Source organism: Pelecanus crispus, chromosome 9 (genome assembly GCF_030463565.1).
Source record: "Pelecanus crispus isolate bPelCri1 chromosome 9, bPelCri1.pri, whole genome shotgun sequence".
Taxonomy (NCBI): Eukaryota; Metazoa; Chordata; class Aves; order Pelecaniformes; family Pelecanidae; genus Pelecanus; species Pelecanus crispus.
In genome coordinates this window covers 1621375-1683813 of record NC_134651.1, presented here as the reverse complement: position 1 = coordinate 1683813, position 62439 = coordinate 1621375, and the positions used below count along the sequence as shown (strand labels likewise).

Sequence of the window (62439 nt, the reverse complement as noted above, 5' to 3'; positions counted from 1 at the left end):
TGAAGTGATTGCCATTGTACTAAGCCCCAGTCTACATCTTGTCTTAGGAGCTCATTCTTCCTTTCGCGAGCGGACAAAGCAAATAGGGAGTTTCTCACCCCCCACAACTTGTCAGCTGTGTCTGGTTTGCATTACGGCAGCAGCGCGACACGGCGCCAGCAGCAGCAGCGCTCCCGCAGCTGCCTCGCAGCGTTGGTCTGGGCTCTGACCCGCGCAGCTGCAGCGTGCCCCGCGGACGGCACCGCACGGACGGGCGCGCGAGCTGCATGGCCACGGCCGCCGCCGGGACAGGGAGGCACAGGCTGACTTCATAGTCACCACGTACATGTTTTCACATTTCAGTTTATTTACCAGGCACTGATGAAAAAAAGTTCTGAAAGATCCGGTTGACCCAAGCGGCTTTTTCAAGTGTCTAACAACATGTGCCATCAAATGTTTCAAATTAAAATGTTACAGAGCTAAAATATAAACGTTACAATATGTTTCAGCTTTACCTGATTTTTTGAGAGCAGAAAGATCTGATTTGGTGGAGCAAAACAAAGTAACTTTCTAGGTTGCCTTCAATATTGTCAAGCTGAGTTGCTACATGCAATGGAAAAAAAGTTCCTGCCAGCTTTGGAGAGTAATAAAACCAGAATTATTCCGAGAAAATATGCATCCCACATGCTGTTTAAAGCCCACTGACCACTCTGCAAAGTGGCCTTTTGCAACCACCTTCAGGACAACCCACTTGGGTGTCTTTTCATAATGAAACTGTACAATGAACTATACAATGTACTGCTGGAGCTTCCCACACTTGCAGGGGTGTATCGGGTAACAAAAGGTTGGGGTTTTTTTTTCTCTTGAAAAATAAAACGAGTGTTTGGGTGCTAAGTTTTTTGTCTCAAGTGGCGAGATGCTAGTGATTTAGGAGAAGAAGAAAACATACACATTCAGATTTCTTCCAAAATTCAGGTGCATTGCTGTTAAAGCGTGGCGATAGCTTCAGTTTTTCTGTCACCGTGCCAGCGCGTGGAACATTTGCGTTGTTACGACGCTGGAGAGGACTCTGGCTTCGTTACAGGATAATGCCACTGAGATCTAAAGAGCTGTATCGCATCACCTGAGAGCCTGTTCTCGATGAGCAAAGGTGGCCTGCACGCGTTCAGGGTGGGCACCTTCTTCAAGCCCCCTTTTCATTTCTCTTGTTTCCTTCCAGATAGGATGATGTTTTCTGTAAGATGATTTTTACTGATCATTATTCATCTTATTTACAAAACGAAAGTGGGAACATTTGGGTTCCTATTGCTCCAGAGAATGGTTGCCAAGTTTCCACCATGGCCTTTGCTTGGCGTTCCCTGTTGCCCGCTGAAGAGCTATTTGAGTAGGTTGATCAGGGATGAGTCTCTGCCCATCTGTCCCAGGATGCTGCGTGTGGCTTCCTGGTAACTGTTCCAGTCTCTTGTTTATGTTCTTTTAATCCAATTTGAGGATATTAGCATACACAGGAGCATAACTGTGTTCCTCTCCGCTGCGTACAGAGTGGAGCCGTTGTGAGAAAGCCTACCTGGAGACCAGAGTTTATCTTACGAACACCTTCCTGCTCCAGACCTAAACCAAAGCCAGCGGCTCCAGGGCACTTTGCCCACCTCTTGTGTCTCTTCTGCCCCGAAGGCTGACCCCAGCACGCCAGCCGGCTCCCCGCCAGCCCCTTGCTCTTATCCCCGCTGGCTCCAGGCACAGCTCAGCCGTGCCTTTCCGCCTGGGTTTAACCCAGGCCCTGGCCTAACCCCACGAGTAAAGATGGACCCTTTAACAGCACTGGTAATGAATCATAGAATCATAGCATCATAGAACTGTTTAGTTGGAAAAGACCTTTAAGGTCATCCAGTCCAACCATTAACCTACACTACCAAGTCCACCACTAAACCAATTACAGGTAGAGGAATAATTCATTTCATGTTCTTGCCTTGGTGGCTGCATTATTATTAATGAAAGTAAAAAAAGAGGAATCACTAAGGTCGGGAAGGCCCTCTAAGATCATCAGTCCAACCATCACCCCAACACCCCCATGCCCACTAAACCGTGTCCCAGAGTGCCACCTCTGCCCGTTTTTTGAACCCCTCCAGGGATGGGGACTCCCCCACCTCTCTGGGCAGCCTGGTCCAATGCTTGGCCACTCTTTCCATGAAGAAATTTCTCCCAATGTTCAACCTAAACCTCCCCTGCCGCTTCCTCTTCATCTTCTCTTGGTTAAAGTGGAAAGTGGAAAAACGCACAGTCGGTCCTGCCCGCTGCTCTCTGATATGACAGGCCTGAGTCTGGGCTCTCCCCAGGCCAGCCCCGGTGCTCATGAGCTGAACAGCGTCCCTCTGTCCCTGCTGCTGGACGGGCGGACGGCCGCCTGCGCATCCCAGCATGGCGGCCAGGGGCCGGGCTGGGCGGCCCCCCTGCCCCACAGGCACTCGGCCCCGAGGAGCCCGCTTCTGGCACGCGAGGCCGGCTCTGGCACCAGGAACCTTCTGGAAGGGCCAGAGCTGTGGGGCACTGAGGGGCGGGGCCAGGGGAACCTTCTGGAAGGGGTGGAGCTGTGGAGGGGCACTGAGGGGCAGGGCCAGGGGAACCTTCTGGAAGGGGGCGGAGCCTGGTGGGGCACTGAGGGGTGGGGCCAGAGGAACCTTCTGGAAGGGGTGGGGCTGTGGGGCCCTGAAGAGTGGGGCCAGGGGAACATTCTGGAAGGGGGCGGAGCCTGGTGGGGCACTGAGGGGCGGGGCCAGAGGAACCTTCTGGAAGGGGGCAGAGCCTCATGGGGCACTGAGGGGTGGGGCTATGGGGGCACTGAGGGCGGGGCCAGGGGAACCTTCTGGAAGGGGCGGAGCTGTGGAGGGGCACTGAGGGGTGGGGCTGTAGAGACACTGAAGAGTGGGGCCAGGGGAACCTTCTGGAAGGGGTGGAGCTGTGGGGCCCTGAAGGGTGGGGCCAGGGGAACCTTCTGGAAGGGGCAGAGCCTGGTGGGGCACTGAGGGGCGGGGCCAGGGGAACCTTCTGGAAGGGGGCAGAGCCTCATGGGGCACTGAGGGGTGGGGCTATGGGGGCACTGAGGGGCGGAACCAGGGGAACCTTCTGGAAGGGGGCAGAGCCTGGTGGGGCACTGAGGGGCGGGGCCAAGAGAACCTTCTGGAAGGTGCGGAGCTGTGGGGCACTGAGGGGCAGGGCCAGAGGAACCTTCTGGAAGGGGCGGAGCTGTGGAGGGGCACTGAGGGGTGGGGCTGTGGGAGCACTGAGGGGTGGGGCCAGGGGAACCTTCTGGAAGGGGCGGAGCTGTGGAGGGGCACTGAGGGGTGGGGCTGTAGAGACACTGAAGAGTGGGGCCAGGGGAACCTTCTGGAAGGGGCAGAGCCTGTTGGGGGTGTCTGTGGCCCCAGGGCGGGCTGGAGAAGGGTTCTGTGGCTGGGCTGAGGGCATGGCGGCGCTGAGGTGGGGATCAGGTGGGGATCGCCGCCCACCCTCGCTGGCAGCCCAGGCATGGCAGGAGCAGCCCAGGAGGCTGCTGTAGCTGCAGCCACTCACCCCGGAGCAGGAGCCCCCCAGGCCTGCCTTGAAGCCGCCTCTGGGATGTGTTTCAGCAAGGGCTGGCCCAGGCCTTGAACTTGGCCCCGGCGCGGGGCCGTGGTGGGTGCGGCCATGGTGCGCTGGCTCAGGGCGCCCAAAGCCTCCTCTGACCTTTGCCCTGCGGCAGAGATGGGGCCACCACAGGTAGGAGCAGTGTGGGTTGTGTGCTAACGCTGTGCGTAGCTGGCTGACTCCTTAACTGTCTTGCACCAGGAGTGCATCAGACCTGCAGGGGCAAAAGTCAAATACTTCCAAGGGCAACTGCAGTGGTATTTCTTACTGTGTGTAGAAATGCAGGCTGAACTCGGATCCTGAGTTTGCAGACCTTTTCCTGGCTCCCACCTGAGAGCAGAGTGGATGCTTTGCAGCCTTGTTCCTTCGTTAGGGTTAGTAGCGTGTGATTATTTTTGCGTTTAAAAATACTTTTCTTGTACGCAGCTGCAGAGAATATTGGTGCCTGTGTGAAAATAGAGGACTTCTAAGTTTTTCCCTTTTCGCGAGAGACTTGTTTCTGTTCAAAGCAAACACTCCAAGTTAGGTAGCAAGGCTGCGTTGTTTGTTGCAGGTTTTGTTTACTGACATTTAAGAAACCCTGGGGAGTCAGTGCTCTGTTGAGGCCACCTGATCTGCAGGGTGTTAGTGTGCCTCGGCAGCTGCAGGAGCTGGAGATGAATCCATCCTCATGTAGATCCAGGTCAAGGGGGCTGGCCTCTGTGTGCAGCTGCATGGGCATATCCCAAATTGAGTGCTTCATTGTGCTGGTAGCCATCAGCGGGTCAGACTTACCAGCAGTCTCTTGCTCTTAAGGTTCGTGTGGGACCTGGGTGTGGTGAGCAAGCAGTGCCTACGGGAGAGTGGGAGGAAGGATCCCTCTGAGGCGTGGGGCCCATCCTTCATCTCCAGCCATCTCTCTGAAGTGCTTAGTCTGTTCCCGTTGTCTAGAAAAGGCGTTGCGGCTCCTCAGCTGTTTGCAGAGAGGTCAGCTTGTACCTGTTTGCGGTCACAGCACGTTGATTAAAATGCATCAGTGTTTAATGTTTTTACAGCAGCAGTGCTACCAGGCCCTCCAGATCGCAGCCACTTGAGCCTGGTGCCGTGCAAGGAGACGTAGTTAGCGACAATTTCGGTGCCAGGGATTTATGAGTTGAGGTGTAATGACAGGCTACAGGGTGAAGAGGGTTCTCCCCTATGGTAGCCTTTTCTGTTGTTACTTATGAAGTTGTATGATTAATTAATGATGGTAGCCCCTTGTATATCAAGGTAGCTGTGGTCATTGCTGATAGTCTTAACAGGATGAAAAGTTACTCTGCCAATATTACGTGCCCCAGGCTGAACTATTTAAAGCTGATTTAATTGATTATTGATTTAATAATCAAATGGAAGCTACTAGCGCTCTGTAAAAGTATCTTATTCTGGGTGGTAACAAAGGGAGAAAGTCACCAGAGCAGCTCAGCACTTGGATGAGAGATCCCCTCCTGGAGAACAACAGTTAACTAGAATTAGGGATGTAGGGCTGGCAAAGGCAGCCAGGTGTACTGAGTGCAGTCCTGAAAGCTCTCCTCAACAAGGGTAGGAAGGTTTCTTGTGAACAGGTGAAAACATTTTGGTGAGTCTGTAGCCTTCTGTAGTTGCATCTGGTTGAAGATGCACTGGGCAACTGGTTTTAGGGAAGAGCCTGGGAGTTACTGCTGGCTTCCTCGCTGTCACAAGCTCTTCCATAACAGCAGTTGTGAGTTATGCTTTCTGCCATCCATTTTGTCTAGGTTACCATACCTCGTCATGGTGATTAATGACCTTGCCTTGCTTCCTTGCCTCATAGCTGAACTACAGGCACATAATTCATATGGGCATGGGTACAAAAGTCCAGCCTCGTGTAGGAGGTCTCAACACCAGCAGGACAACTGTCTTCTGCTCCTACATTAGCTTCTCATGAAATATTAAATCAAATTGCTGGTATCAGTGCTTATGTTCGAGGCTCTAACTGAAACAGTACCAGAATATCTAAACAATTCTAGATGAAGAATAGAATTGACAAACCTATTTTTTGAAGCACTGTGTGACTACCAGAAGGTGGCCTGTGCAGAGGAGTATCTTTCTCAGGACCTGGTTCAACTCTGGATCGAATTCTGACAGAAACCATATCACAAAGTTTTCTGCACGCACCATACTTGCATCTTTGACTCTGTCTTCTCCAACATAAATATATAGCAATGCTTGTATATAATTAAATGAAAGTGGATGCTGTATTGTATGTCCGCTATTGCAGTGAGGAGAACAACAGCAAGCTTATTCTTGTTTAGTATTCTGCTGGTGTATCATGGTTGAGATACAAGACTTGGAGTAGATGTTTGGTAGCAATCAAGTGGAAATAGAGCAGAGTCTTCTCGGATAATTTTAAAACTTCACCAGTAAAATCCCCATATAAGGAGGGAAGCCTTAGAACAATAAAATGGTCTACTTAGCAGCCTTAAACGTATAATCTCACAAAAGATTATTCCAATCCATCTTCTTGTTTTCTGTTATTCCCATTAGTGTAGTATCCAATTGCTACGTGAGGGTCTGCACGGAGAGTGGAGAACGTACTGAATGGTGCTGTTGTCGCCAGGAGATCAGTGTGAAACAGCAGCTGTGAATGGGAAGTCTGAATAGTGTCAGCACGAGAAGTGTTGTCCCAAATGTGTGACAATAGATTCTGCTATGTTCGTAAGATTTTTGGATGGGACCTGTAAAGGCTCTAAGGGGGTTGCATTGTTTGGAAGTCAGCGCGCATATTCCTTTCCTGGACACGGGAAACAGTTCCCTTACCAGAGGTAATCGTGTTTGGTGCGAAGCGTACTAAACATTTGTCACTACACAGCAGACACCCAGGCAACACAACAGCCAGCTGAGCCCGTGTGAGGGAATTAATATAATTTCATAAAAGAGGAGGTGGGTAGGACTCCAGGGCACAGATCCAGCCTTCTGCCCATTATTGAGTCCAAGAGGCTGGTCTGAGCTTGTTAGGACTCACTTCAATTAAACACTGATTTTATGAGGAATGTTTTTTCTGTCTTGAGTCACCACCATCACTTCCTCCCACATTTGGTTCTGGTATCTCGATGTGTGATGTGATGAGAACAGCTTGAGTTAATGCAGACCAAAGAAGACATCGAGACGCGTGAGATCTAAATAATTTGGGAAAAATCTGCCTGCTGTCAAAACTCGGTGTATTTTTTTTTTTTAATGATCATTGTTGCCACTTTCTTTTGTTTTCTGAACTGACTGCTTTCCATTCTGTGAAACATTGCTCCAGTAGTGCAAAGTTGGTTGTATTTCGTAAAGCAATTCCAAATTCTGCTATGCTCACTCACAGTGTGACTGACTCAATATGTGCATCTTTGATTCTTCTGGAGGATAATTTATTTCAGTGTTTCCTGATAAAATAATTTTTGGACTATTTTTAGGTTAGTGGGGGGATTTAATTTTCGGATAACTTTTGAGATACTTGATTTAATCTCCTCCTATGAAAATTACAGCTTCAGAATTTATTTTAAGGATTTTTTTTTTAAATTATTTTTCTGTACTACTTTAGTACTGTAGATGCTATAAGTGGGATGTGTTCCTGTAGCAGTCTTCTTCAGTAAGATCTGTAAGTGTGACAGAACAATAAAATGACCTGCTGGTTGTAGTGAAACACCAGTAATCAGCCACACTCACTGAGCTCGCGTGCGTGTCTGTGTGAAATACAGTTGTCCGTGTCTGTGTGGATGTAAAGTAATAATGATCAGTGTATGGAGGGGCTTCACTAGGAGGGAATGCATCCCAAAGCAGCTGGAGAGATTTCTGCCTCATTATGGGGTGAGAATTCCTTGATTTAGCTAAGAAAATGAACACTGTACTTAGCAGTCTGTCAGGTAAGAAAAGCACTGGGCCATACCCAAAGGAAAAATAATGAATACTGTGATATATTACAGTAACATCAAAACTTTCCTGGTGTTGAGTTAAAAAGTAAGAAGTCCAGGAGAAGGGGGAAAGAAGAACAGGACTTTGGACTCAATAAATCCCTGAGAAGGAGCTCCCCAGTGCTAGGCTTTCCTGGGGAGGGCAGTCCGGCAGTGCCGAGGCTGGAGCATCCTCTGGGTCAGTAGCAGAACTGTGCAGTGGGGGGAAAAATTCACCTTGGTTCCATGACAGTATGGCCTTAGTTTCATTTCTGGACATCTGTGCCTGATAAACCTTCCATCCTGTGTCCTGTGGGGGTTGTTCTGGTTATCTTCTTGCTTTCATCTGAATTTGCCGTGAGTGCAGGGTGATTTTTAAGGTAAAGGACTGACATCAGGACACTCCATCCCTGTGAGAATTGAAACAAGGGTTTGGTAGCCTTTGAATCGGAATGTGTCCTCGCTTCAGCTGTGAGCTAGGTTAGGATGTGGTGGTGCTAGAGTCTGGAAGGAACAAAATACTTCTGGTATGCTCTTTGAGGAAAGGACCTGAGGTACCAGGGATGGGCTCCAGCTGCATGTTGCTGCCTTCCTGCCTTGTTTTGCACTGGAAGGCAACCTCGGGGCGCAGGCAGGGGGTGATGTGCAGCCTGCTCTGAAGGGTCCAGGGGCAGGACTGAGGGCCAGGGTAGCTCCGACTTTGGTTCCAACACAGCCTGTAGGACTTCAGTTTTTTTTTCTCTTAAGTCTGCTGACATTTTAATTCGTGATTAAGCACAAGGTTGGGGAAAATCCTTTCTTGGGCAATTATTACTTATTAACCATTTGGGTAAAAAGCTCTCTTAACGATGTTACAAAAGATGTGTGAATCCACTATGGATCCTCTGGACACAGTAGGTGCCATCTCTTACTTATTTCTTGCTGCATTGTGATTTTCCACTGAGTGTTACAAAAGATTGAGAAAACTCTGTCCGTTTATCTTTTGGAGTTAATTTAAAGGCCTGTGATTCGATACCTAAACCCAACAGGTTCAAAAAGGGGAAAAAAAAGTAAATGTGGCATACGTAGGAAAACAAGTAACACCTGGTTAAGAGGAGGTAGTGGTTAAGGGGTCACTTGTCCAGAGGAAGACCCTGAGGGTCATTGTCAGCGGCATCTTCGCTGTCAGAGCTTTTCCGTGGGCGCGGAGTCCAGACGTCGGCCGGGGGCAGGAGGGTAGCCCAGCACCTCCCGGGCAGTGCAGTCCTGCCTGCGCAGCCTCGTAGCGGGTCTGCCGTCGGCATTAGCGTGGCGAAGCTGTTCGCCTGTGAATCGCAGCAGTACTTGGATGAATTATTTAGTGATGGTCGTGTATTAGGTGTGTTTGGTGGCTGTTTCGTTAATGCGCTGTCAATTAACTGACCAATGTCAGTATTTATGTGGATTTTATATAGTCCATAAAGTTTTGTCAGCCTGCTGCTGTGGAAAAGTCAAGTCAACTGAAACAATCAAAAGATATCTGTAGAACTGTAGCGACTGACTCTTAGATTTTACAGAAGCTGACAGTGATACTGTAAGTTGTTTATAATAATTTTTTTTAGGTAAAATTGAATGGGCAATTTTAGGTAAATTTTTTTTCCCCAGAAGTATGAACAAATGCAGCTGTTTGCCCATTGGATTCTGCTGTATCTCAGTCTCACTGTTTACTAAACTTATTTTTGAGTTTAACTCTGTCCTTTCTTGCACTGAAGTAGATCAGAGAAAGCTGCTAAATAACAATGGTTTTTCCATACCTGCAAATGTGGTTTTTTCTGTACACTTCATCGGTGTTAACAAGGATACTGCGATACAGCAAAAAGCTGAACTGACATTTCAGCCAAAATGAAAAAATGTGAACTGCATCCTGAGAGAGAGATCACGCTCCCTCCAGCTTTTCCCTTTGCATTCTGATGCTCTCCGCAGAACTTGAGGGCTTTTAGAAGGGCAGGCAGGCTCCGACAAAGGCAGCCTGACCAAGCTTTGGGGCAAAGGGACTGTGATGCTCCTCAAATGACCTCTTTGAGCCCTGAGACCAATGAGTGTAAATCCTGCTGGACGTGCAGCAGCCTTCATGCAGGCAGATACTGGAAATGGCTCTGCAAAGCCTGCTTGCAACCGAGCAGCAGTTATTTTATATAATGAATTTAGATATTTTCCTCCCCTTTTTCTCTCTGATGGTTAGGAAATGAAGGCGATAGCTGTAACCAGTATTTGGGCAGTACTAACTGTTTACGCGAGGAGCGTTTGTACCGTAGTGCCTTGGCTTTTGGTTGACTGGTGCTTGCTCAGGTATGTGTAACTGCAGGTCAGTCTGCCAGGAGCAGAGGGAGAGGAGCAGGTGTTCCTGCTGTATGGTAACTCGTAAGGCATTGGATTTAAGAGTAGACCTACACAGCAGGAGGCTCCGGAACTGCTTTTTGTACCAAAGAGAAGAGTGCCAAAATTTGTATGAATGCATTTAAAGGAAAATACGGCGGAGGGAGAAGTTGGAGCTTAAATGGGCAGGAAATATGGAAAACCACTGCAGGTGGACTTGGTGATTGTGTGGTATTTGCAAGGAACTGACTTCTCCAGGAGAGTAAAGAAGCAAGGTGACTTAAGTAGCTGGAAAACAAAAACCAAGAATAAAACTATCAACAGCAAGGGAATTAGAGGAATCTAACAAGGAGGAGAGAATCCACATTCATCCAAAAATCAAGATAAATTTAAATTCTCATCAGGTATTAACACATTTTTCTTTCTTTCTTTCAGGTATGGAATACTCTCCTCTTCCAGAAATTCCTTGCCTTCCATTGAGGTAATACTGATGGGTTTTTGCTCTTTTTTGCTTTATTTGACTCTTTCTGGTTTTGGACTTTAACACACACACACTGATGCACACTTCATGGGGCACTAGTTAATTTTTTTTCTACATATTGCCACAAGTTCTTCATATTTCTGGTCTTCATGCCAACTTGATTCTAAGCATCTCTTCAGTATAATAGAAACACATTTTCTTGGGCATTGTAGCCAAGGCAGGTAAAATTACAGAAAATGCAAGCACTTTAGCAACGCAGTGTTTGTGTTAGTGATAGCATGTCTACTGTTTTTATAGCTTTTGCCAGTAAATCTGGCAATTTAGTGAATTTACAGGTGCCTTGTGCCAAGCTCATGCGAATGTTAGAAAGGATCCCAGTACATTTGCACACCCCTTGAACTCCTGCTGTGAAATCTGTGAGTGTTTAAATGTGGAACTGAAGAAGCAGTCAAATAGGAACGCTGCACTGAGTGACACGTCCTTCAGTCTGTCTTGGTTTTGAGGCCTTTGGTAAATGCTTCCCATGGTGTGCCTAAAAATACTTCCCTGGCATATTAACACTCTGAGAAGGAAAATCCTCACTGGCGCTAATTAGTTTGCAAGCTGTGATGAAAGATATGTTCTGATTGTCACTGCTTGTTTAATGTCGGATGTCTCGCATCGGAATGATCAGTGCTATGTTTCTTTTATGAAGACCTGAATTCCACTTTTGTATGAGTGTAATTGCCTCTGCTTAAAGTTTGGTTTCCAAGATGTGTATTTTACACTTTTGTTTTCTGTTAAATGCTAATACAAGGCTCTCCTGCACTTAGCTGATGTGCCAAGTGGCTTTTGGAGAAGACTGCATTGATGAGAGGTGGTGTGTGATGTGCCTAGCCCCAGGATGGTATCGGGAGACGCCAAGACTCAGATCTGTACTGCAGATGGTTTCCCTGTTTTCTCTCAGTTCTGGAGCGTAGTCATTTCCTACTAGCGCTTATTTCGGTACTCACAGCTACCCACACGGTTCTGATTCAGCTGCTTTAGCCAGGAGTAAAGCCAACCCTTCATTCATTTTCCCACCTACTCCACAGGGGGAATGAGGAAATGAGCAGCCTCATTTGCACCCGCAGGCTGCGCCTGTGCCAGCGTAGCCCCTAGAGCTGTGTGATGGGAGGAGGAAGGAGGGGTCTCTCGGGGGATGTTTTGGAGGCGATACAGATGCATGGGCACATGTACGCACAGTTTGACTATTTAGGTTCCTACATCGACCAGGTCCTTTTTCTTTAAACCTTTCTCACTCATATCAAACCATGGAGAGTTTGTAGGTTGCTTCCTAGATGCCCATGCACTTGATTTCGTGATTTCATGTAATGAAAGAAGGGTATTTCTGGCCCTCTGTGCAGTCAGCAATGACTAGGGAAACTTTGCCTTTCTTCTGCTCATATGCATTATGTTTGGCTTATGTTTCACACACCTCTTTCCAAACTCCTAGCTCATTGTTACAGCTGGATGGTCTGTAAGAAAATAGACTGGAGGGGGAAGCAGTGATGAACTGGGGGTTTTGGGAAGAGAGTCTTAGAACTCATGAATGTAAAAGCCGAGTTCAGTGGTGTGTCTAAAGCCAAGCTGTCAGATGTGTCTGTGTTTTGTTTCCTTAAAGAGTATCTGTTGCCGCTCTGGCCGGAGCGTTGCTGGATACTTTCCCCAAGGGTAGCTTTATTTCTTACTGTGACAGTGAAAGAGATGACCGTATCCTTGGTAGTGTACATGAATTCACCTTCCCTGCTCCATCAGGAGCTAGCGTGAATCAAGGTGCAACTATTTCTATGTGCGTGTAGGTCGCTCGGAAGTGAAAAAACCTTCACTGTGCAGTGTGCCTGCTGTTCCAGATCACAGGGAGGAATCTGTATCTCCAGCAATGAATGTGCTCTTCCAGTTTGTTGTCTGTCTAGCAGGCAAATGAAACGCGAGGTGTGTCAGCAAGCTTGCTGATGCACTATTGAACAGACATTACAACTGACCCGCCTGTACCGACTTGCTCACAGGGCTTTTTTTTGCTATTCTATTCACTAATTATTAGCGATTCTGTGTTTATTGATTGTTACAGTCAATGTTATTTACTCTGTATTTAGTGATCTACTAGTTTTAGTTACTTCCCGAATTTCTTTTGTCCTTGATGAGTGTTACTGTGTCTAGCTGTAAAATGGGGATGGTGGTACTTCCCGTTTCATAGTTTTATGGGCCTGAATTTGTAAAGGATTGAGCTTCATTTGGACGCATCAGGTTGATGATGAAGAGTATAGAAAGTTCTATGGCAAATACATGGAGAGGAGTGAAGAAAGGGGCCCCACAGAGAGGTAAAAACCCTGTCAACACAACTTTGTGGGTTATTCTACTGCTTTTCTCTAACTTCTACTGGTTTTCACTCTGCTTCCCCTTTGTGGTCGGGAGCGACTCCCAGGCAGTAGTGACTAGACAGAGAACGGCGTGGGCGCGAGGCCCCGTGCCCTGGACGTCAGGAGCTTTTGGGCGGGTCTGGAGGAATGTGCTTTGTGGCCGCCGCTGGCCTCGCAGTCTCTCGGTGCACCGCAAGTGGGATCCTTCCGTTGCCCCCGAGAAACTGCGGGTAGAGCGACCGCGCCTCCAGCAGCAAGGGAGCTGTACCGGCTGCCATGGGGAGCTGTCGCTATTGCTCTCGCATTAAGTGTGACTCTTCCAGCTGGGAATTGATGAAAAGGAGTCTATTTTCTGCTCTCCTTAACATACTGTTGGGGAAAAGTCTTGGAAGAGGAAGTTTTCTGCAGGCAATTTTGGTGTGATTTCCTTGGATACTAAATAACCTACTGAGATCTGCTTTTTAAACTAGAACAAAATGTTGTGAATTCTTTTTTGTCATTTGTTATAGGTGTTGAAGTGTGGTGCTCAGGGCAAGTATAGAAATTTACTTGCAGAGAATATGTTTTTTTTGTACTTACATCTTTCATATAAAGAACACACACTGCATTTGGCTCATAATTTCAGTTTATTATCAAAATGTTTTTATCAGATGACAAACTCAGAAAGCTAACAGGAACATAGGTTTTTAAATATACCTATTGTAGCAGTCAGCTGGTAGTTATTTGTGGAAATCTGTTTGCTTTGATATACAAAGCAGTAAGTTCTTTTGCAATCTGCATGAGGATGTTTAATACATATCGCTGCAGATTTAAAGCCTTTTACCTTCATACTTAAAGCTCCATTCTGCAGTCAGCTGTGCAGCTTTACTGATGTGAGGACTGACGTCGATCAGAACATGTACAAATTATGTGCAGGATCAGACCCTAAACACTGAGAAAGTCAGCCTGAACACTTGAATATCGGTGCGCTCCACTGGGAGCTCAGTTTTGTAGACTTTGTCTTATCACCTAATACCATGCTTTACTCAAATTTCCCAGTTTTATGCAGCCACTGATAAAATATATTACAATACTTCAAGTCAAAAGTGTAGCTGAGATTTCAATATAAAAACTGTGATTTATACATTACTAGAAACTTTAAAAAAGACCAACTTTAGAGAAAGCAAGAAAAAGCTTAGAAAACTGTGAAAGGGTCTTTGATCACAATCTTGCAGATTATATGTTCAACCAGTAATAAATTACCTACCATTTCAGTTTGGCTGGAAAGCAGTAAATAAACTGTTGTAAATAGTGACTTCAGATAATACACACTGGAATAATTAGTGAGAAGTTACTTAATTACAGCAGGTCTTTGGACTCCTCTTGTATAAATGGTTTCAAGTAAAAATGAAAACATTTGGTAGAACAGATTTATCGTAACAGCAGAGGGTACAAAGTCTGACACGTAGGATATAAACTGTTGTCTCATTATCACATGATGATGTCTAAAACTGTGTTACTCAGTATTTCCTTCCTCTGCTTAATCAGAAATACGCATTCACCGACCAGTGGGAGATAATGTGTTATACTGTTGACATTTTAAAAAAAAAAAAAAATCTAAGAAGCCGCTGGCCAGTGGGGAACAGGATTAACTACAAGTGAAATGTTACTGTACACTGGCAAGTGATTTACATTCTACAGGGTTCAGTGATAGGAAAAGCAGCCGATCAGCTAGAGCAGCTGACTGCTGTATTGGCATTTGTCCTTCATTTGATGTCTTGATGTGTGATTTTTTTAAAATTTTTTTTTCATTTTTGCCTGTTTATTAAGAATTACAGTGACTACTCTAGCATATTTCCCTCAGTTTTCTTCCCTCCTCCCCTGCTCAAAATTAGTTCAAAATTTCTCTTTTTCTGGAAAGCTTCTCGAGATGCAAGGTTTACAGTTCCGTCACCAAACTCGGCACTTTTTAGCAGGATCCATGTAGTTTGTCTTGGTGCATGAAAAGGCTTCAGAGAACTCCGGAGAGTTTTGCAATGATCCTATGACCCTTTAAAACAAAACAACATCGTCTTGTCATTGTGGCTTACCTTTGCTTAAAACAAACAAGATGACTCACATTTTGTAACTTCTTTTCTTGTGTCACCTCAACATACTGTGCAAAACACCCATATTTCTGCACCCTGACTGTCGCTTCCATTGCACCTCAAGCGGCTGTATTTTCTCTTTTCAGTTTGTGTGGTCCCTACCACAACTCCCCAAACCTGTCCCTTCTTCATTACCGGCTCTCACAAAACTTCCATTTATTTCCCTAGGAACAGGTTTATTGCTTGTCATTAGTTTTCACTGAGAATTTTTTCAGCTGTGTTTTGCTGACAAGTTTCTTGGTAAAGGGAAAGCAAGACCTTGAGGTAGAGGACTGTGGTACAACTTTTCAGTGAACGTTCATTTACATTTTTATACCAATCAAGTTTTAACTAAGATCATACTGCTTCTCTGGGCATTCTCCACAAATGTTTTGAGTGAATGAGTTTCCTGAAAAAAGACTCGTACAAAGAACAGCTTTCAAGTGAATATGAGGACATTCCAGCTAAAGTAGGTTTTCTATGTGTAATTGTGAACATATGTGAACATAACGGCTAGGAGTTGCTCATTCCTTCAGGAATGGAAAGACAGCATGCACATCCTCTGCAGGAAAACAGCTTCAAATGTCCAAACAGATACTGTTACACATTGACTGTGGACCAGGAATTACTTGAAGAACTGTTTCTTTGAGTAATTTGTGATTATGCTCTGAATAATCTTAATCATTAGATTCAACAGAACCAGGAAGTGTCCACAGAAGTTGAGGTGAAGGATCTGCAAGGATTTGACTGGCTCTACGAGATCAAACGCAAGACTATTTGCTCAGTGGTCTCAGGAGCCAGCAGCAGCACAGGAGACAGTGCAGAGAAATGACTACAAAATGTCATCCATCAAAGTGATCTAGCAGCGCTTCATTGCTTTTAAGGACTAGAACTGCCAGAAACAGCAAAAAGTATTTTGGGTGTAATAAAACTCTACTTACATTTGTTATTAACAAGCAGATAAAACAGCGGAGGGATAGGAATCTTGCTTCATTTACTAATATCCCCAGAACTACAGGGATTTGGTACGTAAGCAGGGCGTGACCTGCATCTGTTATTGTACTTGCCATGTATTAATTTTGCATGTTAACGCTCAGACACAGATTCCTTTTTGCCTGCCTTTGACAACTACCTGATCTAAGGCACCTTTCTGTTAACTTACTTTTCTACCTGTCCAGTACTCAGGGTTGTTAGCCCATAAACTAAAATTGTACTATGCAATTAACAATTTTTATGAAGAGCGGCCTGCCCTACCTGTAAGAAGAAATGGTCTGCAGTTAGTGTAGCAGGTGTGAAAACAAACAACAAAAAATCCCACCCCCCAATAAAAAACAAAGGCATGTTGGGAGGCATTGTGACACTAATACTATGTCATTAGGCAGTAATTTTGTGGGTATGTCTCGTGTACTGAAATGCTTTCTATTTTAGAGCTCTTAGGGGGGCCTCATCCTGAAAATTATTTCTCATTCTAAACACGTTAATATGGTTTCTCATTAATATTTGTGCAATTCCACATAAAGTTTATCTAGCCTTTCATACTGATGTAAAAACGGCACAATACATGATGTGATATATCTAAGATATACACAAATACAATTACACAAAGATGCTGAACTAGTGAACTTCAAAGGACTCGTGACTCATCCAAATTAGATATGCAAAGAGGAGGCACAGTTCTGAAGAACTGCTGCAGAGCCTCATTAGCACTGCGACCAAATTCGGCTGATTGTAGGACTTGATGCATAAACTGCCTCCGGGAGAGATCTGCAGATAGTACAAAAACCACCCACAGCGAAATGCCAGTCAAGTAGCAATTGAAGGAACAGTCACTGCTTTCACTAAATATTTGAGTATGTGGGATAAACAAAATAATTCTTTGGTGAAAAGCCATTGAAAGAAAGATACTGGAATTAATGTACTGAATTGTATCGGGAGAGAAATCAGCTATTGTGTACATGAATCCTGGAGATGACACAGCCTTTCAAAGCTAACAGAGATGTTGTGATGTCTACATTACTACTTGATCTCATGGCATTTGACCAAACAAATTTATTAGAGCAAAAACATTGTTACACTACTGATGAATAGGTTGCTCTGACTTAAATTAAAAAGAAAAGATCCTAGTCTGGCCCAAAGACTTCCACGCTGAACAGCCAAGTTTCCTGCATGACTCTGCTGAATTCAAGCCCACCTATTCTTGGGAAGGCTGACTGAGTACACAAGGCAGAATATACAAATTTGCTTATTGCACCACAGCATACAAGTTTTACTGATTGAGGGGCAGCGATATTCCACCTAAAACTCACTTCTGTTACTCTTGCAAGAGAGAACAACTAGTGACCGTGTGTAACACCTGGGGTACGGCGGAGCCCCAGTTCTGAGCTGCAGGCGTCACGAGTAATGCTGTTAACGAAACAGCGCAGAGAGGCCAATCTGCTCTGTTGGAACAGAAGAACATCTTTCTAGCTCTAGATGGCAAAGGCGTTCCTCATTCTAATGACAGAACAGGCTATTGACAGAAGGTCTTTTCTCTCTCGTGTCAGTATTACTGTTTAAAATGAATTCTTCTCCATGCTTGGAAGAGTAAAATCCTTGCACTCCACTGATTAACTGGAGATTTTACCTGTGACTTCAGCGGAGGACAGAAGTCCATCCATAGCCTTTGGTCTTTGAGAACCCTACCAGGAGCTACTGTGGGAGCCAGGGGCCTTCGGGAGAGCGTTGGATTCCAGACACAGTCACTGGGACTCTGCTGTAACAATCACGCACATTTGGTAACAGCCAGGTGATGGTGTTTGTATCCTGTGATGACAACTCTTCAGAGCTCCTCAGTAGTGTGGACAGAATTAAGTTGTATTGTCTCAAGGATGAGGACAACTCCCCCACAGCCTTATGCTGCCTGTGGAGCTGCCTGGGAAGGACTGTGCCTGTGTCTGTCAGCACTGAGCTATGCTAAGGCTGGGGGTCCTAGTGGGCCAGTCTGTCTGTCTGTCTGTCTCTTAACCATCTTCAGTGCGCTATGCCTGTATGTGTGTATATGCCTAAATCTACCCTGGTAAGTGCAACTAGCCTTTTGTGTAGGGTTCTTTAAATTCTGTAGCTAAAAGCTGTGTTGCACCTAGGAATTGCACTGAAGATTATTATATATGCTGACCTGAATTTGCCTGGGCTGTGCACGTCAGTTTTGATGGAGTTCACTGCATATTCTGGTCTGTACGTTCCACACCATACCTACACACATAACAAAGGAAAGCATTTGTTAGCCATAAGATTGTCCAGGAAGAGACCTGCTGTCATTTCACTAATATTTAATTCTGTGAGAATAAATTTCACAGTAAAACATAGAGAGAAAAAAATGTGTGTTTAAAAAAAAAAAAAAAAGTATCTGTTGTCTTGGGCGTAAGAAACTCTACCAGACTTACTCATGGATGAATGAATTTACTTAGAGAAGATAAAAATTGCCTAACAACGATTTATTTTCACTACTTGGTAGTGAACGCTGCTCAGCTTAGCAACTCAGCCAGCTCTTAGTAAATCTGTGAAAGTCAGCCTATTCTTTCTGACTTACTGTTAAAGTGTAACTCAGTGTGATTTTCAAAGCCTTCAGTCAAGAAGTATAGAATACCTGTGCGAAGTTCAGAAAAAACAGCTGCTTATGGTTCATTTTAAGACCAGGAAGGAGTTTTTCTTTTCCATGCTTTTTCACAAAGTTTTCATAGGCCTGTAGAATGAATTGAGTAGAAAAGTTACAATTTCCAGCCCAGACAGTCAAAATGAAATGATGACAAGGAAGAACATGGGTTCTTTGCCATAACTGATCATGGACTACCTTGGCCGTTCATCTTACCGCATGCCACCTTTACACAGGAAAAGACAGGGCCATTTCTTAGTAGTGTGATACCAGTGGCCTGATCAAGACAGTTTTCTCATTGAATGGGCTTTACAGTAGTATTTTACACCAGGTTTAGTGAAGCTGCCCAACTTATAGTGGAATAAACGGTAAGAGAAACAGGCTTAAGGCAGGCGATTTATTGTAGCAAAAAGAAGGCAACGCTAATGGAGTAATTTCAGTAAGACGGGTACATCCAGATAACAAAGTATTTGCTTAACTCTGCACCTTTCTACAGGGGAATAAATTAAGAACGCAAAGGAGGACAGCTGTGTTCTGAAATACAGTAGCTACAGAGAGCTAGCACTCTCCTTCCTTAAGCTTTATAATAGTTAATGTATTAAATTCCATTGGACTCTTACATATTTACCTAGCAAATCCTTTCACAGGGTTAATTAATGACTGCATAAAGCAAGGTGGTTGTGTGTTAAGAAAGTAGAATGTGTTCTGGAATGGAAATGACTGTGAGATTCTGTGACATCAGCTGAGGGGTAGGGGTAGTGAGCCATCAGAAAGCTCTGTGCTAAACCAGCCTCCAAATCATCGGGGTTCAGAGCTGTCCGTGTAAAGATTCGCCCGCAGCAGCTCTGTCTCCTGCAGGTTCTGTGGGTCAGGCATCACTGCCAGCTACCCTCAGTATGTACCTTGCATGGAAAAGCACGCCGCTGTGCTGCTTTCTAAGGCACAGTCCCAAAATGAGCATACCTGGGGTGTCCTGCATGATTTGGGGATTCCCTGTGCATGCATCCCTGGCTAAGTGACTGCACTGGGCAACCCAGCCTGCTGCTGCTCAAGGAGGCACAAATGCTCTCCAAGACAATCAAGATGTGATGAGAGGATTCATTCCTCCCCCAGTTGTTCATCTCATTCCTCCCCCAGCTGTTCATCTTTCCCTCTTCTCGTCCTCCTCCTTTCCATTAGACTTGAGAGATGTGGGGTAAAAAGCTTCAGCTGTGGCAAAAAGTCATTGTTCTCTCCAATTCTACAGAGCACATGTATTTATCCTGTTTACAGGGTTTTTTCTCTCAAATGTTTATCACATAAATGTATTTCATCTTTTTTTTGCCAACTGTTGGGTTAGAGTCTAAAATAAAATGCTTATGGTAAGATACGGTTTCCCTTTATACAATGCAGGGTTCCAGGATCCAATTTTACTACCACAAAATGGATTCTGCAGGGAGAAGAAACCAGTTTTATCAATTATCTAATGTTGCATTATGAAAAGTAGATTTTTTCATTGTGGTTTGGTTCTTCCCCCCCCCCCCCCCCCCCCCCAAACAAATTGTAGAAGACTTTAAAACCTTTCTATAGGAAGAACGGCTGCTTTCATGTTTCTTATGAAGACCATGTGTCAAACAATGTGGTGTTAGCGTATCATACTGATAGAAAGACGCTGGCAAATTGGAGAAATGTTCTGACTGAAGTCAGTGCCAAGTTACTGCATGAGTAAAGCCAATCAAGTGCACAAGTGCACAAGTGCAAGTGGAGGAATGAGCAGTTGACAGGCCTACTGAAAAGGCTCCGGAAGTTTTAGTGGGTAACAAGCTGAACAAGAGCCAACAGTGCCATGATACTGCAAAAAAGGCAAGTGTCATACTGGGATGTATAAACAGGAGTGTCTTATGTCAGATACATGAAGTAATCCTTCTACTCTGCTTGGCACTGGCCAGGTCTCAGCTGGAGCACTCTGTCCAGTTTTGGACACTGCACTTCAGGAAAGATGTGGACCAACTGGAGAGAGCCCAGAAGAAAGCAGCAAGAATGAGCAGAGGTCTAGCAAACATGACCTATGAGGAAAGATTGAGAGAATTGGGTTTGTTTAGTCTAAAGAAGAGAAGTCTGGGCCTTCAAGTATGTAACAGCCTTCACATACGTCAAAGGTCACAGAAAAGGAGCAGACTGCTCTCTGTTTCCACTGTTGAAAGCAAAGACATAATGGCACTCGAACTGCAGCAAGGAGGTGGCGGAACTTCTCTTACGGTATGTTTGAATGATACAGAAATGGTTGATTCTACCTGCTAGGAGGCGGGGGATGGACTAGATGACCTCAAGATTCCTTTTGGACCTTTTTTTACTATTTATATGATGTCGTAATAATTATGATTATCTAATTGTTTTTTCTGTAATACTTCTGACCACCTAATTTTGCTCTGGCTACTCCCATTCCTTTCAGAAAGAGTATCCCTTTTTGTGGCTTTGTACTGTTTTGGTTTTTGTTTTGTTTTGTTTTGTTTTTTTTAAATGCACAAATGTTCCAGTAATTGAAGATCAGACTAATCTAGTATGCCATACTGATGCCTCTTTGAGGCTTCCAAATCATTCTTTAAACTCTCATTAATAACTGTATTTGCCCTCAAATGTATATTTCTAGGGAAGTAAGTGTTGCTGATGGCTTTCTTTGCAGAAGCTGTGCTGATAACTTTGAGAAGTGTGAGTTGGCCCACGCATCCCAGTGGGCACTTTGTTGAGGAATGACAGCACTCCCCAGCTGTTGAATGTTTTGCCATAGAACAAGGCATTCAGGGAAGGAGAGGGAGGATCATGTTATTAAGGCCTGCAGCCATCAGGTTTGCAGGTAACAAGAAGAGTTCATAGGGAAGCTGACTTGCTTCTCACCTCCCAACCTGCATTCACAAAGAGAAGACCTCTGCTGCTTTTACTTTCAAAGCTGGCCAATCTAAGGAGTTAAGTACCTATTTCAGGAAGAGAATGGAAGGAAAGCCAAAAAGCATACAAACGCCCATGGAGGGCTTAGCGCAGGGAGTCCAGATGTTACTGACATCTTTGGATATCTGTACAGGGGACCCAAGTCACTTGTACAAGATGATAATTTGAACAGTGAATAAATAGTGTTTCATGTAGGCAGAGACTGCTTATGGGTCAGAAGAAAGTCATTCTGTCCCTCCTTCCTGGCATACAAAAGCTGGTGAAGACAGATAGCCAGAGGCAGTCAGCTGCTCAGTGTCATCAGTTCAGTTAGGTGATCATCCAAGTGTGATTCATTAAATGTTTTCATTCTACAAATTCCCTATTCACAAAAGGAAAGAATGAAAAAAAAATGGAGAGAAAGAAGTCAGCTGAAAAAGAGTGCACTAGGAACAGATAATGTGTATCCTGAAATAATCAACAGGATGAAAGAAATGCAACAGCTGGTCAATAGTTTTAAACCATGCCTCGATGATGCAACAGGTATGGTCCTGTCCCTAACACAAAAATCAGGTTGTTTCTTCAAAGGCTCTGAAATTAATTTTCTTAATCTATGATGGTTTCAGCTAAAATAGAAAAATGGACACTTACCTTATATGCTTGTCTAATACCCCCATTATCAGCAATGTTTTCTCCTAGTGTGTTGATTCCACTCAGCTGTAAAATAGAAAGGAAAAGTATATTTTGCTGAAAAGAAGAGCTTGTCCAGGACCTGTAATGCCAAACTTTGTGTGTTTTTCACTTTTTGAAGGCAAGAATTCCATTAAAATCTGAAGTTTTAGCAAAACATTATGTCAACGTCTCTGAAAAGTCTTTGCCTCCCTTGTCTCAAAATCCATGCGGATACTATTCTTTTCCCTAATCCTCTTCCTTCCCCTACAGGCAGCTTTCTAGGATCTCATATCTCTTTTACCCAGATTTTCTGATGCTTAGTCATTGTTCATTCATTCTTCCTGTTTTCTCCATGTCTTTAACCCTCAGCTTCTTAACTACGGTTCCAATTAGAGGAAGTGGGCAGAATCTGTCTGTATAGTCTATGAAACAACTGAAAATCCAAACTCCAAATAGTTGAAATTATCAATTAACAGACATCAACAAATCTGCTAGAAAGTCAGTATTTCCCTGCATATTAGGCAAGTTAGGTAGCTCTTTAGTAGCAAGATACATAGAGGATATCTATTTAGCTGTTATAGTATTTGTAAGTCAGTGAAGTATCACTAAAAATCATGAAGCTTTGGTAATGAAGAATCTGTAATTTTTTTTAAAAAAAATTATATTTTTTACCTTTAGCCCAAGATATTGGGCTATGATATTCAAAGCTGCAAAACTTAGAATCATAATTAGATTGAATTTAATGTGTGAAAAAATGACAGAAAAGTATGTTGAAATATTATTCTCTATTTTCAGTGGTCTCTCTATGAGTCCCAACAATTTAGCACACAGATTAGGAAAACCTCAGGGCTGGAAGTTTTATCTCTTCCCTATTCTGTGTGACAGAATATATTGTCAACTTCTAAAAAAAACAGACAGTAGTAGTCAGAGAAATAGCTTCTTGTGTCTTCTCATTCGCCACTTAACTCTAGCAGGTCCCATCCAAGAGAAATTTTGTTCCTTTACAGAAAAACAGGTGGTGGCACAGTTCAGTGCTGCATGTGGTTCTCCAGTGAAGTCCAAAATAAACAAGGTGGATGTTAGAACTAAGCGGTCTTCCACAATGCAGGGCAACTGAGTGCTCCTGCAGTGAAGTGCTTTCCTTTCTTTACTGGGCAGCAATGATCCAGGGGCTGACACTTGCTTGTTGTGTGGAAGATGCAGGACTGAGAACTAAAAACTGCACTGGTGCCGTATGTACCTTGGCTGACAGAATGATGGCAGCTCAGCTAGTAACTGTGGTTGAAATTTGTTATCTGTAGCTTTGAAGTATGTGCACTGCCAGCCTGGGCCAGTAAAATCTCTATGGCAGCAGGGTGGGAGCAGAGTGCAGACGGTTAAACTGTCTCTAGACGATTAAAGCTGGGCTGCGTACTAGAGACAGCGCAGGTGCGTTAGCAGGGCGTTTGGTCACCCCTGAAAGGGCGTGCTATGCAGTGCTGGGTTACGTATACGGGGCTGTCTCCTTCCAGTGGCAGTTTTGCAGCTTGCATTTAACAGGAACAGGACTGGTCTCCTGTTCAGTATGAGTAATTATAATGTCACTGTCACCTGTTCCTGTGAGTTAGTGGAATATTGATCTTGCTGAGACACAGAACAGACCTGATCCTGCTAACTGTTCTGGTGAAATTAGGGCTTCCAGACACAGACGCAGCCCTGAACGCCTAATAACTTTAACTGCAGAATGCTATAAATGCAGTCACATTTAGATTGCCTGCCTCCCCTGAATCTGCATATCATCTTTTCCTCTCCTGCTGTACCCTGATTCTTCTCAGACCTTTTTGCTCTATAGTCCAGATGTTTCTCTTGGAAAGAGCAAGAAACTTTTGAGTGAAGGAAAGCAGCAGGCAGGATTTGTTTTGATGGGGATATGTATTATTTGTGCAACAAGATTTGGGTAAATGAGGTTCAAACTTCCACATTTTTTTTTCTGTTCCTCTGTGGAACGAAAAAAGAACATTTGAGGGCCCAAAAGGCTTCTAGGACTTCCACTCATTCAGAACATAAATCCTGCCTCTTTCAGAACAGTCAGTGTGTGTGTGGAGTTTTCATCACTATTTTCTAAGAATCTCTCTTGCCTTTTTTTGTGTGTGTAGAGGCATAAGGACAGTGTTGGCCATAAGCCAAGAGAGCATTCATGTGAATAAGGGTTTGCATGTGCTTTCTCATTAAAAATAACATTGGTAGTTACAAATAAGTATGACATACATGCTGTCCGCCTGCTAGGTCCCATGAAAAGTTTCCATACTGGTACACCATACACTGGGATAGCTCCTTAAAATTGCGTGCCGATTCTTCAGTCCACCAGTCTACGAGGTCTCCATTCTCATTAAAATTTCTGCCTGTAATAATACATTAACAGAATTACATATGCAGGAGAAAAGGTTTTTGATGCAGTAAGAGGGGTAGCAAGTAAGTATAATCACTCATAATCACTTTTTTTTTTTTGCTAAGAGGGCTGTATTTCAGCAGAGGAGGAAAACAAACGGATTCAGACTGAATCAGAAGATGGGATTAAGGCTCTCTTTGGAAGCCTGGTATGGTTCTGACCTGTGACTCAGTGCTGGATTGATCATAGTGCAGGTCTAGAAATGATCGATGTGGCTGGGCAGCAGGTCTGATAGCTAGACCCTTGGGTTCACACCTGTGCCAGCCTAGTGACACATCCTGTTCACAATCACGTGTAGTCTATGATGGGTTTTCATGTAGCCTTTGGGAAAAGTAAGTGACCAGCAACTAAATTAAAAGCCCTTGTGTGCCGCAGGCCCGCATCCTGGGCTGTTGCTGCAGCCTAGCAGCTACAGGAGTGTCTGTGGGATTCTTTGGAAAGCGCTTTTGGGAATCATCATGGGGAACACTACTGTAAAGCCTCAGAAATCCAGATTTGGTCTTATATATGGAAAATTCATCTTCGTTTTATCTGCCCCTGCAACAATTAAGCACTAAAGCATGTAAAACATTCTGTGCATTGTAAGTTTTGTAAGTAGAAACTCAGTGCCTTACCGTTGTCATCAAAACCATGTGTGATTTCATGACCGATGACCATGCCTATGCCACCATAATTCAGAGATTTGGGCTGGGATGCACTGAAGAAAGGGGGCTGCAAAATGCCAGCAGGGAAGACTGCAAAAAAACCCCACAACACAATTAAGGCACTGCCTCATTACCCTATGTGCGCAGTGTGAACAGACCATTTTTATGGGCTTCTACCAAAGTCACGCTGTTCCCTCAGATTTACCAACAACAATAGGTGAATTGACACATGGCAGTGGCTGTAGGATAGTAGGAACAGATCAGCAGGACTGCTCCCCTACCCCCTCAAGCCTAGGGTAAAGCAGAATAGCTCTTCAGACACTTGCAAAATCATGATCAGCTTTTACTTTGTCTGTCTTACTATTTTACTTTGGAAAAAAACAGTTTACTTTTCCAATTTACAGCACTTGGCATTCTCAGACTCCTATATCATTATTAAATAAACCTCACAACGTCATGCAAAGTGGGAGGGTGTTGCCCTAGAAGAATGAATTATTTGATCATTGCCCCCACCACAAATCAATCTGAGATAGAGGAATTTATTCTTCCACTGAAAATATCAGTAACTCCCACCAGAATCAATAAAAATAGGCCAAGCTGGCAATGAAAGAACTGGAACAAAGAAGTTCTTTTCACTCACTTCTGTGCTCATTTTTCTAGGCTTTTAGGAAACAAATTAGTTAAAAAGAAATCATGTTGCAATTGTGATCTTTTTATAAATGAAGAACTAAAAAAAAAATTCTATAAAATATTCTGTTACACTTTATATCTCACGCAGGCCTTTTCCCCATGCTTCAGCCTGTTGCAGCAAAAAATCCTTTTTGGAAAGCTTGGCTTAGTTTGTTGTTTCTTCCATTATAAATCTGATGCTATTCCTTTAAACCTGCACTCATAGAATCAAGACTTATGTGATCAGGGGTGCTAAATGAACTTTATTTTTTTGCACAGAAAACACTGACTGTGAAAATGCTAGTATGCTGTATTAAACGTACCCTGTAAAAATTGGAAGAAAACTGCATCCATTTGGCTTAGTGCAGCTGTGCTTGCAAACTGAACAGCAGGGAGTGCTTTTTGCCATGTAATAAAGGATGACACTTGGTCCCAAAATAAAGCGTCCGATTACCTCTGCTGCTACTGGAAGTCCTGCTGGCAGTGGCAGTCTTGCAGAGCAATGACATTATTTTTGACGCTGCTATTATAAGAGCCCAGTGGAAGAGAGTACCTGACATCTTTCACCTTCATTTAATGGTTTGTTTGATAAAGGAAGTGGGACAATATCAGAAGCCATTACTGAAGATTAGAAAGAAGTGGTAATTTCATCCCTGGCAATGAAAATAATGTCTCCACCAAATATTTTCTTTGGAAGCCTTCATAAATAAACAAAAAATATTGTTTCATTTCTGTGCAGAGCCCTGCAGGACAAGGTTTTTTTGGTTTTGAGAGACTTGTTTTCAGGAGTTAGACATGGATCATAGTACCTCACTAATGGCTTAGAAAGGACACTGCAATTTATGAAATGTGGATAATAACAATATTTGCAGAAGGGGTATGACAAATCCTGTGAGGCATAATTAATGTTGTAAAATGTTTTGTGACTCTTGAAAGACTGCACCACTGTGAAGAGAGCTGGTATGGCCACAAGATGAGAAACCTCAGTGCTTCCATGCAGTTCTAATCTTTAGCTATAATGGATTTTTTTTTATTATTTCTTTAAAAGCATTTTAATGCTTTCTCTTCTATTTTAAGTTATTTTTAACCATGGATGGTTTTGGGTAGGCTGACATTAGAGATATCAAATTATATATATTTATACTCAAAAGCATTACAAAAAGTTGTACTGAACTTCTCTCTTACTTTTTAAATTTGTTTTTTTCCTTGGTTTAATCTACCAGGTTTCCATTTTCATTTTTCCAACACAAAAGAAGCAGAATTAAATGACACATCAGACAGCGAACTTGAAGTCATCTGGCAGACTTTAGATCTTGAGAACAGCAATTAAGGATGCCTCAAAATGTCTTAAACTTTTCTTAAGCCATATGTAAAAGAATGTATGTAAGAACTTGACTGGATGATCTTAAAGGTCTTTTCCAACCTAAACAATTCTAATTGTTTTAGTGGTGGACTTGGTAGTGTTAGGTTAATGGTTGGACTGGATGATCTTAAAGGTCTTTTCCAACCTAAACAATTCTATGATTCTAACTTTGCATTTAAGATAGCTAATAGGTAAGACCTGCAATTTAAATGGGACTACTTAAAGTAACAGTAGTATGGAGCTCTTCTATACTGTGGTCCACAGTTAGATCTTGAAGTGCTGCAGACAGATAGCTGGTGAGAGATTTTCTGAGTAAACTTTGTCTTTTGGGAAATGCTGATTTCATTGAGCCCCAAATGTTTTGTTCCAACTGTCATGATTATTTTTACATAGAGAAGGTGGTGAATTGCCACGTAAGATTTCTGTCTGCTTGGGACTTGAAGCAGCTCTGGAGCAGCGACCAGATGCTCCTGAAGCAATGACCCCCTAAGTTCCTGGTCCCATGCAGCATGGGACAGTTGGCTCAGCACAGCTCACGTGAAGCTGGTCGCTGTAGTCTGTCATGAGCACTGGATCTTACAGCTGTGTATGGGAAAATGCTGGCGATGAGGAAATAGGAAATGAGAATAAGCTGGTTTTTGCACTAATAGTCCAGCATGATTTCATCATTGAATGCAGAACATTTGTTGCCTGGATAATAGGACATTTTAGATTGGTCTCACTCTCTGTAATAACCCTTCGGGAAAGCAAAGAGTACTGCTTCATGGGAACAGGTATGGGGCTCTGTGATTTTGGCCTACCATGTGAAATGTTACGGGATTCGGAGCAGTTCAGTCAATGAACTGGTGTATTCATTAACAAGCAGGGTGAAATTCAACACCCTTCCCAAAGCCATACCAAATAAGCTTGTACAAAGGGATTGTGAAGGGGCTGTAAGGAATGGAAGCCACGTGTTCTGTATGGCAGGAAGTTCCACGACTTTCTTTTAGTCAGTGTGTCCTTCAGGTGAAAGTGGTCCTGTACTCCCTGTTCATCCCTTAGAACAAAAAGGCTGGGGCCACCAAATTTACTTGGTCATTAAACTTCTAGCCGCTCCACACTGCTATTGCTTTCATGGGTGAATCCCAAGCCTCTGTCCTTGTTCTGCACAAAGGCAATTCAAAACATGAGGAGATGAAAACACTATGAATGAAACCTCTGATTTTGCTGCACTGAGGCCCTTCTACAATCCCCATCATATTAAGATCATTTCACTTCTTGATTTTAAAAATACATGCATATATGTATAAATAATGTGGCCATTAAATCTGTATCCAGTTAGTAAGCTGGTAAACCTTACCTATCTGATTTCTGCTTGCTGAATAAAAAGCATTGACAACAGCAGCTCCACTTATCCACCTAGTAACAACAGAAAAATAAATGTTAGATTTTCAGTTCTTAATGGCAAAGTTAATGATTACTGGAACAAACCTAGACATTGAATCACAGAATAATTGAGGTTGGAAGGTACTTTTGGAGATGACTGTCAAGTCCAAGGCCCCAGTCTGCTCAGCCTCTCATGTGTCAGACACTCCAATACCTTAATCATTTTAGTAGCCCTTTCCCTTCGTTATTCAAACTGATTAACAAAGATACTTAATTTTTGTTTCTATTTCCACTCATACTGCAGTACTGTACAGGAAAAATTTCCCATGTAAAGAAAAAGAAACACAGAACGTGAGGTTATAATGGTATCTAAACATTTGGGGATAACAGAACTTTTTTTAAAGACTGTTTACTTAAAAGGATTTCTGTGTCACCTATCCTTGTCATATATCCAGCTATCTCAAATACCAGTACATTATGAGTATCATATAAGAGACTATTACAATTTTTTCCTTAACACAATTTCTTGAGGAATGAATGCAGGGATCAGCATGAGCTCTTGTGGCAGAGGCACAGCTTGATTCACAGTCCTACGGTTTAGTTTAAGTAATACCTACTTTCCTTGATGATGGCTCTCAGCATTACTTTTGGGTCCGTCTCAACACATGGGAAAATAATGAGTTTTAATTCTTTTTTTCTAGTTTACAGTTTTCCTGGCTTTAATCAGTGATCACCTAATGAAATTCCTAGGATCACAAGCAGGCCTAGTGTTTTGATGTGGGTCATTATGGCACACATTTAATAATATTTCAGAAAAGATGTCAGAGAAAATGAGATAACAGTTCTACAAAATGAAATAGCTGGGCCTTACACAACTGAAGCTGTATTTCCTGGCTCTGTGCTCTCTGAGTGAAATTAATTTTATGATAATTAATTTCTATGGTAATTGATCTATTTGATAACTGTATTGCATATGCCAGTCATAAGCAATGCAAAGTATTCTAACAGTGGCTATTGCCTGATTAAGGGAAGATTAATTTGCAGAATAGATTATAACTTATCAGAGCATAATCAATTGTGGTTGATATTCCAGGCTCACTTTAGGTAATCTTTGAATGCAATTAAACTTATGGTAGTTACTCCTAACTAATATACATTTGTGAGAACAAAACAGGAGTTGTGTTAAATGAAGCTGAAGCAATTGAACAAGCCAAGCCCAAACACAGCTTGATTTTAAAATAGAGCAGAAGTGAGGTGGCTGTTAGGTGAAACATAAATTTTCAGTTAATGATTTGTAAATACAGAACAGTAAAAGCAACAGTTGGAACTATTTATCCACAATAATGCCTATAGTTCTGAAAAGCCTATGTCATAACATAGTATTTGGAAAATTCGTAGTGGTCATTCCAGAGGTGTGAAGTATATACTTCATCTTCTGAAAAGGCAGGAGTTTGAAGATGCAAGGTGACTGACTAGAAAGATTCTGAACAGTTACAGTTTTTGATTTTTTTTTTTTTTTCTTGAAAAAGAAGTCTGGAACAGCACTATGAAAATGATAAAGTAATTAAAAATAGAGATACAGAATCATAGAATAATTTAGGTAAAAAGGACCTTTAGAAGTCATATGGCCTCATGTGAAGCTAACTAGATCAGGTTGCTTAGAGGCTTGTCCATTCAAGATCTGAGTTATCTCCAAGGATGGAGACATGGAGATCTTACAACCTCTCCGGGTTTTGTTTGACCACCCACATGGTGAAAAGTTTCTCCTAACATCTAGTCAGAATTTTGCCTGTTCCAGCTTGTGTCTCTTCCCACTTGTCCTATCACTGTGCATCTCCAAGAAGAGTCAGGCTTCTCTGTATCGCCTCCCATTGGGTAGCTGAAGACAGCAGTAAGACCTCAGCTGGATTTATGTTGAGAAGAGGGTAAGAGAATTAGCTTTGCACAGTCTAAAAAAGAAAAGACTCTTCTCAACATAAATCCAGCTCTGTAGCCCTTGTTCAAATGAACAGTCTTGCAAAGCTAGCATGGTCTATGGTGACCACAGTAATTTTTCTGATTTGATTTAAATTAACTTCCAAAATGGTCAAAGCTGAGACAGGAAGAGTGGCCAGCACAGCTAGGGCATGTGCTGTGTCAGTCTTTTGGTACATCTACGTTCTACATTAGTATTTTAATTCAGAGCAGGAGTACATTTCTGAAGTAAATTCCCACTTATCCTCATTTAATCATGCTTTCTCTTATCTCGTGCAGTCTCTGAGCAAGAGAAATGAAATTCTCAGGGATGAAATTCATTTTTCAGATGAACTTAATTAAAAAGCTTCTCTCCAGTAGTCCACTTAATCCACTCCAGGAGTTCAGGGACCAGACTAGACCTACTCCAGAATACTTAACCTTCTACGCTATCTCCCAGTTTCTTTGCCCTACTTGCTAATGTAGGTCCAGCCTTTGAGAAACGAGCAATGCCCTCTCATCTGTCATCTTCATGGAGGAAAAAGTGCAGAAGGGGGGTCATTCAGTCATCACTGATTACCCTCCAAGTACCTTTTCCTGTGGAAACTGGATGAAAGACTATACACAGTATTTTTAAATACTTACTCCTCTTTGTCCACCTTTTCTCTAAGCTTTTTCAACCTTTTCTTCTGGGTAAATACTAAATTTTGAATAATGTTTTCGAAGTATTCTTCTTCTTTGTAGTTCAACTAAAAAGAAAGAGGGAAAAGTACTTAGTGGTGGTGTTACTGATTTGCAGTAAAACACATGTGGATCTGGAAAATCCAGTCTTAAGCATGATGAGCTAAGCAATGCATCTTTAAGAGTATTTTTTGATCTACGATTAGAACTTGGTTTGCAGTGCTCTGCTACATCACGGAGTTGATATTGTAGCTGGATAGATGTTAGCAGCTGTATAATTTTTTCCAGAGATCTTTATTCCCTCTTTTTTTATATATATATATTTTGACTGGAGTTCAGCATTTGTTGCTTTTGACCCTAACCTCTGGGAGTTGCCTGCTTGAAACCAGTAGCTACCAGCTTAGTAAGCTGCAATGCCACCTTAGAAAGAACACATGAATAAGGCTCAAATGGTTTTAAAAAGCATACTTTGGTTATATGTCTGTATTTTTCAAAATTAAAACTTTGACTTTGAAGACATATACTGCCTGAACATACATGCATACTACATACATTAATGGAGTTACTCTTACAAATGAGCCTACAAGGTAGAAGAACACTGAGGTCACATTTTGCAGTGAAAAAGCTCAGATGCAGTTTAAATTATATGGGTCATCCAATGCCATACTTCAGGGACTCGTTCCAATCCATGGATAAATAGGCACAGTTACTAAGTTATGTGTACTTGCATCCATTTCAACCAGTGTTACATCAATCTGTGGCAGATTTAGAAATACTGGACCGAACACCATTGGCTCCATGTTTTATTCTAGCATAATTCCTCTAGAATTTACACATTCCCTTGAAAGACCATCAAACACTTACCACCATCTGTACCGGACCAGCTGTACTACACTGGCTTTTAATACATCCTTATTCACACCTGTGCAACTGAGCACAAGATTGAGTTATTCTGTGCAGATGCATATGGTTCGGCTTGGCCAAGAAGGCAAATTCACCATTTTTTTTCTCTTAAGACCCTTTTCTCGTTATACTGCTTATTGCGGATACTTACCTCCTGGTACTCGCTGTTCAGCTTATTGTCATCAGTCACGATCTCATCTGGATAACCAATCCTCTCTCTAATTGCTCTTGCCTAGGGACAAGATAAGTTGATAGCCATAGCAAATCCAGCCATATTTTTAAATCAATCATAAATTATGTAATAAATGAAATATGGAAGCAACTGCAGAAAAACCAGGATGTTAATTATATATAGTTTTTGTTTACATTTTTTATTCATTGAAAGCACTGTAAAGTTTATGGTTAACCATAATAATGGAAAATTCTAGAAAGTATAATCTGTTCCTTCCTTTGTAAGTAAATTTACAGAAATGTGCACAAGACAGCCAAACATACTTCAACTGTGCTTTTGAGTACAAAGGCTGGTTTAAACAAACAGTAGAAATCCTGAAATATTTGACATATTTTACAGCATCTAAAATAGAAATAAAATTAATAACTGGATGGTTTTTACCTTCAGTACATTATAGGAAAACACATTTACAAACTTCCAGAAATTTGTACAGTTTGACTCAGTTTGGGTCTGTATCCATATTTCTGAACTAGCTCCCACATCTACACTGCAGTGAAATAATTTATTTAAACGTTCCCAAATTTCAACACTTTGAAGTCCTGAACAAAGTTTTTTAACCCAAACCTTGCTCAGTTTCTTTTGATAGCTAAGTATTGATTTGTATTTGATGGCAATGTCAGGAGTAATTAAAAAAACCAAAGAACAAATGATTCTTTAGCAATTCTTTCTACTATTTCCATACAAATACGTCTTAATAAATTTAGGAGTAAAATCACATTATTTATACAAACAATTTTCTGATGTAGGCTATTCCCATGAACAAGTGACCATTATAAGCAACATGTGGAGTGTGTGTGGGTTTCTGATCCTAACTTTTCAGACAGTTTGCATCTCATTTTGTCAAATTGTTCAGAATAGTGGAAGTATTTCATAGACTTTGTACATGTACTGTCTAGATCTAACCACAGTACAGAATTGGTTTAAGATTTTCAGTTTACTTCCTGACTTATGCTGCTATTCCTGATTTGAAGTTACTGTGTGGTTGTAACCGATCAATATGTGTAGCTACGGAAATAACACCAGGAGTGTACATAAGCACCAGTTCATATAACTGCATCTTTACTGTCTGATCACATCAGAATCAGTAGAAGCTCACTGGATGCCGTGACTGTCTGAGCTGTCTGTTGCAATCGTAGCTTTTTGCGAACTTTACAGTCTAGAGTTGTTTGATGAACCAGTAATATTTTGATAGTTATTTTAAATGTTGTTTTCTAAGATTTTCTAACACAAAATTCTGGAGGAAAATGCCAGGTCCTGCTCTATAATTAATAAAACCATGATATTTTCCAAGCTTTTTTAAAATTAAAATTTAATAATAAATTATCATTAAAGATGCAAAATTGAAGATTTTTTGTTATTTCTACAGTGCAGCAAAATACAGATTTAATAAGTAGTTCTTTCAGTTGCTCCACTCCCAATTCAGGGCTCTCTACAACTGATTTCTGTTACTTGCTCTAGACTTACATGACCTGTCTGAAGCTACATCTTTCCTTAAAAGAGAACTCACTGCTGACGGCCAGCCTGTGGTTTGACTTTCTGGTTTTGTCCTATCGCTCCTAATAGCTGGTCAAATCACCATAAATCATTCCTTCTCATTTTCAGCATTATTTTCTTGTAGGTACTCATTATCTAGCCCCTTAGACACTGATTTGCCTGGAAAGTCTTAATCTTGTATACAGATTCTTCCTATTGTGTGCACTTATCTCCCCAGAGGCCCCTTCCCATGCAATCTGGATCTGATATAGGAAGTCTATAAGCTGCTGTGCCTAGATAAGCACAAATACATGTGGTTTTGTATATAAAAGTGTGATAGATGTTACTGCTTATTTTTTCCAGGAAAAACAATTGAAATACTGATTTTTATAGAAATACACAACATTGCCAATATTTAAGATTTAACTTACTTTTTGTTCTGCTTTCTTTTTGGTTTCTGCATCCATCCAGGTAAGTTCATCTAAGGTTTTTATAAAAACATCACGTATATCTGCAATCATTTCCTCAACCTTGGAAAAAACAGCAGTACGTTACAAAACCACATAAAATGATCCAATTATTTTTCCACAGTCATAGTTTGTTTATTACGGACTTGGTTTTCCTGCACGAGCTGCTTGAGTGTGTGTTGCTTACGGGCCACACTCAAAATCTGGAGCTAAGTTATGTAGTACTTTTAACCTGTCCTGTGGGAAGAAAGGGAATGGGCATGAGCTCGCAAGGCAATGCACTTAGGTTACAAAAAATCTCAGGTGTCCATCCGCTGGATGTTGTGCATCTGATCAAATTATTGCGTATATGTCAACCACAAAGAATGGTACATCTTAAGGCTGGATTACAGGAGGAGTGATAGGAGGAAACTAAGGCTTAACTCCAGGTTCATTTTCAGTGATTTTCTGTGTGACTGAAGACAAACAGAAATATCCGATTGTCCCTGCACCCCACGTTGGCAGGATGGAAGAACAAGCAGTGACTGTTCATTTCAGTAGGTGCTGTTCCTCGGGCGTGCGTATTGGCTTGTGCACGGTCCGTCGCTAACGTGCCAGCGGTGCTTTAGGCTCAAGGCTGGCTCACAGAACAAGCGGAGCAGACAGATGCCTCTCTCCCTCCAAGTACGCACACGTCATCTTCATATTTCACACGTTACTTCACACCGTGGTCATTTGCTTGGAAAGCAGGCCAGCTCAAGACAAATAATGCAGAAGTACTTAGGTGCAAAGGAGCGACTCTCCTAGCACATATGTTCTTGTTACTCCTCAGCGGTACACTGACTGAGAAGCAAATCTGAAGGTTAGGTTTTTTATAAAGTGAACCTGCTATACAGAAAAGGTTAATAAAAAGTGTAATCAAAGCTGTGTGAAGAACTGCGTGGTAAGTGACAATTAAGTGACGCTTAGATGGCACACGGGCTAAGTTTGCTAAAATCTTTACCACATGTTTACTGTCTCCAGCAAATGCTTCCTCTACGTATAATCGTCCTGCTGCATTCTCCATGTTGCCATTGACATAGTTTGCGCAACGCCGCCAAACAGCAGTTTCTGATGTTGTGCCATAAAGTGCCTGTGAAACACAAACATCAGGTAAAATAGTGACATCAGGGCCCACATGAGGTGGAGCAGAATGGTGACTGGCTGGCAGATGTGTGTTTCAGAGGAGCCCAGTTGGCCTTAAATACATGCATTTAATTCAGATTTGCGTTTATGGCAGTTAGGTGGACTCACTCTATAACGGGAACATCTGTCACAGGCTGAGGAAATACAACAATCGTTAGCAACATTCTTTATCCTTCCAAAACAGGAAAGGTAAAGAGAAGAAAACTACTCTAAAAGCTAAGCATGGGAGAGGTTAAAGAGGAATACCCTGATGCACAGCTTATCCCTATTGCAGTTCCAGCTCTGACAGGGCCATTGTGATTATGCAGCAAATTAATTTCTCCAGTGGTAAGATTGTGTTTCCCACCCAACCAGCAGCTTCTGTCAGAGCCTCCCCACTTCGGGAGCTTGCAAAGTAGAAGCTTGTTTACTCTATATGATGTTGTACAAGGATTTTGTCATCATAACGTATAAATATGTGATAAAGCTGAGTGGATAACATAATGGTATGACACCTGAATGCAAGGAATAGAGCAGACAGTGTCATATAGGGCAACTCTCTGAAATCATATTGTATAATGAAGTTTATATTCCATAATGAAGCAGCTCCCCATCTCTTCAGAGGTAGCGATCAATAACTTTTGGTGTTAAAAGCTCTGCAACTGCTAAACCTTGAACTGAATTACTTGTATTGAAAAGGAAAATGACTAATGTTTCTTTTCACCCTAAAGCATTAGGGACACAGGAATGGTCTTCTGAAAATGTTACCAGTACAACACAGCACAGAGATACCTACTGCAGCTCTCCCTGAAGAGCCTGTGATGTTGGAGCTTTTTGTAACTCGTTACTGACAAATAGCTGAATAGCTTAGAAAATCTGTCAGTCCTTAATCTGTTTCTTTCTTAGATACTCCCTGCACACATACAGGCTGCATCCGTAGTCATTTGCTTACACAGTAAAAGCTTATATAGCAAAAGTAAATACAAGCCCTCTCCCCCAGAACTTAAAGCAAAAGCAGTAATAAACATAAGCAGTACTGAGCTTAATTTAATAACCAGTTCAGAATGACTATGCAGTGAAGAGTCTGGTAGGTCACTTTGTGCTGCTCAGGCTTATCCTAGTCAATCCTAGTTCACTGGCCTCAGCATGATGTGGGTAGAGGGCTACCTGAGACCGTGGTGGACTTGCATCAGACCAGGATTGCCCTTCACAGGAACCCTGAGATAGACTCTTTTTAGGCAAGCCCAGTTTCACCCAAGGTGCACAAGAAAAAAAGAAGTGGTGCTTTCTACAGCAACAGAAACGTACCTGCTTATTAGTAAAAACAACATGCAATTAAAACACATTACTGTGGATTTGTACATGCACAGTGCTGATGCATGTGAAATTACATCTCCTGATCTCATGGGGCATAAATTCTCAGCTACAACATTGTAGGGAATGCAGTTTTTTTCTCTTTAAAAAAATCCTGGGGAAAAAAGAAAGATACTGATGTGTTTCTTTGGTGGGCGTAACTGTATCCTGAGGACAGAGTTCCAGTAGCTGTAAGTATTAAACTAGTGTCATGATACTACTCTGAGTGCTCTTCCACCCCCGCATCTGGGCTTCTTGGCAGTAGATCTGCTGGAAGGGCACAATTCTGAACAATATTTGACCTTGAGATGGAGAACCAAACATAAGTGACTTAGAGGGACAGCACAGCCCCTCAGTAACACATATAGGCCCATCTATACGTGCAGTGTAGTCATCTGATGAGATCTTTTTGATGATTTCTTAAGGAAGTGGTTGCAGATGCAACAATCTTTCTGCTAGGACTCTGGCACTTTCTGTAGCACATTTTAAGCACTCTGTATTTAAAGCAAATGGAGTTTTGAATGAGTAAGTGACCAATTAGCCGCACAACCCAGAAAAAAAATGGTATGGGAGATGCATGGAATGCCATAACTGCCCTAACATTTATATTTGAAAGCAAACTTAACAAGACAAATACTGGTTTATTTCCGCTGCGTTTAGTGTGAGAAGCTCCAGCTATACTATATCATATATTATTAATTAATTAGCAGACAACTCTTATGTTTTTCTACATAGACTATGGTAAAGTCTTTTTCTGTTGTTCTTTCAAACTTGTGACATTTTTCTAAATGAAATGGCCTCAGTGAAGTCATAAGATGTAGTGGGGGATGACTTCAGTTTATAGAATGCAAAACAGAGTATTCCCTGATGAGGCAGCCTAAGCAAATATGAAGCTTTATATTAAAATAGTTTCAGACTTTGTAGGGGAAAAAGCCAAATAATCAATGAATAAGACTGTCCTGTTCAGATATATAAAACTGACCAAACTGAATATTCGTTGACTTCCTCCAGTAATTATTATCTTTTTCTGTAACAAGCAGAATCGCCTTAAAAAGCTGCATATGTGTGTTGAACTATTTATGTCACTAACAGATATAACAAAATGGCCTTAACCTTTTTTAATGGAGCTGGGCAAACTTAAAAAGCAGAAAGCTCTACTGTGGAAATACAGAGGACTTCCATCTCCGATCTGTTTGTGAAATTGCTCACCATTTCTTTAAAAGCAGTGAAATATCTGCAGGATCAAATGACTGAAAAACAAGATTGGGCCCATAATGTTTGTCTTTGAATGTGTTACTTTGGATGCTGAAGAGTTTGTAACAAATCAATCAGAACTGTGGACTAATCATTTGCAAATAAATGGGACTCTTCTGTTATCAAAATGGGGATTAATTTAGATTCAGAAAATCATGGAGACCAAGTACCAGAACAGTGCTTTTCGAATCCACTCCACCTATCAAGCATATATCATATAAATTAAGTGTACACTCCAGGAGAAGCTTCAGCAAACACATCTAGCTTTTGCGTGCAAAATTCAAAATATATTAAATTTTTATATACTACAAATACATTAACAAATTATCTTTTGTGGCTCACAAAAGTCACCTTTACAACTTAGAAAGAGATTTCTGCACCTTACGAAAAGCGTTCCTTGTGTCCTTGTAGTCACGGCTTAGGCTGTTGACAAGATCCATTATGAATAGCCAGACCATGTAATTTTGAAGGTCTCTGTTTAACAAAATGATAATAAGCTGGTAATGTTTTCAGGCTTAAGGTTATTGGAAATAAAATGCAAATTACAAAAATACCTAACATACCTACCTGGGAGTGTATTTATTAAGAATAGACTTCAGCCTGATAAGGTATTCTGGATCATAAACAATGACGTGTTCGGTGTTCTCAACTTTAATTTGTACGGTTGACATTATGTCATTTATGAATTTTGACCAGCTGAATACCTGAAAAATCAAGATGCGTTATTATGTGGTTAAATCATAAAGAAACCGTATTGAGCTGTTTTTTCCAGTTTAAATATGTTTGCATAACACAGATGCTCTGCCTTTGGTTTTCCTAATAGTTGCACTATTTGTAAATGGAGTCATCATAATAATAACTGATCTGAGATAATTTATATCCTCTGTGCTCTAAAATCCTATTAAAATAGGGTGGTATTCAGCAGAAAGGGTCAAGACATTGTTTTGATTTCAGACTAACACAACAAAAAATGTTATGAACCCTTCCTTTTACCCTGGAAAAGCAGAAATGGTATATTAAGTAAAATTTTCAGTTGCCTTTTTGCTATATTTGGCTAAAAACTTTTAAGTCAAAGCATGACTAACAGCCTGATTTTCTGTACAATGTGTCTCTGGATCTGTGGGACCGTAAGATTGGTGGTATACTTGACAATCCATTCTGAAGCATATGGTAAGGACTCGTTCTGAAGTACACTGAAGTCCGTAAAAGGATTTATTTTAATAGGCTTTAAAACAAACACGCTAAATCCACTATCTGTAATGAATTTTCCTCTGCACGCCACAGTACTAGATATTGGAGAAGCAACTAATTTGATAGCAGGTCAGTCTGCAGCATGCTGTGAAGACAATTCTCAGACAAAGGCTAGAGTTCTTGTTCGTTTGCTGCCTCTCTGGTCCTAAGCTCCCATTTCCTTTATGCTGGTACTCGCTTTTGCGAGAGGATCACATAACTTTCATGATCCAGGATCTATGAAAATTACTTTCTGTTAAGTTTTCATTCTGTAGTGTCCATCTGGTCTGAACAGAGCATTATTTTAGTGTGTGGGCACTCTCAACTGGAAAGTCTTACTAGTTTGCTGATATGAAAAATAATTTCCCTTTGGTAAGTCTTTGGTTAGTAATATCACATGCCTCAGAGTGTAGATGGTCAAAGGACTGACTGGAGAACACAGAGTCATTCTCTTGCTTACTAGGAGAACGCGGACTGCGGTCACTGCTCGGCTGCACAGCCCGGGGATCTGAGCCATGCAGCCATGCCCTAAGTGGGCAAAGAAGCTGGGCTGCGTGCAGCCACGTTGCTGTTCCTCCATCACGTAACCCAAAGCAAGAGCAGTATTAGTGGGAGGTTATAACCTCCGCATACTCCTACCCAGGAAGTTCACACCTGCAGCTGCTGTCAAGCTAAGTATTTCCCCAAGTATTGTGTGTGTTACTGGTCTTCCTCCATATGATACCAGCTGAGGGAGACAGATCCTTCAGCTTGCAATACTGTCGATTCTACAGTGTTATATATTCCTCCAATTTCTCCATTCACTCTTTTAGCAAATGACACTGATGTTACAGCTAACTCTATATACACCGCTTCAAATTCTCCATATTGGCCCAAGATTTCCTAATCCATGGCCTCTGTGGGCCACCGTTTGACTGAGAAAATCATACAGAGCAGAAGCTGAAAATCATCATCAGAACTCTAGAGCCACTCAGTGCTTTTACCACACTGGGTAGGTATTCATTGTAGTAATGAAAAGGAAGGTATTACATTTACGAACAGCAAATAATCTTGTACTTTTTTTTCATAAATTTTTGTTAATTTTTAAAATTTTTCTTATGCCTATTACTTTGAAAAGTATTGGTGATTTTTCCCAGTCTGTATCTTTTGAGAGGAAAGTTTTATTGGGAGAGGTACCATCTTTCATCAGACAAACTGATGTAGCTGGGGAAGGCAGATAAGCTTTCAGGAATAGAATCACTTCAGGTTTGAAAGAGCAGCAGCAAACTTCAAACTAATCTTAGGAATAATTGCTGTTCTATCCTTAGACCATTACAACAACGCTACCAACTCCCATCATGAGTCTTCTGAGCATTTTTGGATAAATTTAGAGCAGATGATTATTGCTGATCTGCAGCACTCCCCAGGAACTAAAAATAACGAGGGCAATACCATTCTGTGGCAAGAGAAGTTACTTTCTGGCATTATGACTGTAATGGTAACTGTTCACCTAAGACCTGTGGGAGAAGGTAAATTATGAAACGAATTAAGCTAGGCAGAAATGAACTGTCATATAATTTAAAGTTGAAGAATTTAAAGTCAATAAAAATAGCAGTGATTATGAAACTGTGGTAGGAATAATAATATTTCGTAGTACCTTACTGGCCTCAAAAGACTCAATAATGTGCTCCTGCCAGTCAGACCACAGTGCTTTCCATGTGACCATTAGTTAACCTGCTTGCCTGTTGTGCAAGACTTCTACTGAAGTAGAAGTCATTTATGATAAAAAATATCCATGTCTAGTAAGACATGTTACTGAGGAGGCATACCTATGCTATCAAACCTTTGGCTATTCTTTAGCGAGACTCTGTGGTGCCGTGCACAAACGGCACGTGGCTTGGGGTGAGAGAAAAGGCAGAGCTGAAACATCCTGGGGGAGCTACAGTGGGAGGAATGGGGAGAATTTTCCTGATTCATAGTCATGACTTCCTGGGCTCCTTTCTGCTTGCTTTGGGAGCCCATCTTACAGAGGGAATGTTGGAAAACCAGGAATTTTTGTTCTGAATCTGCAGCTCTGGATAAACACAGAGGGCCTGAATAGGCACACTACGACATATTTGAATCAGTTGGTGGCTGCAGTCCTAACTTTTGTCCTGGGCTCTCCGGAGTTGCTGTGGTAATTACAGGACGGGAATTTATTTGTATTTTAATACTCTCCTGACTTCCAGCAAGGGTTACGTATGTGCAAGTTTTCCAAGATTTACCATCCTGAACCCAGGAGGGTAAGTCAAGCTCATGGTATTTTTTTCCTTTGTCCTTTTCCATCTCTTTATGTTGAAGCGGAGTGGCCAGATCTGCCTTCAAGTTAGGAGAAACAGTGGGCACAGCAGCACGGTCTTTTACATATCATTTAATGTCATCAGATGGTTAGGTAATATATTGTGTGGGTGTCAGGTATCCTGTTCAATTTCAAATATGTCTAAGCTCAAGAAAGAAATGTCTTTAAAAGAAAAAATTGTCAGGCTTCATTATTTAGTCTCATCAGTCATAAATTAGAGGTTAAAATACCAGATTATTGATCGCTCACCTTATGATCGATTTCCAATGAGAAGTTGTTTTGGAGTTGTGCCAAGGTCATTTTATTGTACAGCAAAAGTGGATCATTTCTGTCTTCAGGTTTTGTTGTTGCCTATCAAAGTTAATAATGAGAAAATTACTAAGTACATTGAGTCAGTTCACAGGAATTTTCTAAGTGGAAGTAAAAAGAAAGAAAATTAGTGTTTCTGGCTTAACACATTACTATAAGGTTGCATTAACTGTAAAGTTCCTCACATGTAAGTATGGACAGCATCTTATAGATAAAAAGTATATAAAAGGATAGACTAAATGAACTAAATTTCTGATGATAAAATGGATCTTTACTTTTTGGATTTGTGTTACGGCATCAGCAACTCAGGCTGTGCAGGAACACTGACTGGAACACAGACTCACAGCGCTGAGTAGACACTGTTACCGATAGTTACAAAAATCCTGGGAGAAGGGAATAAAGGAGATGTATTTATTGAGTGTAGGGCGACCAGCATGCTGTGGTAGGAGCGCAGTGTGAGCGTTCTGATCAGGATGCACGTGCTATCTGATACGTTCTTTCTGGAACCACTGTATAGGAAGGGAGTCATAACTCAAATCATAAGCTTTCTGTTAGTCTAGGCAATATGGCTTTGCATCAGTGTGTTAAACGTGCATACGTTAATGCCTTAATGGCATGACTGTATTAGGGATATTTCTTATAGACGATAAAACTGCCTGACTGCCAGAGAACTGTGTCTGCGGTGGTGCTTTATGAGGCGAGTTAATCACTGGGGTTTTCAGATAGCAAATGTCAGCAGGATGGTCTCTGGGATTAGGGCGGGGACAACGTAGACTGAGAAGAGGCAAAACCAGCACCTAATGGTAACTACCCCCTTCGTCTCTGAATACTCTCTTCGATAGCTGCCTGTCCTTTTCCTCAAACACTAGTGTGTCCCTTGCAAGGATGCTTCTGCAGGCTTCTGAAGTGCATTCTTGTGTCCTCTTTCATACCCTTGTTCTCATGCAGAAGTACCTTGTGACAGCATCAGCACTTGCTCCCCTCATACTCCACCCCCTTTTAGCTTCCGCTTTCTTTTATGGCAAAGAGAGAAAATGCAGGTACACAAACAACTATGGGAAAAGAGCGGTCTTGTGATCCATGAGAGTAGTTCATGGGAGAACCTACATCGCTACTGCCTGAGCACTCTTAACTGACTCGGTCAGGAGTGAGAATAGTGTATTTTACCCATTTAAACTGTTTCGAAAAATCAGTCATGCCAAGTCTGATTTTATCTCTATCACTTTTTAAAAAAGATTTCTCTTCCACTTCCTCTTTCCTAATCTATTATGCATTCAGTACTTTTTTCTGCATTTTCTTTAACAAATTCCCAAGAACACAATGCCATCTCTCTTCCAGAAACATTCAGGCTAGTGCTGAGTTTTTGATGAAAGAAGTTAAAAGCCGAGGCAACAGCAGCTTACCCTCCACCAGCTGCACTCTCTATCAGCAGCAACTGCTGTAGAGACATTTCAGTTGTGGTTTCCTTTCATAGTCCCCTTCAAATCTTTCTCCAATGAATTCCTGTTCTTCTAATAATTTTCCATCTCTGATCTAAGCCCAGAGGTGTTTTTTCTCAGGAAAATGTGAAGAAAATCGAAATCAGATGGTTTTCGTTTATACAAATGGGGGGGGGGGGGGAAGGTATTCCTCTGCCAAACACGTGCCCTTACTATCAGTGTAACTTGAAAAATAGCTGAAGCTAGAAAATTTGTATTTGGCTCATTTTACAGCCATCCTCGGCTTCAGGTCCTTCTGAAACGTTTAATAATCATAAGCAATGTTTTTGCTCATGAATGCTTGAATTTCCATTTGTTTTCCTCTGTTCAGATTCTAGCTATTTCTCCAAGCCATACTTTAATGGAGAACAGTGTTTGATTAAAAATGCACTTGGAACAATCAGCATTGTGGAGCAGCTTGTGCAGGACAAACATTACTTTGTGTTGCATGGCAGGCCAAGGGTTGGGAATCTACTGCTCGGATAACCAAACAGCCCACGGGGAAAAAAGGACAAAGGGAGAAGAGGCCCGACAGCATCTCCCCAAACTCACTTCCTAAAACAGACTAAACAGAAACCAAGGCTCTCTTGCGCATGCTCTCTTTCTTCTCTTGAAGGGCTTCTGTGAACAGATTAGGATAAAACACTTTGCTATTTGGAAAACAGCTAACTCAAATATTTTCCCTTGCTCCTTAGAAGGCATGTCTGTCTTATTATGTGTTCCTCTTAGGTGTGCCAGGCCCCATACATTTTTGGTCAGCTTTTGATCCCACAAAATGACATTAACAAGTAACTTAACAACTCAGCTTACAGTTAGCTTTCTTAGGTATTAAGGAAAAAGTCAGTTATTTAAAGGATACTTTAAAAATGTTTTTCTTACATTGGCAATCTCTTTCTCCAGGTCCATAACTCTTTTCATTTGTTCAGAAATCTGGCTCTCGTTGAAAGAAATATTTCTTTCTTGTAGGATTAGTTTAGCTACAGAAATCATGAAATCAACATAGGCAGAACATGCCTGCAGGAAAAAATACAAACATTTTAAAGACAAAACTCTTCAAAGTATAGCATATCTTGATTATCTTTAAGATTTCATCTTCATTTTTGTGAACTACAGTTCTTCATGCCTTTCTTAAATAGTTTAATAGTAGTTTATTCTGAAATACTGTTAGATCACAAATAGAAATTAACTTCGAAAATTCCCTCATGGAAAATTGCTGTATAATTTGTAGCACTGTTCAAAGCTAAACAGTCTCAACTACTGCACTGTGTTTTCATTATTTAAAATGAGACATTTGTACGTCCATATTTAAACCATCACCCGTGGTTTTTCTAGCTCACTTTAATTACAATTTCCGAAAATACCGCTTCCAAAGAGCAACGTTCCCAGAAACATAAAACCGAGAGAAATGCCGATGGACCGCGTTGAATTAGCATTGTGGGAAAATTACTCCCAGAAGCAGTGTATCTCCTCTGTTGCTTCTTGGAACATTTAGAAATCATGTTGCTGTATCTAAATTTAGCATACCTAGATATACTATATAGTATATATTAAATGTAACATATCAGAATTCACCAAGGATAAGAATGGAAATATGGAATTATATTCTCTTAAGGGTTACACTGCCAAATAGCTACAGATCTCATTATATTTTATGGAACTTTATATTATTCTAATTCCTCTTTAAGCCACACTCATTTTTCTATCAACAGAAATGCTGTTTTCATATGCTTTCTAAATGCAAATAAAAATACCTAATATTAGATTAGCTATCAAATAACTCTATTTTATGCGAAATAGCATAATGTACTAAAACAGTGATAAAACCTAGGATTAATGAGGTGTGCATATCAGCTTTATTAATAGAAATATTTTGGTATGTTCAGCTCCTATGGCAGTAGGACGCACCCCTTTAAAGAACGCTACATGCATACAGCCGTTCTGATAGCTACCTTCCCTGCCATCCACCTCCTGTCAGCCTCCCCTACCTGCCAACAACGCTGTGCTATAACAGGCTGTGTGCGCTGGAAAACTCTGAGCGGCTCGTGAAAAGTACTGACGGCAGACTTCAAACAGGCAGGTGGCTCACAGCATCCTGAAGGGCTGAACTCTCAGTGTTATTTTTAATCAAGCTAGATTATTCTAGCAGAAAGAGAAAAGCCCACTGACAGCTATGACAAGTCACAAAAGAGAGCGCTCACCAAGCCTGTAAATGCCATTTTAAAATATCCAAACACATTTTATAAGAATTCAGTGCAGACATTACCCCAAACCAGTAAGTCAACAGAGACCTTCAGGTACCAATCAATGGACTTTACTTTTGGCCTAAAGTGCAGATCATGGTATGGTCAGGTAGCAAAGAGCTAAGTTGGCTGATTTCAGATGGACTGTATAAATACCCTCACATATTTTAGTGGGAACTTAGATATCAGAATAACTCCTGTATGAGGAGAGGAGTCATATATTTTACAAGGGAAAAAGATTTTTAATATCTCTTGTTCACAGATTCCACTTGTAGCTTTGCGGTGGGCAGTCCTGACAAAGCCAGAGGCTAAAGTGCAGGAGGCAGCTATCTTGTTTGCTACATACAGCTCAAAGAGTAGAATGACACAGCAGGAAACGGGGCCAAGAAAAGGCTGCTATCGGAGTACAGGGATTGAAAAGAGGAAAGTCTCTTGCTTGAAGTACTCATGCTTGTAAGAATATTATGAATCTGCCTTTCAGTGGGTTTTTTTAAATACTTCCTCCTCTACTTCCCAGCAGTGGAAAGAGCATGATACCTTCTGGTAGGTCAGAGATTAGAATGGGAATTGTCTTTTAGTGCTGCAGTTGATGTAATACAAGGAGGAGAGCAAATTGCGATACATGAGCCAGCTCCTAGAGGCCATAACACGTGATAATAATGTAACTGAACAGTTAATATGGTAATGATTGTCTTTACTAGCATATGATCTGTAATTAAATGTAATCAGTATTAAGAGTATTAACTGTTAGCACGTCAGCAAAATACCGACAAAACCAAAACGTTTTGTATGCTTGCTCATTGGTTCTGCATTTGATTACACAGAAGAAAACAGTCTAATGAAAGGTTACTGTGATAGCAGTTTCAGCTACCACTGACTTCAGCAAATACATATACTTGGCTCTCAAGGACTTAAAGCACAACCAAGATTAGCAACAAGGAATGCAGTGTCAGTGCTAACAAGTTAATGAAAATGCGTATGAATAATAACTAAACATGAATTAAAGACTACCATATGAGATTTTATATATCTGAAGCGATTTCTATGATATCACATGCTTTAGCTGCTGCATTTTCATTCAGCAGTTGACTTAGGGGACTGTGATCTTTTCAGATCTTTCACGTGGAAAAGTGTGTCTTTGGTTCTGAATGGTTCTTTTTTCCTTTCTAAGCCTCTCAGTGATATGATTAGTCCACCTGGACTCCACTGACACCTGCAGCACTTGCCAGTCAATGCCAGCTCATCATAGCTCAGAAGTGGCATCCATTTTGTAGTGACAGAACGGGGTGATCCATAAGCACTCATATTCTATCTTAATACAACTTTAACAGTTACGAGGTACCTCTTGACTCAGCTGTGAAGCCTGGCAGAAGCTGTGTAACAAAGCTAAATTGTGTCATGTTTGTTTCCTTCCAAGAGGTCCTAAAAAGTCAAGTAGCTGTTCCTCTTCTGACTTGCATAATCGTACAGGAGTTGTGTGGAAAAGCTACTACTTTTCTTCCACATGTATGTTCAGTGATTACAAGAGGAATGGAAGAGAAGGGAAGGGGAAACAGGAAAGGAGACAGGTTGAGATGTCCGGGGTGTAGTGATGCCAGAGGAACGTGCAGTCTTCTCAGCCAGTGCAGAGACAATTGGTACGTACTGGCAACTGGAGCCTAGACAACACCCCCTTGGCTCCCAGCGCAGCCAGGAAAATCAAACTAGGTCACCAACATTTATGGCATAATATGGTAACGCCTCATCTTCAGGACACTTGTTACGCTCCCTCCCCTTCTTAGCTAACTTATTTCTGCTTGCCCTTAATCTCATTTCTCTATATCCTCTTCATTTCCCTTTTGGCTCTCTTGCTTTCTCGCACTTACCCATGTTAGAACTTCCTTCTCCAGTCTGTCACACATGCTGTTCTCACCTGCAGATCAACCTTGTTTAAATGCTCATCATCATTACCTTTCTAATTCCAGTTTCCCCAATTCTCCCAGTGATGCTTCCCAGGGGCAGTACTGGAATCTCTTTGGGGAATCTCTTGGGCTCCTGTTCTTTGTCTGTCCCCACTCTTAAGGATATGTCTGCCTTGAAAATATAGGCTGAAACTTCTAAAATGTAGTCAGTGATCTGTCAGCTTGATCTTACCTCTTGGTATGCACCAGTGCATTCGTAATAGTCACGAGAAGGCAGGCCAAGCCCAGGCTGATCAATCTGTAAATTCAAATAAAAATTAAAAAGTGCTTAAGGACAAAATGGCATAGCACTGTACTATTCTTTGGTCAATTATAGGTTGCTGATGCTTCACTCTTGCCAAATTATCTTCTGGCCAAAGGGAAGTTTCTCTCTCATCCTGTTGCCCTCCTTTAATTCTTCTCACTCTCCTTATGCTTTTTGTCTTTCTTTTCAGTCTTCTTTTCTGTTGCTGAACAATACATGCTACGTGTAACCACTGTGAAAACAGTGGATGTACAGAAGACAAAACAGTCCACAGACAAGCAAGGCAGTTACTGCATCTTTGAAATTCATACATGCAATGTAGTCCAGGATCTATCCACCCATGGACAGAAAGATTAGACCTTTGCTCTTGTAACTGTTGTGTCTCAGGAGTAGCTGGTGAAGTGTTACCACAGGTAATACTGTCCTCCTCTGGATTTTCCATTTTCAGAGATCATCTTACATTTACAGGCACGGCACTCTCGACATACTCCTTATGCAAATGTTCTCAGCCACTTTCATATCTGTGCCAGCTGACTGCAGGTCCCATTAGTACTCTGGCATCTGAATACCTTGTAAAAACATGACCCCCTTTGTGGGCTTGCTGCCATCGGGACCGTAGCCCAGGTTTTCAGTGACAGAGCTTTCTGCCTGAAGCACATGGTAAGGAAATCGTGTTTACCTATTTGCTTGCATGCATATATAAGTAGATCATGTCTGTCATCTGTCCAGTGTACACATAAATTGTCTGTGTGTCTATATATGTCTCTGTTATTCCTGTCTCACTGAGAATAACAGTGTATGAGTGCACAGAATAAAGATGTTAATGTTGAGAATGGACAGTACACTGTGAAACTGATCATTTAAGTTTGAAAACTACATAGATTCACAAACTCATCTACAACTTAGGCTGGTAAAATTAAAATCACTGTTTCTCCTGGTTAACATTTACCTCTATGCTTCTAGTTACTTTGCTGCATTTTTATGATAAACAAGGCGATGCCACCCAGGAACACTTACATGAATGATATGTGCTGTGGAATTTTTATCATCTGTGCCAACAAAAAAATTAATAAGGACCTTTTTCCCATATCTGGAGTTCAGCTGTGCAATAGCTGTCTCAGCTGTCCAAGCAGTACCTAAGCAAATGAAAGGTATACTCAGTCTCTGGTTTTGGTAAGCAATGAAAAGTACAGTAATTTAGAAATTTAACCGAAAAGGAAATAAACACAGATTATCTTACCATAGGAAGAATCCCAGTTACTTGTTGCTACAGGCCAGTCAGATACTTTTGGCAATAAATTGATTAAAGGCCTTCCACCTCGGCTATCAATGGTAGCTTTTGGAAAAATAAAATTAGTTACCATGACATTTTAAAACACACAAATGTTATACTATTATAATGAGTTCAGGGTAATGAAGCTGAGAAATATGTTTTCACCATCACCACAATAGGAGCATGCTCTGATGTATGACCATGCTTTAACATTTAATTTTAAAAACATGTTTTGGTCATGACTGCAAAGAGCATATGCAAATCCTTGTGACCATGACACTGAAGAACTATTGTATTTTCACTCCGCAGACAGCTTGAAATAAGAGTTTTGAGAAGTATTAATAACATTAGAGAAACTATAAAAACATGTGATTCAGGAATCACTGGTAACTGTTTTACTGCTCCTCATTCTAGTGGCAGCATCTAGCTCAAATTCTTGAAATAAATAATCTCCCTGTCTTTCTAGAAGCCTGGTATGCCAGTTATTTTCCACCTCATCCCTGATAATTTCTACAAAAGAAGTTAACTCACATTTAACTGAAAGGGTTTGAGATTAAGTATCTGCAGCAAACTGGTAACAGAAGAGTAATGTAATCCCACCCAAAATACCAAAGCAAGTAAAACAGGAGAAACAGTACTAACTTTACTATTGACATTCTTATTTGACTTCATAGAATGGATACATTTTAGTTTTCACAAAGAATTTCTGAAAAATTATGCACAGAAAGTAGGAGGATATCGGTATAGCTGACTGTGAAGATGGGATTCTTTGGATGATATTTACATATCCTATATGCAGTAAATTCAGGAGACACTTACTTTCATTTATGCATGATCTGTACAGGGTTTTTGCCTTCTGCACTGCTGTTATATCGTTACTGCTTGGTCTGTCGAGGACATCTGAAACACACATACAGCAAATATATCTTTATGCCTGATCTTTATTGGAAAGATGCTAAGGAACCATAGAGGATACCATCCTGAGGACCAGAGGGTGGACGATAAGTGCTCCCTGTCCATCTCAAACTCCAGGGAGGCTTTGCCTTTCAAAAGCTGAGGGGAAAAAGCTCTGGAGATTATATGGCTTGCAATTACATCAGTCTGTGTTAATATATTGAGCATAAAGGAGTCAGGTAGATATTCTGTGGATCATCCTTGGTGGAATACAAATGCTCTGACTTTTCAGGGACAGTTTTTAGGTGACCAAGCTATTGTATGAAGCAAAGTGCTGTCAGGGCCCTAGGTGTACCAGCAGGCTCTAACTGCACTGACCAGCCTGTAACCATCTTTTCCTGTCATTTTAATCTGCAATCTCTTCACTGCAGCCAGGAGTTTAGCTGTTTGTGTTCAAGGTCTGCTTTGGTATGGTGCAGCTGTGTGACCGCGGATCATACTTCTGTGACAACGGCTAAGTTGTAAGAAGGAGCCACAGAAGCCACATCTGGTGCCTCCACTTGTGCACCCTGTGCCTGTTGGCTCAGGAGCAGCAGTCCAGGTCAGCCCCTTGCCTGTGGTCCTTGCCCAGGCTCTTGTAGGTATGCTGGACCTGGCCTCGTACCCTGCTGAGCCTGACCCTGCCTGGCTGACTTGTCTGCAGACCTGCTGCATGACTGTGGACTTGCCTGGTGGTCACAGGGCTGCTGGCTGAACCTGGTCACTGTCACCGGACCTGCTCTGCTCTTCTGGTTTGGGTCCTGTGGGACTGAGCCCCTTGTCTGTGAGGCCTCTGTCCCTGCCTGCCTCGAGTCACAGTCGGCTCCCGGCGCGTCTTCCCTTGTGGGGCAGCCCACTCTGGCCACTACTTTACAGTTACTCCAATTACTACTGTACAATTGCTTTGGTCCACAGAAACTTAAGCCTAAGGAACACTTTAGCATCCATAAACTGCAAACCTGGCAAAACCAGAAGATATGCCAAGTGAAAAAAGGATATTCAGTCTAGAGGGAGTGGTTTGGAGAATGTTTCATGAGTACAGACTTCTTTGACTCTGCTATTTTAGCCTGAAAAAGGGGAATATGGACAGTTGGACACTATTACATTTTGTGGAAAAAGGAGTATTTGTAAGTTTATTATGTGACTAGTTAGAAAATTGCTTGCCTGCTCTTTGGGATTTAGCTGATGGCATACAGATACACAGGACACAGGGCTGCCAGAGAGCAACTTCCAGCATTTCAGCTGACTCGGACACGGGCAAACCTCTTTCTTCTTCACCTAGCTTGGCTGCTATTGTTAGTGCATGAGGGTAACGATACGGATTTTAGTTGTTATAATATGCAGATGAGCACAGAGAGTCCAGATACCAGAAAGGTCAGGTCTGGTCAACTCCGCTCCACTGTCAGACACAACAGCATAACTTCCACAGCATTCTCCAAGCAAAAAGTTTGCAGCAGATTTGCCCTGAACTGAAGACAAAGAAACTGAAATATTTGGTAGTATTTTAAGCTTTGCTAGACAACCACATCTTATTAGAATAACATGTAAGCCAAAGAAGAAACTTTATATAGTCCACAAACATAAACCCCACTGACCTTTTAAAACAACTTCTAGTTCGTCTCTTAAAATGTCAAAGTTGCTATAACGGGAGCTGGTTTCTGGAATGACGTTCCTCTTAAGCCATCCTCCACAGGCATATTGGTAAAAATCATTACAAGGCTCTGCAGTGGTGTCCATGTTCTCAAGGATTCGGGCTGCTGTAATACAAGACAAATCAAGGCATAAGGAATCTTTAGAGAAAATAAATGCATACATTTCCTTGCTCTGAAGAGGGAAGCAATAAATATATTTCCTTTAGTTTAGAACAGGCTCAAGCCTACTTGAATATCCTAGGCCAAACAAAGTACTAGTCAGTGAACAACAAATTACTATTCCTTTTCTGCCCATAATGTACATACTTTTCTGTTGCCTGTGTTTACTGATGGGTAAGCTGACTAATGTTCCTACCCCCTATGAGTGGTTGCTCAGTTTTAAATACAATGTAAGATGTTTCATTTACTGACTTCTTTGTATTAAAATGTGGTGAAAAGAGAAATTAAAAGCACAAGGCAAATTAGAGGCTAAGTATCCACTGTAATGTCATTTAAGTAATTAAGTGTGGTGTAGGCTCTGCTGAACCCATCTATTTCAATAAAATAATGACTTTGTCGTCCCATTTAAGTTCTTGGCAAGAAAGCTTTCCTATTAATGCCTTCCTGAATCTACATTGATTTTTTTAGACCTATTTCACATTTTATTCTAGAACCGATACTGCCTCTTGCTCTCCCTGTTGACCCTCTTGATGTGGCTCGTCAAAGACTAACCGGTCACTGACTGATGGTGACATGGGATTCTCTAATGAAGTCTAATTCCTTGATGACAGTTTCCCAGCTGCTGTTCATAAGCCTTCTGGGCTTTTTCTTTTTTGGTATTCCTCTTCCACCTAGAGTGCTTTCACGACTAGTATGCCAGCACGAAGTCTCTCACAGAAAGGAGAGATGCTAGGAGTCAAGCAAGAGCTAGTGATACCTCTGCTTTCCCAGGATACCGATTATCCTTCCCATTTTTCAGACATTATTTTTAGTAAATGGTGAGGCTTGTGATTTCAAGTGTTCATTCCTCCCACATGGGTGAGTCAAATATTTATAGTTATTTCTCCAGTACTTTCAATATTTTCCATGCCTGTTATGCTGGTGGAAATGAGAGGTGGATAGACGGGCTATAATATTTATGTTGACTTGCCTTTCCCACCCCCTCCTCATTTTTCTTGGGATCTTCAGTTGGCTTAAGAGTGTTATATTTTAGGCCAACATCTGATGGTTTTACAATGTTCCAGTCCTTGGATGATGGAAAAAGCCATGAACAAACGCATTTTCAATTTTAGACTGCTTAAGTAGCATAAAACCCACTGTGGAAATAGGTGCAATGCCTAGCACTTGATCTCTTCCTTCTGAAGTCAATGGTAGCCTGACTTCAATTTGAAAGGACACAGGATCATGCCAACAGCCAGAGATTGTGAAATTCACTCATGTTTTTATTAAGTTTGACACTTGCTTTTTACCCATTCTTGAGAAAGCCAAGCATCCAGTCCTACTGTCCAGTCTATGAGAGCAAGGAATTTCCCCTCTGCCTACAAACTTGGACAAGAGGCAATGGACGCATACAGAAAATTAAGAAAAAAAAAAAAATCCTTTTGAACATGAGAAAAAACTTCTTACTATAAGGGTGGTCAAACACTGGAATGGGTTGCCAGGGAAGTTGTGAAGTCTCTATCTGGGCAATAATCAAAACCTGACTGGACAAGATCGTGAGCAACTTTAGCTGACTCCGCTTTAAGCAGGGCCGTTGGACTGTGGTCTCCAGAGGCCACTTCCAACCTCAACTGTGCTGTGATTGTGTAAACTCTGGTACTTGTTTCTGTCTACTTTGTCCTATTTCATTTAGGGGAAGGGGAATGTTTTGAATGGTGCACTTCATTCCTGTCCTAGCTCCATCTATTTGCTGTAAAAGAGGAATATTGTTAATTCTTACTAAAATCTCCTGTTTTAAGGGTATCCTTATGAATCTCTCTGCTAGGCTGGAGCAGCATCTGAAGGGCAGTGCTGTCCCTTGGATTATCTTGGCACGTGTCAGTCCAGCAACAAAGACTTTAATAGCCAGGACCAGACATCACAGCTGGCTCATTCAGAGCAGTGTGCCAGCCCTGCCAAAAAGTAACGGTAGGATAGAGAAATCTTGTGACACAAAGAATAGATGGTTCTTATCCACTGTCTTGTCACTTTAAGAAAAAAAAAAAAAAAAAAAAAAGAGAAATCCAAATCTTGCATAAATCTGAGAAATTATTAAATGTCTATGTAATATCAAACCTTGCTTTAACTGTGGAATCAGGTTGCTCTGGAGCCCCTCTCCTACGAGGCCAGGCTGGGGGGGCTGGGGGTGCTCAGCCTGGAGAGGAGGGGGCTGCGGGGAGGCCTGAGTGTGGCCTGGCAGCGCTGAGAGGGGCTGCAGGAAGAGTGGGGGCAAGCTTTTAGCAAGGCCTGTCTTGACAGGACAAGGAGTGATGGATTTAAACTAAAGAAGAATAGATTTAGACTGGATATAAGGAAGAAATTTTTTACGAGGAGGGTGGTGAAGCACTGGAAGGGGTTGCCCAAAGAGGTGGTGGAGGCCCCATCCCTGGGAACATCCCAGGCCAGGCTGGACGGGGCTGTGAGCACCCTGGGCTGGTTAAAGCTGTCCCTGGCACTGCAGGGGCTGGGCTGGGGGAGCTCTAAAGGGCCCTTCCCACCCAAAGCATTCGATGGTTCTATGATTCTATTTGTAGTCAGCATATGTTTAATCTTCCTTGCCTACTACTATTACACAAAACAATCACCTATCATAATGTTTCTGCTGTCAAGTCCAGGCTAGCCAATATTAGCTAATCAACTTTTATCAAAACTTGAATTTTAAATACTGCAAATGTAACAGAAAGAGATCAGTCATGGGAACTGTGGTCTTTCACTTAGGGCTTCATGCAAAATACATGTATTAAGTATTCTCAAGAATACTCTCCTCAAGAGTGTAATTTGCACATCTGAACCCCAAGATAACCATTCTTTATGTGGCTGATACCATGGATATATTAAAATCAATGGCATGTGATTTTATTATCAACCAAGCCCAGAAGCATAATGACACATGAATTGCCCCTTCGAAGTCAGTGGGACCAGTTAGGCTGGACAGAATCCTAAACATGCTCTAAGTTATTTGTAAGTTGATACCTGTGACCAAAGAAGCTTTATGGTAAGTTCATGGCCGTACACACTGAGACATTTTTGCTCTGGAAATGAGAAGTGTGAGACTGAGGAATATTTTGTTATTTTAATTCTAATACAGGTTAATTCATACATATATAAATACAGATAATACATTGTATACTTTTCACTAGTCCTCAGTATTGCTTTGATGAACCAGCATTTGGGTTTGCTCCTATTCTCACTTGTTTATTCAATTTTCTGTCACTGAAGAATGTAGAGCCTTATCTCAATTACTCTTAATGATTAATTTTATTGTAGTACTACTGATTGCCATTTGTTGCTTTAATAGCTTACAAATAAAGTAATATAAGCTGACATAACAAGTGACCTGGGGAGGATATAGGAGAAACACAATATGCTTACAAATAAAGTAATATAAGCTGACATAACAACAAGTGACCTGGGGAGGATATAGAAGAAACACAATATGCTTACCTAGGTGAAATTGATATGAGAGAGATCAAAATTCCCTATTCTCATCAGTCTGTGCTGTCTCAGCTCAGGAAAATTAGCAGAGACTATGTCAGCTTATTCAAAAAATGCTCAAATGTACAAATTACATGGTGTCTTCATGTGCTGCACTGCAATGGATTTCACAAACCTTGATAACGTTATCATGCAGTTACTGATATTTTACCCTGTGTATAACCAATTGAATTATTATTACATTTTTCTTCTGGTCATTTATTTGAAGCTTCTCTATTAAATGTGCTATAAATTCTGTTAGTATCTTCACTTTATTGAGTGGCTTGTACCTATTACAAAATTTTGAAATTCATTGCACCAAAACCTGTCATAGTATTGGTCAGTTCTGGTGTAAGGCATTACCATTTCACTTAATGTCTATTCCTAATTATATTTCTTGAAAGACCACAGTTTTCCAAAGTTTGTATTTCTTGCTTTCTATCTGTATCTATCTGTCTAACTTTTCCTGTGTGTTATCCTACACGGTCTGGAAGAAGCAGCCAAATTCAAGATGAACTGTTATGAAATCCTGATCTGAAGTACTGTTAAACTTGTAGATTCATCCCAGAAGACTATTACTAAACAGCACTAATACAGTTTATTTCTCTGGTTTAAGCACTTTACATTGCATTTTAAAAATATTAATTTATTTTGTTATTAAATTATATAATTCTGACAAACTCTTTGAACTATTTTTGAAGCTCTTTGAGCACTGAAGGCCTGAGCAGATGCCAGCTAACCATTCTGGGCTCCTTTTTTCTCATTTTATATTTCATAGAATCATAGAATCGCCTAGGTTGGAAAAGACCTTTAAGATCATCGAGTCCAACTGTTAACGTGACACTGCCAAGTCCACCACCAAACCATGTTCCCTCAGTGCCACATCTACACGTCTTTTAAATACTTCCAGGGATGGGGACTCCCCCACCTCTCTGGGCAGCCTGTTCCAGGGCTTGACCACCCTTTCTGTGAAGAAATTTTTCCTAATATCCAATCTAAACCTCCCCTGGCACAACTTGAGCCCATTTCCTCTCATCCTATCGCTGGTTCCTTGGGAGAAGAGCCCGACCCCCCTCCCTGCCCCCTCCTGCCAGGAGCTGCAGAGCGATCAGGTCTCCCCTCAGCCTCCTCTTCTCCAGGCTGAACACCCCCAGCTCCCTCAGCCGCTCCCCACCAGCCCTGTGCTCCAGACCCTGCCCCAGCTCCGCTGCCCTTCCCTGGACACGCTCCAGCACCCCAATGTCCTTCTTGTGCTGAGGGGAACAAAACTGGGCACAGTATTCCAGGTGCAGCCTCACCAGTGCCTCACCATGATTACCTCCATTGAATTGAGGCAATTTATATTTTTTTAAAAATGCTCCTTCTTCACTGTTATGTAATTTTGTAGGCCTGCCATTTTTCCCCATCACTGTCCTTACTGTAATGTTTTCCGAATTTTACTTCTGTATTGAGAATATAACATTTTGTAAGAATGTTTATTTATTCCTTTAAATATTTTCATGCTGTTAAATATTTTAACAGAAGCATAAAAGAGTAAAACTATTCTGCTTAATTCATTTAGCCACTTCTCGCTAGATCTTCAGTTTACATTATGCCTTATTTCTCCAAACCTTTTACTGCTTTTCCATTTTGAGTTCATTCATCATTACGTACTCTATCTGAACTGGGTAAATATTTAGCTGAAAATGAGCCTCTTCAGAGACTAAAAAAATCAAGTAGATAACTAATTTGATCATTTTTCAAACCACAGCACGAGCTTTCATGGTGGCGGAAAAACACCTTGGAAATGTAACTGAAAGACAGCAATGACCACCTGAAATAAATTCTGTAAGATACTTAGGCTGTGCTGATGACAACATGCATTTATTTAGACAATGGACGGCCTTGCACCTTCACCAATGGAAGACTCCAGCAGGACTGAGGTGTGGGGGCAAGTAGCCTAGCCACTTTGGCTACTGTCTAAAACGAGACCTAAACCGAGTAGTGCCATGGAAGGAAGGAAACCAGTATGATGACCTTTCTATGCTGTTTCCAGCATGTCTGCAAGTCTAAATGGGGCCTATGAACCAAAACCTTTTGGAAGCCTCCCACTGGGGTGCTATGCACCTCAGATTCCTTAGCAACTGTACGTAATTACATGTACTTTTGCTTGCAAGCACATAGATTTTTTTGTGTGTTGACTGTCAAATCCTTTATGACTCCTCCCCACCTTTCCTGTGTCTCCTATCAACATACTGGCTCCCTGGCTTCTCCTAGGTCTTGTCTCCTAACTTCCAGAGGGGCCAGTCACGATGTGCAGCATCTGCACAGAAGCTATGAGTTCCACTTGACATGAAGGTAACACATAGCTATTAGAAATGTTTATGATGCTTTCCAGTGGGAGGTTACCAAGGCTGAACAAAATGCAAGAAGTTTGCTTGGTAAGCTGAGAGGTCACAGTGTGGGCGCTGGGAAATGATCCGTGTTCTGAGCTTCCGTTTTAGATTTCTTGCCACCCTCTGCGACTGGGCCACAGCCTTTGTGAACTGTGTGGCCAAGTTATTCTACAGGGATAGAGAAAGCAAACCAGGAATGCCTCCCAGAAAGTAACACCAAGAGAGTGATTTCAGGGGCCCCATCTTCAGAAGCCTCCCAGAAAAACACATAATCGAAAGAGACCTGTTATAGGAGTATACAGATATACAACAAGGTGATTATACATCGGCAGTGTAGGGGTTTCCTCCTGACTTGGAGAAGACTGCCGGATGGCATGGAAGGAGAAGGCAGGGCAGAGCTGGAATAGAGCCCTTCTGAAATATATGTTGGCACAGCCAGCTAAACGCTCCTTTCTCTTGAGGAATGAGAGAGAGAGAGAGGCTGCTTTCGAGCCTAGGATCCGTCTCTATTAATGAGGTGGAGGAAGTGTTATGAAGAGAATGGGGACATTTAGAAGTAGATTGGGGGGGGGGGGGGGGAGGAAACGAGCATTAATGGATCCAGAGGAGAAAACAGAAAGGATAAGAGAGTTATAGGTGAGGGGAAAGGGAGAGTGTGGACAACTACCACTTTGCTACTAGAGGATATATAGTATGGAACTCTGCATTTCTCTGGTGCATTTTAGTAGCCTTCTAGTAGAGTTTAGACCAGGTTGTAAACTAAGAATTTTTTATGCAGGTGTGACTGAAGGATGAAGTTAGCTTTTCAGACTATAAAATTTGGAATTTTTTCTGGACATGAAGATTAGTATTGCATCTCCTGATTAATATTGCATCTCCTCAAACAGTAGCATGGCATCTTTAATGGCTATCAATGATCAAGACTTTCTTTTAATGTACCTTCTTTGGAGACATAGCTTCTGTCTGGATTCTGACTTAGAGGTGGTGTGGGGAAGAGCCATCCTCTGATTCACTTAAAGCATTTCTTGAAGCTGGAGGCATTCTTTGGACAGTCTGTTTCTAAGTTTTAAACTAGCCAGACCCTGATGACTTTGTAAGCTCTGACAATATCACATCACAAGATTTTACATTTGTAGAAGGACTCTGCTAAGAAAATTATTTGGGTTAGCAGATCCCATGCCTCAATGTGCCGTATTTGTCTGCAGTTAGATGGGAGCATTACATGGTGGTAATTTTGTTTAAAAATATATAAATTTATTTAAAAGGTACATATTTTCATTCTTACCTGATTGTATACAGTCTGATGTTTTGCAAACCCCATCTAAAAGAGAATACAATCATACTCTTAATTCTTTACCGAATGTCAATATAATAAAACCTACTGCAAGTATTATTTTCATTGACAGTCACTTTAGCATTGCATTTAATTGCAGTGTACAGTAAGATAAAGATGAATGGACACCTTAAACTCAGGAAGTGAATATTTATAGGATCAGGCTCTAAAAATAGTGTCATCTTCATCCATTTAGGGTCATTCAGTGCTAGTCACTCATCATGTGCAATTTTTGTAGTCATCAGAGGAAAATGTCCTATCAATCAATCAGAGGTGGGCAAAATATTATTTTTATAACAGACAAGAAATTTAGAGAAAAATAGCACATGGACTGAAGACAGTTGCAAAGTCAGTTTGTATTTATCAATACCTTACAATGACAAGAAGATTTTGGAGGAATTATATGAAAATTCTGAGACATTCACTCTGAAGTCTTCTAAACAAAATACAAGGTTCAGGAACATGAAAATGTGTCCTTTTGAGACTTTAAGCATTTTTTTTATTTTTCATTTCAGAATGGCATTTTTCCATTCCATAACTGAACTAGACTATAATAAAAACTTTAAACAAAACTATTAAGTTATTTAAAATGAAACAAAGCATTTCATTTCCAATATAAGAAAACATTCTAGTTTGACCCCAAATGGAAATTTTAGCTTCTCTGTATTATCTTTTCCAAAAATTATCAGGGTATTTGCCCCTGAACGGAATTATTTTCAAATGTTTTGGTATGACTGCTGAATCACAAAACCTCCTAGTATGACAACACTCACTGAGAGTCCTTGCTGCAACACCCTGTAAAAGGAATAAATAGGATTTTCGTACATATACAAGAATATGGAGGGAGCACTGTAGGTTGGTTTTCTTCAGCAGTGTTGTATTTCGTAGTTTTTTGCTTACTGAAGCATTAATTACAAACAGAAGTATTGCTAAGTCAGACCAAGCAGGTATTTAGTGTTTACCACAGTTTTGCGTAAACCAATGAACTGACAGTGTCCCTGGTGGAAAAAATCAGTTTTGTGTCAGTGTCCAGCAATAGTAAGTGTGGATGCAGCTTTACATTTCAGATAATTGTGTCATACTGTCTAGTGACATACATATGAAATATCGTTATGATGTAGCAGCTATTAATCATCTAATTTTATACACTGGGTAAGGTACAATTTTCTATTATTGGGCAAATAATTCTGAGCTGACCTCATTATTTTATTTTCTTAATGTTTTATGTAGTGCAGCTATATATACTATGCAACACAGTCTTTTCTAATACAACATTTTAATATAATGCAACTTCCATTTTTTCTTTACTATATACTAACAACTGGATTCTATTTATTAAAGCTTTTTTTTGTAATTTCTTAAAATACTTTTATATTCATATGTATTTGTACATTCAAAGACAGTTTAAGTGTACTCACCGTCATATGTTGCATACAGAACTATCATTGTGATCGCTACAATAGCTAGCAGAACCACTACAACAGCTAGCCCTATTTCCAGGCGACTCCATCGCAGTTTCTTAACTGGGTTTGGAGTATTCATTTCAGTTATATCCATCTGGCTTTCTGACTTGCCCATAACCCAGTGTCTGAAAAGAAAAAGGGAAAATTCACTGGAGGACTTACACTGAGTCATAGGTCTTGAAACTGGCTCCTCAACTGCACAGTAACAAAGATGTTTTCTGGGTTAGTTTTCAAATTATTTGTAACTCTACTACAATGTCAGTCACGAAATTAAAAATTCTCTCCTCTTCTCATGCACGCACACACACACATGAGTACGTACCATGCACTACTTGTCATTTACAGAGAACAGAAGAGAGGTCTTCCTCCACCAAATGGAAAAGAAAGGACAGCAACCCCAAACCTCTTTTTAAAACGTATCCGTGTGATTTGATCTTGTATGATGGTACAGGAGTCCACCAGCAAGCAAAAAGCAAGGCTCCCCGCTTGAATAAAAATTAACTTAATCTGCCAATTACTTATCTAATGCCAAAGGTCAAAATATGCCATTGTGCTTCGCTGTCATTTCTTAAAATATTACCTAAGCAATTCTTGACTACAGCTTTACAGCTGTCTCTAAAAATAGTAAGAAAGAAGAACCAGTCTCTGCTGGGAGCCTGTCAAATTCCCACTGAAGATAGTGAGTCTTCACAGGAATTTTTAACAAAGTGCGACCAAATCCTCTGTTTTGAGGTTAGAACACGGAAATTAAGGAGTAACTACAACACATACATGCAAAACTCTTGGGAGCATGGATGGACTTGCACTCACTCATGGAATGTGTATGCAATAGTAGATTTAAAGATTGTATTTCTGTTGCTCTTTAGAGGTAACCTGGCCACCTTTTGCAGTACTGCTGTTCTACACTTCTTTGCTCTCTCTTCACCTGCTCCCATTTATTTAGGGCCAGACCTTCCTTTGTGGACAGAGATTCAAATTGCTATACACACAGCAACATATTTCTCAGCCTTTCACAATGAAAACTCAACAGCTTCTATTCACAGCATTGCCTGGGGATCTTTCCATCCACAGATGGAGTACACACCCTTTCCATTCAATGGGGAAGAATATGAGAGTTCCACTGGGATAAATAATGGAAACACCCACATTCACCAGACCCCTCACCAGAAGGTCAACCAGTGGTGCACGTCAGGGCATTCAAGTCCTCTTGCATTCATCACACCGTTTTTTCCCCACCTCTAAGTCGTTGTAACAGCAGTAGGGGAACCCTTCTCAGTTTCTGCACCCATTCCAGTCTAAGACTTGACCATACTTATTTTAAACTGGTTTAACTGTACTGCTGGCTTGTATTCATCTTTGTCTGCTCAAGCTGGTACAACCTTTCAGATATCCAGTCTTTGCTTTTCCTCTGGACCTTCCGTTTCTGCCTGATTCGTGTTCCTTAGTTTCCAACGTCTTCCTCTCTTTGACGTCCACCTCACTTAGAATGCTAGCTCCTCCACTGCAAAAACATGTCATTAAAGTGTGTATGTTTATCAATAATATGAAGATGTCAAATTAACTTGGTGTTATGGACCTAAGTAAACAGAGATTTTGCGTTCCACGTGTTTACACAAGACCTGTCTCAGTGGATCCTTGGCCACTATCACGCTAACACTGTTTTTCTGCACAAATGAGAGAACATTTTATTTCAGCATGTCTCATCTCCCCTTTTGTCACTACTCCCTGGACATCAAGATGCATGAAGTGACTGGCAGTGCCAGAATCACAGTTTTTCTACAGCTCAGGAGGCTGGAATCCCGCAAGGTCTGCCCAGCCTCTGTCTTTCCAAACCCATAGGGACCATTACAACTTCTTTCATTTTCCTTGTGAGCTGCTATTTCTCTCTGAAGAGTAGGCTTTGGGTCAAGTCAGCAAGTGGTTTCTGAGACACAGGACTGAAATCCCACAGAACCATGTAAAAGAGCAAGCTATGGAGAGAAATTTGCCCTGCACTAACTGTGAGCTATAAATTCATAGCTAATACAAAAGCAAAT

The 62439-nt window shown here is 41.4% G+C and overlaps 1 protein-coding gene across 1 annotated transcript; it reads right to left on the bottom strand.

The window, feature by feature from the left end:
• Window positions 1–14633: 14633 nt before the first annotated feature.
• Window positions 14634–60518, bottom strand: MME (membrane metalloendopeptidase). Its single transcript, XM_009482669.2, has 22 exons — window positions 60359–60518; window positions 58893–58928; window positions 51525–51686; window positions 49816–49896; window positions 48964–49059; window positions 48741–48859; window positions 47652–47717; window positions 44158–44292; window positions 41741–41842; window positions 38512–38648; window positions 38325–38418; window positions 35177–35305; window positions 34159–34257; window positions 32174–32254; window positions 31084–31187; window positions 28460–28518; window positions 25059–25178; window positions 24264–24397; window positions 21996–22061; window positions 18435–18530; window positions 17964–18040; window positions 14634–14733 (listed from the first exon to the last, which is right to left on the bottom strand). Exons 1-22 carry the CDS (start codon window positions 60516–60518, stop codon window positions 14634–14636), a joined length of 2253 nt encoding a protein of 750 aa, XP_009480944.2.
• Window positions 60519–62439: the final 1921 nt, after the last annotated feature.

Excerpts from the sequence above, each read along its gene's own strand:
- MME (XM_009482669.2), bottom strand. The coding sequence starts at position 60,518 with ATGGGCAAGTCAGAAAGCCAGATGGATATAACTGAAATGAATACTCCA. Across the intron at positions 51,687-58,892 it reads ATCAGACTGTATACAATCAG|CAGCCCGAATCCTTGAGAAC; the intron begins GTAAGAATGAAA and ends CTTGTATTACAG. Across the intron at positions 49,897-51,524 it reads ACTAGAAGTTGTTTTAAAAG|ATGTCCTCGACAGACCAAGC; the intron begins GTCAGTGGGGTT and ends TGTGTGTTTCAG.